Here is a 72,089-nt window from a genome sequence, read left to right as displayed (position 1 = left end):
CTTGGGCTGAGTAGGACCAGGTGAAGCAAATGGGGGAGAAGTTGTTGAGCTTCTGGAGGAATGTGGATATGGTGTCCTCACCCTCGATCCAGATCGCAAAGATGTCATCAATGAATCTGAACCAGTTTAGGGGTTTAGGATTCTGAGTTTTTAGGAAGGATTCCTCTAGATGGCCCAGGAATTGGTTGGCATAGGATGGTACCATGCAGGTGCTCATAGCTGTACCTCGGATTTATTTGTAGGTAATGCCTTCAAAGGAGAAGTAATTGTGGGTGAGGATATAGTTGGTCATGGTGACTAGCAAGGAGGTTATTGGTTAGGAATCCGTTGGGCATTGAGAAAGGTAGTGTTCAATAGTGGTAAGGCCATGGGCATTAGGAATCTTTGTGGTAAAGAGACAGGAAGTGTGGAGAGTCGGTGGAGGAAATGATTGGTAGGTTCAAGGTAATAGGTTGAAGGTGTGGGTCAATGACAGCAGAGATTTTCTCAGTGGGGGCAAAGTAACTGGCCACAATGGGCTGTCCTGAGTGGTTAGGTTTATGACTTTAGGAAGCATGTAGAAGGTAGGAGTGCTGGGAGGAGTAGGTGAGTAGAGAGATGGACTCTGGGGAGAGGTTCTGGGATGGGCCTAGGGATTTGAGTTGTGGCTGGGGATCCTGTTGGATTTCTGGAATGGGGTCACTGTGGCAAGGTTTGTAGGTGGAATTATCTGACAGCTGGTGGAGTCCTTCTGCCAGGTAATCCTTGCGGTTCAAAACAACAGTGGTGGATTCTTTGCCCACAGTTAGGATTATAAGGTTGGGATCAGTTTTTAGATGGTGTACGGACTGCAGTTCTTTCTGCAGTTGTAAGGTTAGTTTGCATGTTGAGAGATTTGGGGAATGATGGTGATGCAAGGTTCGAGGTTAAGAAATTCTGGAAAGTTAACAGGGGGTGATTTGGGGGCAGTGGGGGTGGATCACAGTTGTATGGAGGAGTGAACTGAGTTAGGCATGATTCAATATTGGTCTTTAGTTGAGTGTGGTTGGTAGGGTTGGTGGCAAAAAAGTGTTTCCACTGTAGGGACCAGGAGAAGGAGAGAAGGTCTTTAACAAGTCCTGCATGATTGAATTTGGGAGTGGGGCGAAAGGTAATGCCTTTGGAAAGGACTGATTTTCGGTGGGGCTAAGGTTTCTGGAGGAAAGGCTCATGACTGTGTTATGGGTCTGTTTAGGTTTTAGATTCTGTGTGGTGGTGGGAGTGAGTTTTGGAGGGTGGGGTAAGTGCAGGTGGTCTGCGAGGCAAGGTTTGTCAGCTAAGAGAGGACGTGGGGGAGGTTTGGAAGTTGTTGTAGAGGTGGTCGACAGTGGTACTCCAAGGTGGGAGTAGGAAGTGAGCAGGATGGAGAGCTTTTTGAGGTGGCGTTGTGCATATTACTCAAGTTCCTGCAGGGCAAGAGCTTCAGTGTGTGTTATGAGTTCCAGGAATTTGGGATTGCACAGCAGGAGAATTTTGTGGATGGAGAGAAGGTACTGCAGGGAGGTTTGGGCTTGGTTGATAAGGTTTTGCAGGACTATGTTGGTGAGGGCTAAGGATTGGTAGAATCTGAACAGGTGGAGGTCACTGTGGAAGGAGGGGTGGCAGCCGGAGATGGGTAATTTGAAGGTAAGGCCATTTGGGGGTATTCCATGAGCCAAGCAACAATGCTGGAACAATATGTGGTGCTGTGTTCTGGATAGGGATACGGAAACTTTCCTGTATTGATGCAGATGGAAGGAGCAAGGATCCATGGTGGTGGAAAAAATGCGAAAAATTACATAAAAAAACATAGATTTATGTCTGAAAAATTTTGCAAAAATACACCAAAATAAGTGTGAAAATTCATGAAATAGATGCAAAAGTGGAATGGATGAAATCTGAGGGAGTTGACGATAGCGAAAATCGAAAACTCACTAAAATCGGTGAGAAGTCACAAGGATCAAAGTAAAGAATAAATCATTATAAAATATATATTACTGTGGGTATTAGGTCTGAGGGTGGGTAAGTATGAAGAAGGGGGACAGCAGATGTGACTGGATGAGGTGGAATTAGTGTGCGTAAGTTGCGTCGTTTGTGTGTGTGTGTGTGTGTGTGTGTGTGTGTGTGTGTGTGTCTGTCATCTATTGTTGACGAAGGCCTTAGTGGCCGAAAGCTTTGTGACAGTCTTTTTGTTGCGCCTATCTGCGACTCAGCATCTCTGCTATATGGTGAGTAGCAACTTTCCTTTTCAAAAAACTATCTAGGACAGATAGTTAGGAACCACACTCAAGATGAAAAAATATTCACTCTAATAGCAATAAACAGATCTGAACTCTTTGAGAATGTCCTCATCGAAACTGATATCAGTGACTATGACACGGTTGTGGCAACAGTGATTACCAAAGTACAAAAAAACAACTACAAGTAGGAAGATATATATGTTCAGTAAATTAGATAAAAAATCTGTAGTGTCATACCTCCATGAGGAACTTGAAACCTTCAGCACAGGGCACGAGCATGTAAAGGAACTATGGCTCAAGTTTCAAAGAAAAGTTGACCATGCATGGGATAGGTACACTATGTAATCAAAAGTATCTGGACATTTGGCTGAAAATGACTTACAAGTTTGTGGCACCCTCCATTGGTAATGCTGGAATTCAATATGATGTTTGCCCACCCTTAGCTTTGATGACAGCTTCCACTCTCTCAGGCATACATTCAATCAGTTGCTGGCTTCACGGAGTGCTGCACTGAGGAGAAGTATCGATGTTGGTTGGTGGCCTGGCACGAAGTTGGCGTTCTGAAACATCCCAAAGGTGTTCTATGGAATTCAGGTCAGGACTCTGTGCAGGCCAGTCCATTACAGGGATGTTATTGTCATGTAACCACTCCGCCATAGGCAATGCATTATGAACAGGTGCTCAATCGTGTTGAAAGATACTGTTGCCATCCCCGAATTGCTCTTGAACAGTGGGAAGCAAGAAGGTGCTTAAAACATCAAAGTAGGCCTGTGCTGTGATAGTGCCATGCAAAACAACAAGGCGTACAAGCCCCTCCATGAAAAACATGACCACACCATAACACCAGCGCCTCCGAATTTTACTGTTGGCTCTGCCCACACTGGCAGATGACGCTACCCGGGCATTCACCATACCCACACCCTGCTATCGGATCGCCACATTGTGTACCTTGATTTTTCACTCCGTACAACATTTTTCCATTGTTCAATGTTTATGCTCCTTACACCAAGCGAGGGGTCGTTTGGCATTTACTGGCATAATGTGTGGCTTATGAGCAGCCGCTTGACCATGAAATTAAGTTTTCTCACCTCTCACCTAACTGTCATAGTACTTGCAGTGGATCATGATGCAGTTTGGAATTCCTGTGTGATGGTATGCATAGATGTGTGCCTATTACACATTAGGACCCTCTTCAACTGTCAGCAGTCTTTGCCAGTCAACTGATGAGGTCAGCCGGTACGGTTTTGAGCTGTACATATCCATTCACTATCACATCGGAAACAGTAGACCTAGGGATGTTTAGGAATGTGCAAATCTCACATACAGACATATGACACAAGTGACAATCAATCACCTGACCGTGTTCAAAGTTTGTGAGTTCCGTGGAGCGCCCCACTCTGCTCTCTAACGACGACTAAAGACTACTGAGCACCTGGCAGTAAGTGGCAGCACAATGCACATAATATGAAAAACGTATGTTTTTGGGGGTATCTGGATACTTTTAATCACATAGTGTACATACCTAGTAGAACAGTTCATAATGGGAGGGAACCTCCATGGTGTACAGTCACTGTAAAGAAATTGAGATTACTGCATAATAGATGATAGACACAAAGAAGCTGAATGAAATATGTTTGACTGTCAAGAGATCAATGTGTGAAGCCTTCAATGATTACCACAGAAGAATATTGTCAAATGATATTTCACAAAACCCAAATAAATTCTGGCTGTATGTGAAGGCTGTCTGTGGCAACAAAGTTAGTGTCCAGTCCCTAGCAAATGAGACAGGAACTGAAACTGAGAGTAGCAAAGCAAAAGCTGAAATGCTTAATTCCATTTTCAAATGTTTCTTTACAAAGGAAAATGCAGGAGAATTGCCCCAAGTTAACCCTCTTACCACTGAAAAGATGAATGAAATTAGTAGTAGTGTCAATGGTGTCAAGAAACAGCTGAAAATATTCAAATTGAACACAGGCTCCAGGGCCCAATGGAATTCTGATCAGATTCTATACTGAATTTGCGACTGAGTTAGCCACTCTTTTAGATAAAATCTATTGTAGTTTCCTCACACAAAAAATCATGCACAGTTCTTGGAAAGGAGCACAGGTCACCCATGTCTACAAGAAGAGTAGAGAAGAGTAGTAGAAGTGATCCACAAAACTATTGTCCAATATCCTCAACATCAATTTGTTGTAGAATCTTAGAACATATTCTGAGCTCAAACATAATGAGGTACCTTGAGCAGAAAGACTTCCTCCATGCCAACCAGCATTGATCATGTAAAACTCAACTCGCACTTTCCTAACATGGCAAACTGAAAACTTTGGATCAAGGCAGTTAGGTAGGTACAGTAGTTCTTGTTTTCCAAAAAGCATTTGACTCAGTATCACAACAAAACTTATTGTCAAAAGTACTAATGTATAGGGTATCAAGAGAAATTTGTGACTGGACTGAGGACTATTTGGTAGGGAAGGCACAGCATGTCATATAGGATGGAGAGCAATTGTCAAATGTAGAAGTAACCTTAGCACCCTAGGGAAGTGTGTTGGGACCTGGCTATTCATGTCAAATCAATGACCTCGCAGACAATACTTTTTGAGGATGATGCCTTTATCTGTGATGAAGTGTTGTCTGAAAGAAACTTTATAAATATTCAGTCAGATCTTCATAAGATTTCAAAGTGGTGCAGTGATTGGCCAATTGCATTAAATGTTCATAAATGTAAAATGGTGCACTTCACAAAATGAAAAAAAGGTATCCTATGCCTACAGTATCAGTGAGTCACTGTTGGAATCGGCCAACTCATACAAGTACCTGGGTGTAACACTTTGTAGGGATATGAAATGGAATACAGACTCAGTTGTGGATAAAGCAGGTGGTAGACTTTAATTTATTGGCAGAATACTGGGGAAGTGCAATCAGTCTACAAAGGAGATTGCTTACAAATCACTTATGCGACCGGTTCTAGAATGTTGTTCATGTCTGTGGGACTTGTACAAATAGGATTAACACAGATTATTGAATAGAGAAAGGCAGCGTGATTGGACACAGAGTTGTTTGATCCGCGGGAGTGTCACAGAGATGCTGAAGAAACTGAACTGGAAAACTCTTGAAGATAGACGTAAACTATCCCGAGAAAGTCTACTAATAAAATTTCAAGAACCACCTTTAAATGATGACTCTACGAATATACAACAACCCCCGCCCCCTGTTACTCACATAGAGTCATGAGGATAAGATTAGAATAAATACTGCATGCACAATGACATTCAAACAATCATTCTTCCCTCACTCCATACAGTAAATGAAATGGGAAGAAACCCTAATAACAGGTACAATAGGATGCACCATGTGCCATGCATCTCATGGTAGTTTGCAAAGTATAGATGTAGGTATATAATACGCGAGTTTTGGTTCCAATCATTAAAACAAAGGCTTTTTTGGTATATAATACGCGAGTTTTGGTGCCAATCATTAAAACAAAGGCATTTTTTGGTATTTAATAAGCGAGTTGTGGTGCCAATCATTAAAACAAAGGCATTTTTTTCTTTGGTGAGATCTCTCCATGAACTTTTGACCACAAACTGTCTCCTCTGAATGCAAAAATACTTCATTGACTCCCATCTCTATAGGGAGAAATGACCATCATAACGTAATACGAAAAATCAGAGCTTGTATAGTCTGATTTAGGTGTTCCTTTTTCCATGTGCTATTTACGGTCGAGAAATAGTGTAAAAGCGGTTCTATGAACCTCTGCCAGACATTTAAGTGTGAACCACAATGGAGTGATGTAGGTGTTTCTGGGTGTGTTTGATGTAGAATGCATATAAAGATAATAAATATGTAAACCTACCATAGTTGAAACAATATGAAAACAAAACAGTCAAAATTTGTTATTAACTGTTACATCCCATTGAGAACAAATTCCACTGTGAACACTATTAAAGATAGTTCAGGTACAATATAGATAAATTGAGTAGATCAATAACACTACATATATGCTAATGATAAACACAAAATAGCAGAATAAGGAAAGAAAATAAATTTTTTTCTTCTTCAGACATAAAGGTACAAGTTTAATTTCCAAACTTTTACAACAGGAAACTGAAAGTTTAAGACATCTGATTAAAATTTTAGTGCCAAATTTTGCTCCATGGAGTAGTTTTACAGATCACCTTCACACTCGTTAGCAAACCATTTGCTTTCGTATACTTATATTAACAAGTTGGTTGCCAGACCTGAATCATCCAAGGTTATGTACAAGGCCAAAGCCTTTTTCAGGTGTGAGCATGCCTTGTTTGGGCTGACTCCAGCTACAAGTTGCTAAAAGGAAATTGGAAATATCTACCGAAACACAACAGGAAACGCACCTGACGACCCATAGGTGAGACATCAGGTACATTCATCTGAATTCAACGTAGTTGTGTATATGAATTACACATAATGGCCTGGAATAAGTATCAATTTGATGCACATGGACTGTCGGGGAAGTCACCCTGTATATCAATTTGATACACATCACACCTGATGTGATAAATTCCCTCTTATTTTACGGTCTAGCTCTTGTTTCTTTGTTTACAATGCCTCTTACATTCCATGTAGCAATTTTCATTCTATCTGTAATACCTAAACGTTTATCCTTCACTTGCCTAAGGTGTTGATCCATCCTTTTTCATCCGAGTCTGTGAATTGCACATTCCCAAATTCTCAAAAAATTACTTCCCTTTCAGAGTCCACAAATTGTTCTTGACACTTAGATCTACATTAATTCAATTCCTTGCTTTGCTCCTCTTGCCCCTGTTTTCCACTGCCAGAAGTATACAGGGTGAATCACCTAACACTTGCTCTGCAAATATTGTGGAAACGGAAAGTGCTATTGATGTGTGGTTTTCGTAGAATGGGTTGGTAGTCAGGGGCTCATATTTTTAGGCAGTAAACTGATTCTAATAATACTTAGAAAGTTTATTTTTGTGCAAACACACGAATTTTTAAATGGTACATTAACAAATTTAAGTAGGGTAGGTTAGAATGTAAGTGATGTTTGTTGCAGGAGTTTAGTGCAAGTTGTTTACAAGATATTGTATTTTGAAAAGTTCCCACACCAACTCTTGTTTGTGCCACCCAACCTGAGTAGTTGCTAGGAATGTTGTCATTATGTTTGCTTATAGTGTGCTTTTGTGTTCTTTGAGTGCACTGCAACTTGCTGGTCAGTAGGTCATGAGTGGACTATGGGATTTACCAATGTACAAAAAGCTGACATGCTTATGTTGTATGGTGAGTGTACGAAGAATGCAGTTCGTTCTTGTAAGGTGTATGTAGCAAGATGTCCTAACAGATGTCAACCATCTTGGCAATTATTTATCAACCTCTTCAACCAATTATGTGAAAGTGGTAGTGTAACATCTAAGCATCTTGGCAATTATTTATCAACCTCTTCAACCAATTATGTGAAAGTGGTAGTGTAACATCTAAGCATCTTGGCAATTATTTATCATCCTCTTTAAACACTTATGTGAAAATGATACTGTAACATCTTGACAATGTAACAGAAAGAAACAAGTGACACAATCGCACAAGGAAGGGGCATAAGTCAGGCAAGTCTTCTACACATTCTCTATCGACAGAGGCTGCATCTATTTCACATCTCCCTCTGTCAAGAATGGCATGGAAATGATTACGAGAATCGCGTTAACTTCTGTATATGGCAATCAGATGTATCATGTTTCTTATTTAGTGATGAAGCTACATTTATCAATCATGGTCAGGTAAACTGCCGAAACATGCACTATGGGTCTGCTGACAATATCCGTTGGCTTCATCAGGTGGAACTTCAGTGTCCATGGAGTGTAAACGTGTGGTGTGGGATAGTGAACCATCAGCTCAAAGGCCAGTTTTTCATAGATGGAACACTGAATGTGTACAAGTTTCACAGCTTCCTAACAGATCATCTTCCATGGATGCTAGAAGATGTTCCTCTAGGAGGAACCTATGGTACTAACATGATGGCTGTTCAGCCTACGGTGCACAAAGTACTACACAGCCTGTCTTCTTGGATTGTTTCCAGATCCCTGTATTGGACACAAAGGACCTGTACCTTGGTTGGCCCATTCCCTGGATTTGATGCCTGTAGACTTTTTCTGCGGGGAAAGCTGAACGATGCTGTCTACAATGACATACCAAACTACACCTGATGATATGCAATGATGTATTACTGCAGCCTGCTTGAAAATCTCCACTGAAATGCTAGCATCTTTGCAGAAATCACTCCAGGCCCAACTGGAAGCAAGTATTTCTGCTGCCAGTGGTCATTTTGAACACAATCTGTGATGGTCAATTGTCTCTTTACTGGTCAGAATCCACATAACTAATGTACGTTCTTGTGTTGTTCTTTAGTATGTACTGTGTAAGTGTTGATGTGAGAACTTTTCAAAATACGATATCTCGTAAATGACTCTCACTAGAGTCCTGCAGCAAACACCACTGACATTTTAATTTATCCTACTTTTAGTCTGTTAATGTCAATAGGCATAGTTACATTTAAAATAGTACATGTTTGCACAAAAAATTCACTTTCTAAGAAGTATTCCAATCTGTTGATTGGCTAACAATTCAAGCCTCTGATTACAAAGCCATTCTGTGAAAACCACGCATTAATACAACTTTCCATTTCCACAATATATGCACTGCCAAGTTTTAGGTGATTCATCCTATATATTACCTTCAATTTTTACTGTTTTACTGTTCATTTTTATCTCTACTCAAAACTTAATATTTCTTTCCTTTGTTGGCTTATTGTGCTTAATTTTTAATTTTTTCATTGTGTAGGAAGGCAAAGATATACTCTGAGCATCTACTGCATTCTTTAAATGGTTCCTCTTGGTGCAAATCCTTGTTTCAATATGTAGTAGTTTCTTCAATTATCAGAAGTGCACACTTATTTGTGTGTCAGATCTGCATCAGAATTGTTAGAATGGAAGATAAGGTCTCAGGTAATTGTGGAACTGAACTTGAATATAGTACAGAAATAAATCTATGTCCAAGCATATTAAGACAATTCATATTAACATGGACTGGGTTCAGAATGTTAGTTCACAGAAGATAAATTCAAGGACATGCTGGTCCCCACATGGGCAACAGAAACATTAGCCATAAAACACAACCTTTGGAACTGACTTTGCCGTACACAAAACGGGTTAGGACACTTGCAGAAACAACGAAACAAACATGCCAAATTTAAACAGACACAAAATCTCCAAGATTGGTGATCCTTTACAGAAGCTCGAAATTTAGCGCGGAGTTCAATGCAAGATGCCTATAACAGTTTCCACAACAAAACTTTGCCTCGAAACCTGGCAGAAAATCCAAAGAGATTCTGGTCATATGTGAAGTATGTCAGCGGCAAGAAACAATCAATGCCTTCTCTGCACAATAACAATGGAGTTACTATTGAAGACAGTGCTGCCAAAGCAGATTTACTAAACACAGCCTTCCGAAATGTCTTAACAAAGGAAGACGAAGTAAATATTTCAGAATTTGAATTGAGAACAGCTGCCAACATGAGTAACGTAGAAGTAAATATCCTCGGAGTAGTGAAGCAACTCAAATCACTTAATAAAAGCAAGTCTTCTGGTACAGACTGTATACCAACTAGGTTCCTTACGGAGTATGCTGATGCATTAGCTCCATACTTAACAATCATATACAACCGTTCACTCGATGAAAGATCCGTACCCAAAGACTGGAAAGTTGCACAGGTCACACCAATATTCAAGAAATGTAGTCGGAGTAATCCACTAAATTACAGGCCCATATCGTTAACGTCGATATGCAGCAGGATTTTAGAACATATATTGTGTTTGAGCATCATGAATTACCTCGAAGGAAATGGTCTATTGACACACAGTCAACATGGGTTTAGAAAACATCGTTCTTGTGAAACACTGCTAGCTCCTTACCCACATGAAGTGCTGAGTGCTATTGGCAAGGGATTTCAGATCGATTCCATATTCCTGGATTTCCGGAAGGCTTTTGACACTGTACCACACAAGCGGCTCATAGTGAAATTGCGTGCTTATGGAATATCATCTCAGTTATGTGACTGGATTTGCGATTTCCTCAGAGAGGTCACAGTTCGTAGTAATTGACGTAAAGTCATCGAGTAAAACAGAAGTGATTTCAGGTGTTACCCAAGGTAGTGTTATAGGCCCTTTGCTGTTCCTTATCTATATAAACGATTCGGGAGACAATGTGAGCAGCCGTCTTCGGTTGTTTGCAGATGGCGCTGTTGTTTATCGACTAGTAAAGTCATCAGAAGATCAAACCAAACTGCAAAACAATTTAGGGGGAAAAAATTGAATGGCGCGAAAAGTGGCAGTTGATCCTAAATAAAGAAAAGTGTGAGGTCATCCACATGAGTGCTAAAAGGAACTCATTAAACTTCGGTTACACGATAAAGCAGTCTAATCTAAAAGCCATAAATTCAACTAAATACCTAGGAATTACAATTACGAACAACTTAAATTGGAAACAACACGTAGAAAATGTTGTGGGGAAGGCTAACCAAAGGCTGCGTTTTATTGGCAGGACACTTAGAAAATGTAACAGACCTACTAAGGAGTCTGCCTACACTACACTTGTCCGTCCTCTTTTAGAATACTGCTATGCGGTGTGGGATCCTTACCAGATAGGACTGACGGAGTATGTAACAACAGCGACTTGTACTATTGTACATATAAGTAATTATTTTCATCTGATTTTATGATAAACTTGTGTAATTGATGTTCTGATTTCATTTCGTTTTGTTTCATGCCATATGTTAAGAAAACTGTAAATAAGTTTCAATGTGAATATTAATGTTTATGTCAAATGCCAAGTAATATTGTAATAGAATTGAAATGTGACAAATGTTGGAACTGTTGTAAGATGTTTGAAATTGTAACTATGCGTCTGGTCCATATGTAGTCAATGGGTTAGGATATGTAGAATGCAAAAACTCGGGTGAATACCCGGTCTGTTACGGAGTGGTAAAAGGTGGATGGCAGGCAAGTGCGGGAAAATGTGCACGGGCAATGCACGGCACAATGGGCTGAGTAGTAGTTGGAGTTTGGCACTGGTTTGAGCAACACCTTCTGGAGCAAGGAGGCTCTCCTGGAAGACATAGCTTCACTGAGCCTTGGGTATGCTGTTCCAACACCCACATAGCATGGCAAAATTCCATAGGCACTAAATGGAAAAGTATTGCAACGCTAAGAAGAATTAAAGTGCCGATACGTCAAGAGAGCTGTGGTTGTGTGTGTGTGCGCTCTGTGCCTCGCCATCTTGCCGCCCGCCAACCGCCGCATCGATACTAGCAGGTTGAAACTTTTAGTACTGTATTCGTATGGATCAGAGAGTGAACTGTGTTCGTTTGGTGCAATAATAACCTAAATTTTAATTTTACCAGAATTTTTCCATCATTCAATTATCCTCACAACTAACCTAGACAGGGTCTTTTCCAAACATTGTGCAATCCGAGTGTCCCGAAATGAAAATTAAAAATTGTGTTAAAATTAATTATTTGCAGAACTAGCTATATTAGAATGGTGTTTAATGAAATGTTTTGTTAATGAACCAGTAAATGAATAGCGAAGGTATAACGAAGTCAAAAGATAACTTTAGTATTGATATAGTAATGAAGTTTATTATTTCGAGACAGATTTAAAGGCATTTAAATTAGCAGTAAATAAGATGAAAAGAGTAGTAACTTATATATATAAAATTCAGTAATCATTTTTTTTTTAATTACAGCGATCATAACAGTTTCAGGGTCCCCCCTTCATTTATTTGAATTCTTAAGTGTTCTAAATTGGTTTGACCAGCAAAAGTTAAAGTCAATATAAAAGCCAAAATTTATCAGTGTTTTATCTTTACCAAAATTGACATTTTGTGTGTGTGGCATAAAAGTACAATTTCTAGGGTAACCTATGCCCGATTTTAATCAGATTAATAGGCCGTATAAAGTTTTGTAGTAAACATTATAGTGTAGTGTTATGTATTCATGATTTTCCATATCAGTACAGAACGTGAAACTATCAGTTCAATAGACTTTCTGGTTATAAAATTCTACTATATTATGCAGTGTTACAACTTGTTTTGCATGAATATATACCATCTTGTACAGGGAAGAAACTCAGTGAATGCCGAATTAGGCTGGCGACCACATTATTGTCACATTGGTAGCATCTTCTGGTTTGCTTTTGATCCATCCTGACACGTGATTTCATTTCAAACTTACTTGACGTATCATTGTTATTACAGAGTGATGTAAGTCTGATTTGCCACCATTCAGGCCCACACGGTCGATATCTATGCAAAAATCCTTTCTCATAAGGTGAATCCCGCTCACTTACTATAGCACAGGCTTTAACGAGTACTGTGTCAGGGATTACAAGTACATCGAAAAAGTTCAAAGAAAGGCAGCACGTTTTGTATTATCGCGAAATATGGGAGAGTGTGTCACAGAAATGATACAAGATTTGGGCTGGAAATCATTAAAAGAAAGGCGTTTTTCATTGTGACGGAATCTTCTCACAAAATTCCAACCACTAACTTTCTCCTCCAAATGCGAAAATATTTTGTTGACACTGACCTACATAGGGCAGAACGATCACCACGATAAAATAAGGAAAATCAAAGCTTGTACGGAAAGATATAGGTGTTCATTCTTTCCACGTGCTATACGAGATTGGAATAATAGAGAATTGTGAAGGTGGTTCGATGAAGCCTCTGCCAGGCACTTAAATGTGATTTGCAGAGTATCCATGTAGATGTAGATGTAGATGAAATGTCAGTACTATTTCTGCAAATGGAGACCATTTTCCAAGTCACTTCATTAAATCTGAGCACCTTCAATGCACTTAAAATACCGAAGAATACTTAAGTAAAACCACTGTACAGCAAATGTTCTCAGTAATCTAGCAAGTCTTGAACCACACTGAATAGCCATCTGGCATAATAATGATACCACATATCCCAGTGGCTGCCTGGAATTTGCTGGGTTGCAAAAACAGTAAATACAACAATAACACCATGAACATGTGAAACACATTGTGCTATAAAGTTCACACATATGCTGTATCCATTCACACACACAGTTATATGTAGGTATTCTTGTTTCTGTCCATATTAGCATCTGCAAGAGAGGCGCTCTGCATCGCGGTGTAGCTTGCTCGCCAGGTTTCGAGAGGGTGCGTTTCTGGATGAGGTATCGAATACATTGCTTTCCCCTACTTATACCTCCCAAGGAGATCACGAATGTAAAATTAGAGAGATTAGAGCGCACACGGAGGCTTTCAGACAGTCGTTCTTCCCGCGAATCATACGCGACTGGAACAGGTAAGGGAGGTAATGACAGTGGCACGTCAAGTGCCCTCCGCCACACACAGATGGGTGACTTGCGGAATGTAGATGTAGATGTAGATTAGCAAACTGATTGACGAGAAGGAGTGAGGGATGTGGGGTACAAGTCACTTACATCCTTCTGCCTAAAGTCTATTTATATTTATGAAAAACAAAACGTTATCATGGATGTTGCTGTGATTAAGAACGAGGTTCAAGAATGACAACATAATAAAACCGTAATTCCATAAGCATTATACAGGGTGATTCAAAAAGAAAGAAAAGATTTCAATGGTTTATTACAGACAAACTATGACAGATAGAAACTTATTGCGCATGTCATGGATAGAGGAAGGTTCAAAGCTTTATATGAACATACACACTCTACCATACACTCAATACGAGCATAATATGTTGCTCGAGAAACATTGAAATGGTAGTCCACTTCATTCCATACACGAGTCAACAGGTCACTGTTTACTGAATCAACAGATTCAACAATTCGAATTCACAGATCTTTAACAACTAGCTGCCATAGGCAAGGCAAAGATTATCTTTTATGTATCCCCACAAAACAAGACTGCAAGGTCTGAGGTCTTGTAATCTGAGAGGCCAAATGCAATGAACAAGAACTTGCTGTCCAACTCTTCCACTCCAACGTTGCAGGATGGTACTGTTAAGATAATGTTGCACTTCAAGGTGAAACTGGGGCAGGGCACTGCCATGCCTAAAAATGAAATCACTGGAATTTTTATGAAGTTGAGGAAACAACAAATTTTTCAGCATGTCCAGGTATGACATGAACAGAAACGGCACAAAACACATTCAGTTTCTGTGGTCTCTTTCATATTTGATAGTGACCCAGAATTTTGTGACCGTCCAAATTCTTACGTTATAGCAGTTTACTTTACCCGATAGATGAAATGACCATTATCCAAAAAGATGAGTCATTTGGAAAAAAGTGTTCTCTGGCTTACGCTGGAGAACTGAAATGCAAAATTCGTACCTTCTGTTATGGTCATTGGGATACAACTACTGCAGTAGCTACAACTTGTAAGGCTTCATAGGCAGGTGTCGTTTCAGAATACGCCACATCGTTGTTTGAGGAAGTTGAAGTTCCTGATCTGCATGTCTTGTGGACTTCTCAGAACACCGTGTGAATGCTCATCAGATACGCTCGACATTTTCATCACACATGCATGGCCAACCAGTGCTTTTTTCTTTGCATACACAACCAGTTTCTAAGAATATGTTATGCCAATCATAAATCTGTGTGTACAGAGGCAGCTTCTTGCTGAATGAATTGCAGAATGCGCATTGCACTCAAACAATGGCTTGATTTCGAGCAAATTCAAACACAGAAAATTATTTCTCTTGTGGTGTAGTTGCAATGTTGCTACAAACAAATAACAGTGCTGCTGTGTCAAAACTTTGAATCTTCCTCTATCCAATGACATGCACAATGTGTTTCTATTTTTTATAGTTTGACTGTAATAAACATTTGACATGTGTTCTTTTTTTTTTAATCACCCGCTTATCAAATGTGGATATTAGGTAACTCCTTTCTCCTCCCCTTGTAGCTAATTTATATTTTAATTTTAATGTTCAACATATCAGTTACTTGCATCAAAAGGAAAACCTAATTGCAAAAACTAAAATTACAAAAAGGCAGTATGACTAGCCAGAACTTACCTTCAAGAGGTAAAATTCCAAGTACTGCTGATACACACATATAAAAGAAGAAAAAAAGAACTGTTCTAAGTTTCACAACAGTTAGTTCCTTTTCCAGAGAGGAAACAGGATGTTGCAAAGGAGGGGAAGTTCACTCAGACTCTAAGATGAGATGGACCCACCTGTTACGAAGGCAAGAGGAGACTCGCTTTACTTTTTTCTATCTTAAAATGTGGAATTCCATCTCTGCTAGCTGGTCATTCTATCTCCTCAGAATTTACAACAAATCACTTATCTAGGATCTACATCACAGATTTTACCAGAACTAATATAAACATCACTACTGCACGATTCACTGTACAAATCTCTTGGATAATAAGGACCTGGGACAGGTAAAACTATAGGAGGGAGCTTGGATGGTTTACTTGTTATATCAAAGAAAAAATGCACGCTATTTCTGAAGGTAGTTATAATTAATTAATTCATTCATCTCTGAGTTATGAAACAGACATCTGTTACAACACACATCCATTCACAGTTCCGTTATTGCAGCCTCAAGTGCTCATCTTTATCTAAACACAAAATTATGTTAAGCTCAAACACTATCAAAACAATCTGTACAGCTGTACATATCAGACTTGGTACTTCTAATGGAAGCCTCAGAGTATGTACACTGGTTGTGTGTGTCACATGAAGTGCTGAGAAGCATTATATAAAATGTGATGTAATATAAATAACTCTTACCAGATCTATGTCTCATACTTTTTTCAGGCACCATGCAGTATCACAGTTAGCTTAATGGTGAATCTAGCTAACTGCTGACTTGAGATGTTTCAGAAATTTCAAGCCAAATTAAAATCTACAGAGAATCATTATCATATTTCTCAGCAATTCAAGGTTATTAGACTGTACATTAACCAGTAAGAAATCAATGATATTAAGTACAATGATATGGTACCATTCACACTGCAACCTCCAAAGAGAGTTCACCACAAATTATGCCACATTAGTTACAGTAACCAGTCATTCAGTATGTAACATTTATATAGGACTCTGACTAGTTCATGCTTTAAAATGTACTTAGTAATAGGGACGGGTTCAGTCTTCCTTCAGAGCTTTGTGTGCCCCATTCCTTTGTTCCTTCGAAGCTCGAATCTCTCTCCGCAGCTGCGCAGTTTTTAGTTTTGTCATCAACTGGCTAGATTGGTACAACCAGTGTGCCTGTAACCATAATTATTTTTATAACAGAGATGCAGTTTTCTGTGAATCTTCTGAGCAGACAGTAGAGCAAAACATTATAAATTATACATATGAAGAGGGTAAGAGGATTCTTTTAAATAGCTATTGAGGCACTATTAACGACAAATGTATTAGGATAATAATAGAGCACAGATTTCATGGCTAGTGTTTACTTCAATTAAGACTTCTGGGATGAGAGGCCATGGTCAATATATAAATTTATACCCTGACTTTGGTCTCCAACTGTGGGTGAAATCTTTAGATGTAAAATGGCAACTGCACAAAGGGCTTGAGAGGCACTAAATTTATAGGGATGCATAGAGGGCACCACCATTTGTCATGTGATGCTAAATGTGTGATTATCATTGGCTAGGATCACTATTCACAATTAAAAGTAACCTGTCATCAATCTGTTGGTGCAAAATCAATGTCCATACTTATTTAAGTTAACTCCCTCTTTTTTTCTATTAAAATTATTATGGCAGTTGTTAATCTCTATGGCCCCTCTATACTTTACACACACACACACACACACACACACACACACACACACACGATAATGTGTTGTCTCTGTTAAAAGTTAGGCTCTCTAAATTTCATACTGCGAAAGGAAAGTTTCTACTCACCATACAGCGTAGATGCTGAATCACAGATAGGCACAACGAAAGGACTCTCACAATTAAAGCTTTCGGCCATTAAGGCCTTCATCAACAACCCCCCCCCCCCCCCCACACACACACACGCACACGCACACACACACACACACACACACACACACACACAACTGCAATCTCAGGCAACTGAAACCACACTGCAAGCAGCATCATCACCAGTGCATGATGGAAGTGGTGACTGGGTGGGGGCGGGGGTGGGTGGGGGGGGGGGGGGGGGGGGAAGGAAGCTGGGGAGGGATAGTATGGTGAGGGTGGCAGAAAGTGAAGTGTTGCAGGCTAGACAGATGGCAGGGGAGATGTGGGGAGGGGAAGTAGCGGAAAAGGAGAAAAGCCGTTATTCCACCACCAAACCCAGTCTTTTTGTTTCTCTCCTTTCCCGCTAGTTCCCCCCCCCCCCCCCCCCCACTTCTCCCCTGCCATCTGTCTAGCCTGCAGCACTTCACTGTCCACCACCCCCACCATAGTATCCCTCCTGCTCCCCACCCCAGGCTCCTCCTCACTCCCACCCAGTCACCACTCCCATCATGCACTGGTGTTGTTTCAGTTGCCTGAGTCTGCAGTCGTGTGTGAGAGTTGCTTTTGCGTGTGTGTGTGTGTGTGTGTGTGTGTGTGTGTGTGTGTGTGTGTGTGTGTGTGTGTTGTCTATTATCGACAAAGGCCTTAATGGCCGAAAGCTTTAATTGTGAGAGTCATTTTGTTGTGCCTATCTGCGACTCAGCACCTCCACTATATGGTGAGTAGCAACTTTCCTTCTCATAATAAAGTATTATTTTGTTACGGCCGATACGTCAGTTTGTTCTAGGTGGCAGTTTGTTTTGTGTTTGACTAATTGGGTGTTGCTCTTTCTTTTACTGGTTTCAGTGTACATTTGCACTCAGAACTATATGGAATTTTATACACCCGAAGTGTCTGGGCACCATACATCTTTTGCCATTCTTAAGTGTTCTTTCCTTGCCTTGATAGGTTTAAAGATTGTATCAAACCATACTTGGCCAACAATTTTATGATGTAATCTTGTTAATTTCATTCTTAGACATTGGCCACATCATGTGCAGTTTTACAAGTGAACCAACAGATTCAGTGTGGCTGACACTGGCACAACGACAAAGACATGCACAAGGGTTGCATTTTATTATTTTACAGACAAAATTTACATCTGTGTTATGTAGCTTGACAATGCTGAAGGGGCAAAATTAGCTAACAGTGTAAAATCATGAAATCAAGTATTTATTTCAAAACTAAAAATGGCCTATGCAAGACAATGACTTCCCTGAAGGAATGTCTAAATAAAGCTACTATATTGGTCAGAAAAGTATCCGTTACATATGAAATACCTTTGTTCACAGAAACCATCATAAATAAGGTCACAATATCAAAGCTGACACAAATATAACTCGGGCTCATATTCACACCTTTCAGTTTTTTTAATTATATGCACTGAGTTTTCAATATAACTGTCAGTTCTACCAACATAAGGTTGTAGCAATGGGGCTATCTCTGGTTTCTGTACTTTTGTAAGCCATACAGTCTAAGCAGATACACTTCTGCCTTCCAGGTTTGTTTCATACTGCCCAAAGAAAAAGGAAATGCCATTATTAATTGATTGGAAATGCTCAGAACTTTGGTTGTAGATCTTAGATCTTACCAAAGCTTTCTGTAAGTAGTTGGATCCAAAAGAGCCATCATCTTACGGTAATCTTTTACTCTTGACTCCAACAGTGGCATTACCTTTGTCAGTGGTAAGAAAAATGATGATGATATCTGTGTTGATGTTCCTCAGCACATTTCTTTTCATTTGTGACAAATTACTGTTTCAAGGGAAATAGTTTTATACACTGACAATGACCTCACAGCCCACAAGCTGTAACTGAAGAAATATGTGATAAATAGTTTTTTTGAGTTTCTGGTTATTGACTGTAAAAGTTCACGCTTAATCAAATACTACAGTTCTGATTGACCCCACTTCAACCAATATTCTTTCAGTGATTGTTAGGTGAGTACCTTTTGTACATTAATGCTACTGAATATAAGTTAAACTATTATAAGTAAGCAACAACAGTTATTTATATCAGTTAAGAAACATAAGTGAATCATATATGCCACAATTTATGGAACACTTACTGGTTTTTAAGTAATGACAGACTGTTACATATGCCAACTGTACTTACCACCATTATCATGCAGTTTAGAAGAATTGGTACTGAAAATACCAGTGAGATGAACATTCCCTGACTGTCAAAATACTGTTGTCTTGAAAATAAGCTGAAAATAGAAAGAGAAATTTCTTATTCTCCACATTATCAAAGACTTTATATGGCCCACAGCTTTACATAAACAGTACTGAATTTTAAGTCCTAAATCAGTTTCATAACTACTTTTTTGATAATTTAATTTTTAAATACTGTGGCAAAGATAACTTCTAGTTTGACCACGTCCAGTCAGCAGACACACTTCACCTTATAAAAGGTCTGAATTTTATGAACTTTTAATACATTGTATGTAGGTGGTCTGTAGTGTAGAATTGAATTTTTGATCCCAAGAACCTTGTGATAACTTGCAGAGATCCAAAAAAACTGCACAATTTTAGCAGTTTTTGCTCTATAGATCTTTCCACTTGCATCCTATGACACTTAAATAAGTGTCCCTAATGGTCAAAGCTTAAAATCCAGAACCAGCACCCCCCCTCCCCCCAATGGGATGCTGATTTCCTATAGCTACACAAAAATAACATAAAAGCGTATATTTTCACGGTATGTACTTCTGTCTACATTTCACAACTGCAAGACACCACCCTCTCCTAATATATACTGGTCACTTCCTACTAGTAAATGTATATTTTAAACATCAAAGAAGAAACATTTAACGGAACAGAGAATCACACAAAAAAATTAACACCTTGACCTCTTTGGTCCATATGGTAAGTCAAACTGGGTATCATCCCCATCCCCCTCAGTGACAGTGTCATCACTTAAGAGTTTCTCCACTGTCGTAACTCATCAACATCATTATCTTTCGTGCCTGGCATAATGACTTCTCTCGCAGCCTGTATAGCGACAACAATGTTTGCCAATGACAAAGTGCTGGAGTCCTGCTTTTTTGAAGCTGCAATCCTCTGTGCTATCCCTTTTATAAATTTGCAGTACGTGATTTTTTTATGGGAGACGCTGAAGCTGCATTTTTAATTGTTGGTAGTGTCCAGCCCCAAAATTATTGAATCTCTTCTTTACACAGCCATGTCTATAATTGTAGGCACATACAAAAGGTATTGTACTGGGCAGTGTCTTGAGCAAGGGGCAGTCTCACAAGGTGGAATATGGGTTTTGCCACAGATCATGACTCTGTCAGTGGCAAAGATAGTTCAGTGTACCACTGTACATGTCTCCATCATACAATGTCACAAGAAAGCTCCTGCTTCAATAGTTTGGTATGGTGTTGCATTTGGTTGTTTGAAAGGGTTTTCCTCATGAAGGTACTGACTTTCTTCTTGTCTTGTGCAAAGGGGACTGAAGTAGTGTCACCTCTGCTTTCTGCAAGAAAGGAAACAATATCCTGTGGATTGAATATGCATGATGTTGATGTTGACAAATGCAGAACACTCTTCTGGAAATATATTTTATTTTCAGAAGAGGCTGATGTTGTCAGCAATACCAGGATATTTTTGCCTTTACCTGCGATGGTAACACTATCACAGTCATCAGCCTTTGATATAGTGAGGTTCATTATCATCACATCAGTCTTCTGGCTTCTGCCATTTCAGTCATCAGCACTGAAATAGTTTCTTTTATTGGTGGTGTTTGATAAAAAGATTTCTTGTGGATCGTAATAGCTGTTTTTGTGAAGAAGACTAATTTTGTGGATAAGTGCAATATAGTCTGGTACTTTGGTAATGGATGTCTTTAGGACACCCATCGAAAACTACTACGGCATTACATCCAAAGTATTTTTGGACATAATCTACACTGATCTTGCATACTGACTCAAACATCGCTGGCGTATTTGTACTCCACACAGCTTCATGTAGAAAATATCCACTGTCAATTACAGCACAATTTCTCATCCAGAGGTCCACTTTTTCTTGTATCAGAGTGAATGCTGCGGACAACATTGACTTTGTGCCCTTGCAGAGACTATCCTCAGTGAAGATGCATTGGAACAGGAGCAAGCTAAAATCTGAACAATTCTCTCAGGTTGAAAATGCATCGGAACAGGAGCAAGCTAAAATCTGAACAATTCTCTCAGGTTATCATCAGATTGCTTACCAATGCAAACTCACTGGAAGAGAAGTGCGAAAGACTGGCCGGAGTTGCCAAAGAATCAATTGTAACTTTTTTGTTTGCAATTTTCAGGGCATACAAAACTAATGCTAGGATAACAACTTGACTCTTTTATTTGCATTTACACCTTTTATTTTTCTCAAACCGTTTTCTTCATGCAGTTACAATGACAATAATTCGAGCTAAAGAACAGTTCACATCTTCATGAGCAACTGTTTCTATACTAAGTAATATTAGTTCCTTAGTCTCAAGGAACACTGACTGTTCAGAGTGCACTGGTTATACAGGAAGGTCTCATATCTAGATGATGTTCAGATGTTGCTTAACACACTTCAGTTTGTTTATGAAAGTGCTAGAGGCATAGCATACTCAAAGTACACTGAGACAATACACTATCCATTATACAGTACAATGGGACAGTCGTCCATAAATCTGTGTCCTCATCCTTACGACTTCCTCTATGGTCGTGCCTTCTCGATCAAAATTTTCCAGTACAGTGAACAGTGAAGCAGCGTTCAGCCATGAAATTGTGAAAATCCTGAATATTGATTTTGCCTTTTAGACTGATCATGTCCTTGTAGAGCACATGTGCACTCTTTAACATAGTTCAGACGATCTTCTGCTTGAGAGTAGGGAATAATTTCTGTGAAATACTTGACGTGCAGGTTCCAATTTCACATCCATTACACTTTAATGATTTAGTATCCCAGGGTCATTCGGATTCCCTGCCTACCCCAAGTCCTGATAGAAAGAATATGTCTGAGATATCTGGGCTCCAGGTGACAGCTGTGGTATACAACCACTGCGGCAAATACATGAGGTGGCACTGCCCTCTGAAGAGTGTTTACCTGTATATCTCAGCCCAGCAATTGTGGTCAGTCTCTTGTCAGTCACTAAAGCCTTACGTATGTGCCACTAAATAGCATAGTTTTTCGACCTTATATGATTAACGTTTTGTGAATTGGACTTTCCCCTGGATTGTAGCGTATGCTCAAATGACTTGACTATGCTCTATACTTGTGTTATTTATTATTCAAATCATGATCTCTACTGTCAGTCCTACTGGTACCACCTGTTTCATTCTCTCAGTCTCCTTGTTGCCGCATGTGCGAATAATCATACTGTGTTTCTACCTTGAAGAGTAGGACAGTAAAAGTGATGTATTTCATTAGGGTACACATGCTGAAGTACTGAATCCATAGTGTAGCAGTAGGACCAAAATACTATGTGAAGATGTAACACTGTCAACAATAGCTCAGGCAGTGATGGAGGGTGGTGGCAGGAGGATCAAGGGTAACAACCGCTTAGAATCTTCCAAGATCATCAAACCACCTGGCCACTTAAATTGAGTGGTAAGAGAGGTTGATATATGTTGCCTGCATGATGCATGTACCACCCTACTTTTAAGAACATTGTAAAATTAAAGTTATGATGATGAAAGGTGCATGTTTTGCAGGATGTTTTTAATGATTTCAGAAATTTTCCATTTTTTTTTTTGAAGCTCTCTATTTTGGTAAGTATCTAGCATAGCAAGATGTTTAATCAGTGCAAATTTTAGCAAATCTAATGCTCTAAAAGAAAGGTATAAATGATTTTTGTCATAGAAAGCAAGGAAAAAATTCACAGAGAAAAAACTGATGTCACAGTTTTTCGGTTTCTCTCAAGTTAGAACATGGTTCTTGATCACCTAAATACAACATACTAAAAGCTCAGAAAATCAGTACCTTTTGTAAAGGGCCCCCTCCCCCTTTTGGAGTACCTGCCAGCTGGACTAAAGTAATTGATGGCCAAAATTTATATTTCTTTATTCTGAGTCAACACAAGAAAAGATACAAGTAGGATATGTGTTTAAACATCATATGTGGCCAGGAATATCAACATGACTTGGGCATCCAGTCAAGAAACACAATGGTGGAATTGTATGCAGGTCAAATCTGCATTTGATTCAATTCTTTCAGTCAAACAGTAATATTACAGTTACAAATGCAAAAGACTTTCTACAAAAATAAATTTAAATAATTCTCAACCAGCATGGTGTGGATAATGACTCAGTAGCCAAATGTTATTGAGTGCATCTGATGTGTGTTCAAAGTAGAACTTGAAGTTTTCTAATAATGAGACAGAGAGAGGAACAGAAATAATGAGCCAGCCAAGGATTAAGTACATAAATATAACCTCACAGTCACATTTACTGAATTAATGTAAGAATAAGATATTTTGTGTCAACATTGTGTAGTTTACAATAACCGTGAGGCTCTCAATCACTAGTAGTTCAGACTGAAACACCATCAAGAGCATGCTCAAAGCACTCACTAAGGCTGTCTAGACACGCAGCTACTCAAAAGGGACAAATCATTGAGTGGTTACTGACTGCAAGGCAATACAGTTTCACACACAGCACGACTCTGACGGGATGGAAGAACACAAGGTAACACTTGTTATTCCCCTCAAGAATCTTTTTTTTACACTTGGTACAATGAGTGAACGTTAAAGTAAGTTATAGTATTTATTACTATTACAAGTGTGTAAAAAAACAAATATGACTTGTGGTTCAGTCATTTCTCCAGAAAAATGTAAGCTGCAGAAAATTTGAAGCAGTGAAGAGCTGGAACATGAATTATCAGCGTTCTGTAATATGACTACACTTAGCTACAGTGCTGCTGGTGGATCTTCTGACTTGTATGGTCATGGCCCATTAAACTTTCCTGTTCCTAATGTTTCATCCAAAGCTGCACTGGATATATTCAGAGGTTAGAAATGAATATGTTTCATGGACCACAACCATACAGCCCAGAAGATTCACCAGCAACTAAGATTATCAGTCATGAAAGCCTTCATTGTATAGCTACAATGATTTAATACAGTTCATTTTTTCCAGGTGTAATACAGTGTAGTACAAATGTGAGTCTATTTACTGCAGAGGAATTAACTTTAATCACTTTGAGGTAAGAAAGTGTTGATTTACACACAGCAAATGAATGCAACTTTCATGTTCCACACTGTTCTGAACTGTGTTGGTGCACTGAGTGACAAGCATGCCCGAGTTGAAAAATTGGTGCACAACAGTTCAGCTTACTTCAGTTACAAATCATATCACTCAATTGTGTAAATGGCCTGTTGCAAAGCTAATGTATTATTTACTATGATAAACTGATTATGCTGGATGGTATACTGACAAAATAATTATTAACACTTCATCGATCAAACACTGGATAAAAATTAGGCCTTCATATTAATACACTCCTGGAAATTGAAATAAGAACACCGTGAATTCATTGTCCCAGGAAGGGGAAACTTTATTGACACATTCCTGGGGTCAGATACATCACATGATCACACTGACAGAACCACAGGCACATAGACACAGGCAACAGAGCATGCACAATGTCGGCACTAGTACAGTGTATATCCACCTTTCGCAGCAATGCAGGCTGCTATTCTCCCATGGAGACGATCGTAGAGATGCTGGATGTAGTCCTGTGGAACGGCTTGCCATGCCATTTCCACCTGGCGCCTCAGTTGGACCAGCGTTCGTGCTGGACGTGCAGACCGCGTGAGACGACGCTTCATCCAGTCCCAAACATGCTCAATAGGGGACAGATCCGGAGATCTTGCTGGCCAGGGTAGTTGACTTACACCTTCTAGAGCACGTTGGGTGGCACGGGATACATGCGGACGTGCATTGTCCTGTTGGAACAGCAAGTTCCCTTGCCGGTGTAGGAATGGTAGAACGATGGGTTCGATGACGGTTTGGATGTACCGTGCACTATTCAGTGTCCCCTCGACGATCACCAGTGGTGTACGGCAAGTGTAGGAGATCGCTCCCCACACCATGATGCCGGGTGTTGGCCCTGTGTGCCTCGGTCGTATGCAGTCCTGATTGTGGCGCTCACCTGCACGGCGCCAAACACGCATACGACCATCATTGGCACTAAGGCAGAAGCGACTCTCATCGCTGAAGACGACACGTCTCCATTCGTCCCTCCATTCACGCCTGTCGCGACACCACTGGAGGCGGGCTGCACGATGTTGGGGCGTGAGCGGAAGACGGCCTAACGGTGTGCGGGACCGTAGCCCAGCTTCATGGAGACGGTTGCGAATGGTCCTCGCCGATACCCCAGGAGCAACAGTGTCCCTAATTTGCTGGGAAGTGGCGGTGCGGTCCCCTACGGCACTGCGTAGGATCCTACAGTCTTGGCGTGCATCCATGCGTCGCTGCGGTCCGGTCCCAGGTCGACGGGCACGTGCACCTTCCGCCGACCACTGGCGACAACATCAATGTACTGTGGAGACCTCACGCCCCACGTGTTGAGCAATTCGGCGGTACGTCCACCCGACCTCCCGCATGCCCACTATACGCCCTCGCTCAAAGTCCGTCAACTGCACATACGGTTCACGTCCACGCTGTCGCGGCATGCTACCAGTGTTAAAGACTGCGATGGAGCTCCGTATGCCACGGAAAACTGGCTGACACTGACGGCGGCGGTGCACAAATGCTGCGCAGCTAGCGCCATTCGACGGCCAACACCGCGGTTCCTGGTGTGTCCGCTGTGCCGTGCGTGTGATCATTGCTTGTACAGCCCTCTCGCAGTGTCCGGAGCAAGTATGGTGGGTCTGACACACCGGTGTCAATGTGTTCTTTTTTCCATTTCCAGGAGTGTATCTGGTGAGAATAATATACCTTTTCTGTATTATTCTCTAGTATATGAAGCATCCTACTTGTCAAGCGATTAATGATATATTCTCCAAATAATTTTTGATGCAAGTTATGCAGAAAAATAAAAACAGCTGAAAGTGCATTTAGAATGGCATCGAAGTAGTTCATCTTCATGAAAATGCACCATATTTCTTGGAACATTTTCTTCAGAAAATGTAGGCTGCATTACCAGCTAGAAGAGAGAGAGAGAGAGGAAAGTGCTGTCTCTACATCATTCAAATCTTTCTGAGTGTACAGCCAAATAATTTTACTAAATACTGAAAATGCTGAAATACTAAAAAAAACTGATTTTTCAGGCGTGTTGCAGCAGCTTTCTCCAGGGCACAGATTCTTCACCTGAGGAAGGCCATTACAGCATGGCCAAAAAGTCAGAAATTTTAGTATTTTAAGTGCTTTGTAAGATGACATGGCAGTACACCTCAGATTTTCATGAGACTGACAACGGCATAGCAGCATATATATTTATATGCTGTGTCTATGTTCAAATGTAGATAGCTAGTCGTGCAGTATGCATTTTCCTTTGCTGTGTACACATTTTGGTAGCTTTCTTTTGGGGTCTCTTCTGCTTAGATAGTGTACCTTGATAGAAAAGTGGTCTCCTGAGTGAATTCAGTGTCCATTTCCCACTCAATATCTGCAAGAGAATGTGAACTTAAGGAAACGTCTGTAGCCTGTGACTGAGATAAAATGCATTCCATCACTCCTGTTCTGACAAAAGATGACTTCTGATACAAAGTGACTCTTAAAAACTTGACCACTGGAGTACATTTTGTTGGGACACCAAAGCATAAAGTGCACATTAAAATCCTTAACAACTAAGACTTGCTGTTGGAGATGTCTATTTAGTCTTTGGAGATGTCTATTTAGTCCTAAGAGAATGTCTTTAGCAATCTACCATCAGATGGTAAATACGAGGTCTGTTCCAAGGATTCCGGAACTTTGGCCACAAAATTTTTCTACCTTTGCCTTTTACTTACTGTGCATGGTCTCCTTCGAAATACTCCCCTCCACAACTGATACACCACTCCCAATGCCACTTCCACTTCTGGAAGCAGTCTTGGTATATCTCTTGCTGGATTGCACTAAGTGCCATATGGGAATTTTCTTTTATCTCATCTACCATTGCAAATCTTTGTCTCTTATTGGGATTTTCAATTTCGAAAATAAAAGAAAGTCTGCAGGGACCAGGTCTGGAGAATACAGAGGATGAGGTAGCACAGAGATTTTGTTTTTTATGCTATAGTCACGCACCAACACGAATGAATGTATGGGTGTGTGTTGTGATGCAAGAGCCAATAATTGTCTCACCATGTTTCAGGCCATTTCCTTCTCACATTTTCTTGCAGGCATTACAACACATCCTGATAGTACCATTGATTAACAATTTATCACTGCGGCATGAATTCATGATGAACTAATCCTTCAGAGTCAAAGAAAACTATCACCATGGCTCTGACATTTGATCTGACCAGATGAGCTTTTTTTTTGTCTTGGAGGTCCTTTCCCAACCCATTGTATAGACTGAACCTTGGTATCATCATAATAATTGCACACCTATGTCTCATCACCAGTTATGATTCTCTTAAGGAACATCTCATTCTCATTTGCAAGTTCCAAAAGCTCTTCGCAGACTGTGAGGTGAACATCTTTCTGATTTTGGTTCATGAGCCATGGGATGAACTTGTCGGCAACACAATGCATTCCAAGATGCTGTGTCAGGATTTCATGACATGATCCAACTAAAATAATACATTCTTCTGCAATTTCTGGGACAGTAGTCTTCGACTGGCTAGCAGAATTTCGTTGACGTTACTCACATAAGCATCATCGGTAGATGTCGAAGGGTGTCCTGTACGAGAGCCAGTTTTAATTGCCGTCTGGCCCTTTTTAAACAGTGTAATCCATTTGTAACATTGAGTATGTATTAAGCACTCATCACCGCAGGCTTCCTGCATCATTTGGTGTGTCTCGGTAAAGGTTTTCTTGAGTTTCATGCAAAATTTAATACACACGCATTGCTCCTCTAACACTGCCATCTCGAAATTCACAAACTGTGTGACATAACGTTCTACTCAATACAGCACTGAACAATAACTAACAGATGTACAGCAGTGAAACCTCTGGCAGTTACACATTAAACAAGGCATGTGCAGTGCCATCAAACGCATTTCTCTCCACACCGCTGGCACAAAACTATGGTACCTCGTACACTCTGCATATGGCAATTTCCATACAGCATGTGGATAGTAACAGTAACTGCTTGCAAGTTGGCAGAGAGTGGGACAGGCAAGATGTTTTATATACCGTCACTAAATAAGGCTACACCCCCTTTATCTATGTTAGCAGTAAGGTCAAACTTGCTGTGAAGGACATAACCTCCTATAGCACAAGGACATAAGATATTTATTTTCAAGTGTGTGCCTTGCAGAGGCAGACACAGTAGCTATTTCTGTGCAGGTAGTTTGAGCTCCTACATGGAAGTTATGAAATCTTTCAAATTCCACTTAATTATGAGAGCCACCAAAATAGTCAGGGTACCCATTACCCCGTTTTATTTCTGTCATGGTGATGGGCAGAAGATAATAGCAGAAATAGCAGTAAGAATTCTTATTTAACTGTTATGATATCAATGTCTACAACATTGCTTCCATCATCTGACAGTAGAACTGCTTAGTGATTCAATGGTTTTATTGTGATTTTATTTTAAGCATTGGTCAGATTTTTGCTGAAGTTTTCTCTTTACTTCTTGTACTTGCTTGGGAGAATTTGCTGAACTGTGCAGTGGCTTTGGAGCAATTGAAGGATCAGGGGCAGTTTTCATTTTACCAGTACTGCTACAATTATTTGTATCCATGTCAAACTTAGATTTTTGAGCTTGTGCTGAGGAACTGCTTTCAGCAACAAGTCTTTATGACTTCTTGCAAAAGGGGTGACACATGCTGACAGGCAGTTGCATTGCCTTGAAGGCTTTCTTATCCTCATCATAGGGGATTCTCATCTGCTCCATTTACTGAATTTCTCTCTCTGTATAAATATGCCAGTCTCCACAAATACATTTCTCAGTTTTGCTGCCAGATTATACTGCATTAAGTCTTGCAATATTTCATCAAAGCAAATGTTTAACACGCTCAGGTAGTTACTGGTACAAGATGCAGCTGTGGTAAGACACAACTGGGGCCCTGCTCCAAAGGCTAATTATCTGAGTAATTTATGGAAATGTAGACAATTACTTTGCTTTATGTGACTTTGATCCATACATGCTTCACACAGCGTTACCTCCTTGACAGTCCAAAATTTTGGCATTTAAAGCACCTCATAGGATTTGGTATACACAGATTCTATATCTATATCTAAATCTATATCTACATCTACATATATACTCTGCAATTCATTGTGAAGCGCATGGCACAGTCTACATCGTACTGTATCAGTATTAGGGTTTCTTCTCGTTCCATTCACGTATGGAGCATGGGAAGAACGACTGCTAGAATGCCTCTGTGAATGCTGTAATTATTCTAATTTTATCCTCACAAGCCCTACGTGTGTTATATGTCAGGTGTTGTAGTATGTTTCTAGAGTCATCGTTTAAAGCTGGTTCTTGAAACTTTGTGAGTAGACTTTCTTGGGACTGTTTACGTCCATCTCCAAGAATTTGCCAATTAAGTTTCTTCGATACCTCTGTGACACTTTGCCACAGGTTAAACAAACCTGTGACCATACATGCTGTCCTTCTCTGTATATGTTCCAATTTACCCTGTTAGTCCTATTTGGTATGGGTTCAACACACTTGAGCAATATTCTAGAACCAGTCGGATGAGTGATTTTTAAGCAGTTTCCTTTGCAGACTAATTGTACAATTCCAGTATTCTACCAATACACCGAAGTCTAGCACCTGCTCTACCCCCAACTAAGCCCATGTGATCATTCCATTTCATTTACCTACAAAGTGTTACAAATTGACTGATTACAGCTGTGACTCACTGATATTATAGTCATCGGATAATATGTTTTTCCTGTTTGTAAGTGCACAATTTTACATTTTTGAACATTGAAAGCAAGTTGCCAATCTTTGCACCACATTGGAATCTTGTAAAGATCTACAAATGACATGACACAACTTCAGAGAATTTAATGGTCTCATATCGGTATGATTTTATGCATACAGACTGAAGTGACAGGTATAAATTTGGACACAGGCCGAGAATTGAACCTGGGTCTTCTGCTTACTAGGCAGGTGCATTAGCCAGTAAACCACCTTGGCAAAGCGGTTCAACAGCTGCACGGATTACCCTGGTACGCCTCCCTCTTCAACCCAAATTCTCACTGCCACCCCAGTCTACTTTAAATTCCCTCTTAGACATGAACAGAATTGCCAAGGCTCTCCACGTTCTGGAATACCATCTCAGCATTGATCATAAATAGAGGATCATGCCTGAAATCCAGGTGTAGGCACTTATACATAATATCATATCTGTATGAGACCACTAAAGTCTCTGAGGTTGTGTCATTTCATCTGTTTAAGTACTTACCACTGGATTTCAGGCTGGATCCCCCATTTATGTTCGATCTGAGGTGCTATTCCAGAAGACTAAGGCCTTGGCAATTATGTTCATGTGTAAGGGGGATTTTAAAGTAGACTGGAGTGGCAGTGAGAATTTGGGTTGAGGAGGGAGGCATGCCAGGGCAATAGTGACAATGTAAGGGGGAAAATAAGCTGAAGATTTGAACTGAAGTTTGTGTTGGGGAGGGCACTTGAGTTAAGTATTCATGCAGCAATGTTGACCACTGTGTTGCAGTGGTGTAATGGTTAGCATTTCTGCCTTGGAAGCAAGAAGACCCAGGTTTGAGTCCCAGTTGTGGCACAAACTTTGATTCGTTTCTTCTGCTTCCATCATTATTGTGGACAAAGGTGAGACTTAGTTCTCGTCTCATTTGCTAGGGGCATCTTTCTATCTATAGCCCTATGCTTTGACTTACACCTATTATGTAGTAATCTCCATTTCTTTAGAAGTTTCTTTATAATGACTATATACCATGGATGTTCCCTCCCATTTTGAACTTTTCTACTGGGTACATATCTTTCCAGTGCATGGCCAATTATTCTTTTAAACTTGAGCCATAGTTCCTCAACATTCTCCTGCTCTGTGCTGAAATTTTCAAGTTCCTCACTGAGATATGACACTACTGATTTTTTTTTATCTAGTTTACTAAGCATATATATCTTTCTGATCGTTTTAGTTGTCCTTTGTACTTTCATAATCATTACTGCCACAACTGCATCATGGTCACTGATAACAGTTTCAATGTGGGTATCATCAAAGAGGTCAAGTCTATTTGTTGTCAATAGATCTAATATATTGCCATTATGAGTGGGGTTCCAAACTATCTGTCCCAGGTAGTTCTCTGAGAAGGCATTTAGTAATGTTTCCAAGGATGTTTTATCATGGCCACCACTAACAAAACTCTAATTTTCCCAATTGACTGTTGAATGATTTAAGTCTCCACCGGTGATTACAGTATGATTGGGGAATTTACATACGAGGTCTGTTCAAAAAATTCCACAGCATTCGTAATTTTGTGCCAATGGAGTGTTGGGAGCGAATGTTGTTGGCATCCCTGCAAACGCCTATGTTTAATGTGTAACTGTTAGAAGTTTCATTGTTGTATGTCTGTCAGTTATTGTTCAGAGTTGTATTTAGTAGAATTTAGTGCCATACAGTTTGCAAATTTCAAGATGGCAGAGCTAGAGAAACAATGTGTCTGCAATAAATGTTGTGTGAGCCTCAAAAAAAACCTTTACCAAGACACACCAAATGATACAGGAAGCCTATGGTGATGAGTGCTTAAGCCGTACTCAGTGTTACAAATGATTCACACTGTTTAAAAATGGCCAGATGGAAGTTACAGATGACCCTCATTCAGGATGCCATCTGACATCTACTGATTATGCTCATATTGGGAATGTCAATGAAATTGTGTGTTCTCGTCAAAGACAGTCTTTGAGACTGCAAAAGAATGTAACATTTCAGTTGGAACATGTTATGAAATCCTGACACAGCATCTTGGAATGCACAGTGTTGTCGCCAAGTTCATCCCATGGCTCATGAGCCAAGACCAGAAACACCTTCACCTCGCACTCTGTGAAGAGGTTTTGGATCGCACGAATGAGAACGAGATGTTCCTTAAGAGAATCATAACTGGTGATGAGACGTGGGTCCACAATTATTATGATGAGACCAAGGTTCAGTCTTCACAATGGGTCGGGAAAGGTTCTCCAAGACCTAAACAAGCTTGTCAGGTCAGGTCAAATGTCAAAGCCATGCTGATAGTTTTCTTTGACTTTGAAGGATTACTTCACCATGAATTCTTGTCACAGGGACAAACTGTTAATTGATGGTACTATCAGGACATTCTGTGATGCCTGCAAAAAAAAAATAAAAAGAAATTGTGAGAAGGAAATGGCCTGAAATGTGGAGAGACAATTCATGACTCTTGCATCATGACAATGTACCTACAGATTCATCCTTGTTGGTGCATGACTGTTGCACAAAAAACGAAATCACTGTGCTGCTTCATCCTGCCTACTCTCTGACCTGGCCCCTGCAGACTTTTTGCTATTTTCAAAGTTGAAAACCCCATCGAAAGGATGAAGATTTGCAATGGTAGACAAGATTTTTTTTTAAAAAAAAGAAAGAAAAAAAAAATGGAGATGGCACTTCGCACGATCCAGCAAGAGATGTACCAAGAGTGCTTCCACAAGTAGAAATGGCGTTGGGAGTGGTGTATCAGTTGTGGAGTGGGGTATTTTGAGGGAGACCATGCATAATATGTAAAAAGTAAATGTAGAAAAATTTTGTGGACAAAGTTCCGGAATTCTTTTAACAGACTAATTCGCTATTAGTGCAGGGATACTGAATATTAAAACAGTATCCTCCCCCCACTGTTTCTTTGAAGTCAATGTGTGTTACACAATACTAGTTAACTAAACCTTTTTCAAAGTAAGGATGTTATGAATTTTCAGCTACTTTAGCCCGGTTTCCTTGCAGCCTAAAAGTTTAGACATTTGTTGTGTTGTAGCTACAAAAATTAGCAGAGTGCTGTTATGAAGACAACTGACTGTTTTTACAAACCAAGCAATTACTTCCAAATCTTTGTGAATATAGAAAAAGGAGACCTATGCAAAGTGCCTTTTCTCTCCCTTACTATAAACAAATTATGGCAAACTTGTGGTCTATTACTCTCTTAACACAAATCTTACAATTCATTTTTCTCAGAATGACTGCCAACTCCGTTTCTCTTTGTTGATTGTGTGTTAGTACCCTCTGATAGCCACACTCCCCATCTGCAGCTTAAGAAGGATAAACCATCACTTTCCCATAAGAAGCTAGGTAATGTGTGGCCCTGAAATTTGAATGAACTTAGAAATTGTGTGCTGTGGATGCGCTAGAGATTACCTACTAATTACTGTTTAGATTCAACAGGCATCTATAACACAGGCATGTAGCACACACTTGAGTTTGAGGTTTTAGCAGAGGATTTTATCACAATTGTGGTCAGAGAAACATATCCACAGTCAGAGTAACAGAGAATTCATGGAACTAAATGCTTGGAACCCTCCTCCTTGATGGGGTGGACTTTTTTTTTTTTTTTTTTTTTTTTTGGCTGCTCTATGTTCTGCTAGTATTCTTTGGGAAGTCTGGTTGACAATTCATAGAATTAATTTTTGCCGTATTTTACTGTGAACTGAGGTGAATTTTCATTGCCATTAGCTGCAAACATCTGACTTTTGAGGATATGCCGCCGGGAGATGCTGATTCAACTTATGTCAGATTTGTTCTAAAATTCTTTGTTGTTATTATTTTACATGACCTCTTCTCTGAGGTTTTTATTCATCATCTCTGCTTCTTCACTGACAATATCTTGCCAATACATGCTGTCATGTTGGAAATTGTTACTCTTTGTATTTTTAACACACTATAGGCCGTGTCACATAGGGTGGAACTTCCACACATAGAAACGGAGTGGTAGAAAAGCGTGGAGGGGATGAGCTCTGCACATGCCACGCAGCAGAGAGGGAGCACACAAAGTCCTCATTGATGAACTGTTTTGCTGTGGACAACAATCAGGTTGTTTTGCCTACAGAACATCATATCATACATTCAGATCTACAAAGGGAATAACAAATTTTACACACACCAGTCAGTTGTCACGAGGAAAATCTTACTTCATGTCTTGATGATACTGCATCCACTGTTCCACGCTTTAATCCATGTGACATCGGAAGGCGAGAACAGCTGACACAGCTTTGTGAAGACATCAAGAACAAGTTTCTCAAAATGACAACTATCTAATGACAAGGTCATTCAAACTGTTTATAATAACTGTCATTTATTGTTATTTGAACTGTATTATACGACATAAAAATGTAATACACAACAACTTCAAACACAAACAGAAATCATTATATTTGCTTGACAGTTGCTTCTACTCCATAGTATTTTTTAAAGTACAAGGCATATATAGGGTTGTGTTTGACTGTAGTTAAGTGTAATCATAAAAAAGAATTACTGGTAGAAAAGACTAATTTAAAGAACTAATGTAGGAGACTATCACAAAAATTATTAGTGTGTTGTCAAATTTTTCACTGTCAATGGGCATTATGAGTCTAAATTTACTCATTTGACATTACTGTGAGAGACCACATTTATAATCCATTAAACAAGCAAACAATTCTACATCTACACCCATGCTCCGCAAGTCACCTGACGGTCTGTGGCGGAGGGTACCTTGAGTACCTCTATCGGTTCTCCCTTCTTTTCCAGTCTCGTATTGTTCATGGAAAGAAGGATTGTCAGTATGCCTCTGTGTGGGCTCTAATCTCTCTGATTTTATCCTCATGGTCTCTCCGCGAGATAGACGTAGGAGGGTCAATATACTGCTTGACTCCTCGGTGAAGGTATGTTCTCGAAACTTCAACAAAAGCCCGTACCGAGCTACTGAGAATCTCTCCTGCAGAGTCTTCCACTGGAGTTTATCTATCATCTCCGTAACGCTTTCGTGATTACTAAATGATACTGTAACAAAGCGCGCTGCTCTCTGTTGGATCTTCTCTCTCTCTTCTACCAATCCTATCCGGTACGGATCCCAGACTGCTAAGCAGTATTCAAGCAGTGGGCGAACAAGCGTACTGTAACCTACTTCCTTTGTTTTCTGATTGCATTTCCTTAGGATTCTTCCAATGAATCTCAGTCTGGCATCTGCTTTACCGACGATCAACTTTATATGATCATTCCATTTTAAATCACTCCTAATGCCTACTCCCAGATAATTTATGGAATTAACTGCTTCCAGTTGCTGACCTGCTACATTGTAGATAAATGATAAAGGATCTTTCTTTCTATGTATTTGCAGCACATTACACTTGTCTACATTGAGATTCAATTGCCATTCCCTGCACCATGCGTCAATTCGCTGCAGATCCTCCTGCATTTCAGTACAATTTTCCATTGTTACAACCTCTCGATATACCACCGCATCATCCGCAAAAAGCCTCAGTGAACTTCCGATGTCATCCTCAAGGTCATTTATGTATATTGTGAATAGCAACGGTCCTACGCCACTCCCCTGCGGCACACCTGAAATCACTCTTACTTCGGAAGACTTCTCTCCATTGAGAATGACATGCTGCGCCCTGTTATCTAGGAACTCTTCAATCCAATCACACAATTGGTCTGATAGTCCATATGCTCTTACTTTGTTCATTAAACGACTGTGGGGAACTGTATCGAATGCCTTGCGGAAGTCAAGAAACACGGCATCTATCTGGGAACCCGTGTCTATGGCCTCCGAGTCTTGTGGACGAATAGGGGAAGCTGGGTTTCACACGATTGTCTTTTTCGAAACCTATGCTGATTCCTATAGAGTAGATTTCTAGTTTCCAGAAAAGTCATTATACTCTAACATAATACGTGTTCCAAAATTCTACAACTGATCGACGTGACTCTTCTGTGAGTAACTTGAAGGACTACTGGCCGATAATACTGGAAACCACTAGTATATCGACAAGGAACTGTCCCTGTCATTTTAGAGCATTTTCCAATTTGTAGCTTGGAAAAGACATTGATTTACCTGTGAAAATATTGGAGTTTTGCTGAATTTATCAAGCAACATTTTTGTACGCTATTAGAGCATACAAAACACCGGGAAAAGCTTAACTTTTTCTTGGACAATATGTTGAACATGCTCCTGCAGTCTCTGCTTGTGTCTTGAAATGTCAACAGTAGGAGTCCCACTTTCAAATTCACTTTTGAAAAAGTTATACATGTGGTAAATACTCCCCCTCAACTCGGTGCCTGTTATCTTGAAGGTTTACCTAAACCCCATATAGCATTTAATCTGTGCCTAAATTAATTCCATGGGATTATACTAATAGTGATATGTTGGTAAATGCAAAACTGTGTGACAACATTCACGTGCAAGAAAGTCAAGTTTGCACATTCTGCCATGTGGCTTGCATAAATTAACGAGCTGCAAGAGTATGGTTGATACTGTGGGAAATATTTTTATTTTTAAGTCAGGGCAAAATATCTTCTTTCCTGGTGTAACGGTACTTTGACTACTGCGCCTCCGCCAGAGCAAAGATGTGACCTACGATCGCGCTTGCGGAAGAGCGCTGCGTCAGCGACAGATTTTCACAAGTAATTTTGATTTTTTTTTTCTTTTGCGTAGGTGCTTGTCTTAACAACTAGTTCATTACTCTCTTGTTATCTTGTCTTCATACGTTTAAGACGTGTATTTTTTGGCGGTGATGTTAAAAAATGATTTTAAGTGGAAATTAAAACTATATTATGAAACAAACACACGGCGTAAGTTATTTCAGTAGTGATTCACAATGGTTATCGCCAAATTTATAAATTAATCCAACAGTGAGAACTTCAAGAAATTTTCATCAGACGGAGAACAAGAGGACCAGCGAACAATGAAAAAAGGACATACTACAAGAAAATCAAGAAGTATTCCAGATGCAGCCACGAAGACTATATTAAACTAGATACTACGTTTCTGACAGAATTATAAGGTTAATTTCAACTTATTTCTGATGCTATTTCCTTACAGTCACTTTTTGTAGTGTCGCTGACACGGTCTGCCATTCACGGCCAAATTACAGCACTATCTCAATCAGTAATACGAAGTCCACCTTATCCGTAACTTATTCCATCAAAATTCTATTTTGTATTTTCACGGGAGAGCCCCGAAGAAGGAAACACTACACTGGTGTTTGTGTTTTCTCTGTAACAGCTGAATGGTAAATGGCCTGGTACATTACAGTGATTGTCTTTGAAGGAAGATATGCCAAGAATTGTTCAGTGAAACACTTAACAAGACTGAAAGCGTGGATTTCTGAATGGTAGTCACTGCTGTTTTTCTTCCACCTAAATCTAAGTTTGCTCTCAAGAACAAAACAAGAAGAAAAGCCAGCATGCAGAACAATTACCTGAGAACCTATTCCTATCGGAACTGTAAAACTATCAGTATCATCACTCATTTTTCAGCAGGTCTTCCTGGAATGATTCCGATTCACCCATGTTTCATAAAGGTAATACATTGTAGAACTACTTCTTTCTCTTGTATCGTATGTCTTTATAATAGATGTGGTTTGTGCTGCATCTATAACACTTCTTTCAACTAAACTCTCTCTATAGCATATTTGAAACCAATGCCTTTTAAAATTGTTTACACATATGAAGCACTACATCTGAAGCTAATGTTCTCATGCGCAACTGTAACAAGCTCTTGCGATGATCTGTATTCACCATTCACATGGAGCACTTTAAGACATGGCTGTCGAAACCATTTATTGGTGTTGCAGGGTTTTTGTGATTCTGATACTTTCCATGTAACATGAAGTCCCAAGATTCCTACAGCTCTGATACTTTCATTTACAATGCTCTTTACAGTTCTCTTGCTGACAACACATGCTTCTGCAGTCTGTTATTGTGCCTTGAAATGTCAACAGTAGGAGTCCCACTTTCAAATTCACTTTTGAAAAAGTTATACATGTGGTAGATACTCCCCCTCATTTGCTTGTGAAGCACTTCACACTTACTGCTGCCACCTGACATTTTTTAATCGCACTAAAACTTTTACAGATTCATATACACAGCTATATTTCTGCAAGAAAAAAGAACATCAATAGCTGAATGAATAATTTGGTTGTCACAAACTATGGCAACAGTACAGCACACAGGAGAGAGGCTCTCGCCGTCTAGCCGTAACTCGCGGTTAGCCACTTGGAAAAAGAATGAATCTTATAGGTTGCCAGTGATTAATGGAGGGGATGTGCAAAATGGCTAAAAATTGGGTTGCCTTCCTACATGATGATGACTTTAACAGGCTCAAATTAAATTAATCACCTTAAAACGAAAATTCACTGGACAAAACTTTAAAATTAGAGAGATAGAAGGGCTGGCCAGTACTCCAGGAGGCAAAATTCCAGTACTTCTGACATGCATTTAAAAGTGGAAACATTAATTCTAACTTTAGTGTCTATTAGTTCTTCAGGGAGTAAAGAGGGATATGTTGAGAAGGTCAGACACGAATGGCGTATCACTCATACTTAAGGACTCTATCTGCTGTGAGGACTGTATGAAACAAAGATGGAGAGGGAGGCATCAGAGAGTAGGATGTCAAAAACAGTACACTGGTAAGGAGCAGTGATCTTTAGATTGCCTGGATGTAGAATTCTGGTCTCTGAGCATATAATTTCGTTATGCTTGAAAATTCCTGTTGTCTGCATCATCTGCCCTGCAGTATTTAGGCAGATGTTTCCACCGGTTTGTATTTGATTAAGAATTATTTACTTATTTCTAGTTATGAACTTTATGCCATTTACTATATGGTACCTATTACACACACACACACACACACACACACACACACACACACACACACAGAGAGAGAGAGAGAGAGAGAGAGAGAGAGAGAGAGAGAGAAGAGGAAGGGGGGAGGGGAGGAGAGGAGTGCAGACAGGGAGAGGACCAGATGTGGGTGGAGGGGGGAGGAAGAGGGGGAGGGGAAAGGCAAGGTTGGGGTCGGGGTGGAGGGGAGGGATGGATAATCTAAATAAAATGTAATAAATAAATAAGTAAACAATTATACTACATAAAAATAACAAAAAGAAGTGGGAAGACTGTATAACAGATGTCATGTGCATGAAGTTGGTGAGATGTGAGGATATGTTTGACAGCAGATTCCCATCTCCTAAATTCCATGGGAGAATTCAAACAGCCTGTTTGATGTATCAGGGAGTCAGTTCCACTGTGCTGACAAGGGAAGCTCCCCATCAACCCCCCCCCCCCCCCCACCCACTTAGATTTAGTTGTACAATTGCCCAGTGGGAAGCCCTTCAAAACTGAATGCACATCAAGCATGAAAACAGGAAGAAGGTGTGCTGATCTGTGAAAAAAAAAGAGGCAAAATCAAGACAGCGAACGTTCCAACCTCAAGATGTGCAACAATGAGTGGATTGTAAGTATCACGCTGGTGTAGTTGTGGGGTGATGGTGTTGGACTGCGAAATGGAAGAGATCTGTGGTCAAATCTCCCTTGTACCCCATTTTTTTCCCACAAAATTATGAACTTTCCATCCGATCATTGAGGTGTTTGTTCTCCTACTGTAGTTTTACCAATTGTCATACTATAAATTGGTTATAGACTATGTCATATGGTGTAATATATTTACTGTCACAAGTAAATGTGTTGAATAGTGAAAGTAGGCAAGAGGCTGCACAGACTTCTCACTGGAATGAAAACAACAAATAAATGGGTGTGAACTATGTCACAAAAAAGAATTCAAGAGTCAAAACTTACAAAATGGAATGCAAGAGTCAATGTATGGCACTCGTGTACAACAAATAAGAGTCATGTGTCTGGAGATCACTTCCTCACACCTTGCTGTTGCAAACAGACATTACACCACGACACAGATACACATTTGAATACAGTGAACAGACACATCAATGACAAGACAGACAGTTCATAATTTCCTGGAAAAAAAGTTACAGGGCATGAGAGAGATTTGGACACAGATCTCCACTTTTGCAGGTCAACACCGTGAGCACATAACAATGACAACATGGCTACTCAGTTATGTTTGATGTTGCACATCTTTAGCTTGGGTCATTCACTGTTTCGATTTTGCTTCTTTTTTCACAGTCCAGTACACCTTCTTCCTGTTTTCATGTTTGATCTGTGTTCATTGTTTGATGGGCTATCCACAGGGCCACCTTACCACTAAATCAGAGGGGGTGTGATGGGGAGTTTCCTTTGCGAATATACTCAGCAACTGGGTCCTAAGAAAGTATTTAGACTTTTGCCAATCTTTGCCCTCAAAAACCTAATACCCTGAGACATGAATTTCCAGGGCACTGATATATACTGTAGTGCCATGAACTGTGTAACATGCAGTGTGGTGTAATAGCATCAGTGGCTAAATGCTGACGGTTGCCAGTTCAAACCCAACCACCAAAAATTGCTTGTCATTTAGTATTTATAGTTTCTGGAATGTTCTCAAAGTTTCTTACAATTGTAATTTTTGTATATTCTGGAATCTTCTATGTTTATGTAAATAGCAGCATTCTCCATACAGGAGTTCAGTGCTGCCTTTATGTCAATGTTCATAATAAATATTCTTAGAGTGCTAAGTGTTGTACTACACTGATGACTGTTTTCAGATTTAGATTTTAATCTGGTTACAATGTGACTTTCTTAGGTGGAGACACCAGGTATTCGAAACAACTACATCACTGTGGCTTCAATTAGACAACATACAAGCTGTTGCTTACACAGACAGGAACCAGAATACAAACAGTACATTGTCCCCGCAATGTGTATATTCATGAGGGCCAATTGAATTCCAAACAGCAGTAATACATCTGCACACAACATATCCATCAATGTTTTCTGGCGATGCTGTACAGTACCTGACAAAATGGCTGAATGGTTTTGACCGAGTGGCCAGGTATGACAGGTTAGATGATATGATGTGTTTGGTAAATGTGTACTCCTACCTGGACAGCACACCCAAGGGCTGGCTTGAGAACAATGAAGAGAAGTTCAATATCTGGGCTGAATTCCAGGCTGAACTGAAGAAAACATTTGGTGAAAACCAGCAGCAAGTCTGCTTAGTGGAAAAACAAATAAAGAACAGTGCCCAACATAAAGGGGAAATGTCAGTCCTACATACAGAATGCTTTGGCCCTATGCTACACTGTGAATACACATATGACAGAAGCTGACAAAACATTACACTTGATGAATGGAGTCACAGAAGGCATGTACCAAGCTCTTCTTGTAAAGACTGTCACTACAACTGAGGAAATCATCAAGTGGTTCCTTACTATAGAGGACATGCAACAGAAAAAGAGTCAGACAAAAGTGGTATGACCAGCTCCCAAATATGATCTCTAAGGAAGTTGTGTATGACCACTGTCATCTCGCATTTCTCGTATGCCAGGTTGTAGGAGGAGAGAGACACCATATTATGGCAGCCAGAACTGTCGAGCCTATTAAGCAAAAGCTAGCTATCAAGAATGTCGACCCCCTATGTCAAGAGGTAGTAGAGAATGTTGAAGAAGAGGTGTATTTATCTTTAGCACCAATCTACGCCACCATTCGAGCATGCCAGAAAGAATGGACTAGACTGGGTCAGACATATGCTGCAACTGTCAAATGACAACCCAGAGCCTGACAAATGCAAGTACAACCCCTCAGAAGCACACAAATTTTGAAGACTGAGTACAACACACTGGTATGTTTCCATGGTTGATGACCTGGACGTGCTATACAGTAACACAGAGAGAGAAGATGCGTTTTCAATGACTACTAAGCTGCCAGATGTATAGCATCACACTAGTTCTGTTCCCACCAGTCAACTGCAGATGATTATAGTCAACCTATGGGACAAAACCTATGGCTGTACCTTGGATGAGGTTGCTCTCCAACATGCCATAGCTGTTCTCTGCTGTCATACAGATGTACCAATTGCTCACTTAGCAATGCTCAATTAAACTGTGAAGCTTTTGTTGGTTTTGCTTGCCTAGCTGCCAGATTCAGGAAAACTAAGTGAGGTGATCACCTATGGAGGAGAAGCCGATGAAAATCCTTCAGCCTGCTGTCATGAACAAGACACAGTCCAGTAGTCAAGCTTGATGCTCAATTTAACTATGAAGCTTCTTTTGATTACAAAAGCTACTTAGGCTCACAAAGGAAATCTACGTGCTAGTGACAATCATAAATATTGTATCTGGGTAAGGTGGCATGAGCATAAGATAGCCGAAGCTGTTCAGGAAGAACTGCTGAATGACATCAACAAATAATTGTGTTGCGCTACCGTTAAAGAAAACACAAGGGAGGAAGATGCTATTGAACTGCCAATAGCATTGGGCCTGAATGAGGAACAACGTTGGCAAATGTCAGCCATTCTGTACCAATTTTCAGGTACTTTCAAATTCAGAACACAGAAATGATAGCCCAAGTGACCCATGGTAATACACCGTAACAACACTGGTGGTCATGCGCCAATTCATCAATTACCCAGCAAGTTTATTGCATCAAATCATTGCATAGAAGCTAGCCTATAACAAATTTTATGCATTGTTCACCTGCTGAACAATGGAGAATCAGGGAGGAAGTGGAGAAGACACACTGCACATTCAGAGAGTCCCTGGTCTTCTCCTGTGGCTCTTGTGAAAAAAGATGGCACATGGAATTTCTGTGTCAGCTACTCACAAACGAACAAAACGATGGAATGATGACACCATAGACTGCTTGAGAGGAAGAAAGTATTTCTCAACTATGAACCTGCAACTATTGGCAAATCGAGATTGACAGCTAAAAGACTTTCTTTGTAGCTCCTGATGGCATCTATGAGTTCAAAATTATGCCATTTGGATCGTGCAATGCACCAGTTACCTCTTCCATCTGGATCACATTTGTTATTTTTTTGAATACATTTGAAGGACATCTAAGCCACTTGAAAACTTATAGAAGCATGTTCATCAGACTGCATGTCTCTGCCTGTATCTGAATAAGTGCCTCCGGCACACAAGAAATAAAACTCTTGGGAAACCTAGTGAATCAAAATGGCGTCCATTCTGATATACAAAAATAACATCACTTGTGTATTCTGACTTCTTGGCACATTCATGTTGTGAAAAATTTTCTTGGAATGTTCTCATACAAGGACTATCCAGAAAGCTGGTTACGTTTTGGCATGCAGTGACGATGGGCGGGACTAGTGCAGCAATACTGCTGTCCGAGCATTTGTCTGTTCAGCCAGCATTCACCAGTGCCAACACTTGGTTCATATCATTTCCTGTTATTTCATAATAAAAGTTTTAAATGTGCCCCAAAATTGAAAATATCAAGAGTTGTGAAATGAGGTCAGTAATAAGGTTTTCATTGACAAAAAAGCATTCACCAATTGGAATTTATCAACATGTTTGTGAAGCGTACGGAAATAACAATCATTGAAAGCGGAGTGCACCGATGGTGCATTAGGTTTCAAAGTGGATGAACTAATGTTCACAATGAAGAGTGAAGTGGACAATCAAGCATTGTGACTGATGAACTGGCTGTGAAGGTCTATGAGAAATTCAAGAAAACTATTGATTCACAATGACAGAGCTCTTGTTTGGTTTTCCACAAATTCAATGAAGTTTATTACATCAAATCATTGCACAAAAGCTGGGCAATCACAAATTTTATGCAAGATCAATGCCAAAAACCTTAACAGAAAACCACAAGAACAAACTGGGAGTTGAAGCCAAATTGCAATCACAACAAGAACACAGGGGAGTAGATGATTTCTCGGTTTTTGGCAAAGAAAATTGAGATTTCAAAGTTTTATATCATTAACCTTAAATAAACATGATTTCAGGAGATATAACACACCAATATCCTCTTTGACAATGTACAACACATTTTGTTTAATAAGTCACAATGACACATCTTTGGACCCCAAATAAACCTCCTGATGAGGTGTTTGAAAACAGTCGTTCAGAAAACTAATTCAGTAGCAACAAAATGTACGTTTGTTCAGTAAAAGACAAATAACTGGAGTAATAAATGTCACTGAATTTCAAATTTATCTATTATTCATGAGGTTTTTTTATTCATAGGTGATGAATAATTGCTTTTATTCACATAAATAATGTTTTGAATGTACTTTTAGATTGAAGGAGACCACCCACCGAAAAACAGAAGTACCAAATTGCAGTCTCTCTCTCTCTCTCTCTCTCTCTCTCTCTCTCTCTCTCTCACACTCACACACACACACACACACACACACACACACACCTATACGGAGTCAGCTAGAATAATAGTACCAACGCTATTTTATGGCAGGCAGTCACTGATTGTGATAACTAGTCTACCTGCCATAAAACAGCATTGGCACCATGTAGCGGCACAGTCTCTCTCTCTCTCTCTCTCTCTCTCTCTCTCTCTCTCTCTCTCTCTCTCTCTCTCTCTCTGTGTGTGTGTGTGTGTGTGTGTGTGTGTGTGTGTGTGTGTGGGCTAGCAAGTTTTCTTTCTTTTGTGTGCTTATCTTCAATTTGATGCTTCTACTTCTGGTGAGTGGTCTCGATTAATCCTAAAGTATTTACATTCTACACGAACTCTCCTACAACAATAAATTTTGAATAAATATTTCACTCGTTATTCACTAATAATGAACAATAATTTCTATCAGTAGGTGTTATTTGTTAGTCACATAAATATTGCCTAACTCTGGTGTAATGGAGCACATTGTGCATGCGGTGCACACTGCAAATTCATAGCAAGTGAGTGTTGAGTGCATGAAGTCCACGTGGCTGTGGACAAGCGCGACATCTGCATCGCTGTTGACAACTGCTCACTCAATCAGAGGCAGCGTCAGTCATCTTCACAATTTCTGCCAAAATTTGCAATGCGTATTCATGCTCTGTCACAATCACTGTAGTCGCATACAGAATGTGTGCTTGCAGGGTTCTATCTACCTCCAACAGATGAACGTCTTCATAGTACACTTTAATAAGAGGTGAGCAGTATGTTCTTAATTTATGCTGATGTCTAACTGAGAGACTAGAATACAATATTGTCCCTTATGGCCTTTGTATACAACACAGCAAAGCGAGACGCTACAGGCTTCATACAGACCTTTCTGGTGAGGCCGAAGTGACAATGGATACACTGTTCCTGTTCCAAGTGGGCAATACTCTGAAGAAATATGTGAAACACCTCATCCCCAAGACTGAAGAAGCAAAACAGATGGCTAGTATATGCACTCTGTATGTCCAGGAGAAAGATCACAAGCACTAAAACAACAAGCACAGGCCAGTGAAATACAGCCTTGCAGACTTTGATATGGATTTTTATGCCTGCGTGGAAAGTTGGATTCTTGGAAAAGTTAATAAAGCACTGTTAATAAAGTTAATAAAATCTGGTTGTATCATATTCTCCATCACTTGTTGGACATCACATACAAACCTGAGGATTATAACTGTTCAAGAAGACATAAGCATGTAGACACCATCTAAGTCTTCCATATGAAGCCCTACTACAATCCTGAGGTGCAGATCAGTGATGAGAACTTCTCAACCAAGGAATTTGAAGGTCCACTCAACAACAGTGAATCTTCAATGGGATGGATTACTTCAACGTTCATCATAGTACGAAAGGATCCACCAGCACTGCCATACAAAAGACCACCGACAAGATCTAGATCTATGGTCTTTAGTCAGCTCCAATCAGAATTTCTGAAGCAGTAGATCAATGTTTCTCCAGGATCGGGAACAATGCTGCGAGGTGTACAGTGTGCAGTGGGGGATAAAGTATGTAGTGGAACAATTTTTAAATGTTTGTAACAGTGATACAGAGACCTTATGCCTGAAAATAATTTAACAACAGGAAAGCAAAACGATGGCTCTTGAAGGTCGGCTGATCATTTATGAAGAGGGAGGGAAGAAAATCAAAAGGCAGCAGGTAAGTTAGCCATTAAGTAGTACTTATGGGCAAAGTGGTTTCTGCCAACTATTTTATGAAGTAAAAGGAAGTAGATATATTGTCGACATAGGACACATCTCTGACATGGAAATCTCATAAAAGACATAAACATAACAAATAAGGTTTAAATAGAAGGCCACGAAATATGAAGGATAGAGAGTCAAACACACACTGGTTCTAAATATGAAAGGAATAAGGAGTAAAGGTCATGCTAAGAATAAGTTAATCAGCTCCTACTATTACAAAGTCACATAATGCTTGTTTATGAAAGTCAGTAGAAAACAGATAGTCATCACATGAATAGAGTTCCACTAGTGCTTTTTGTAGCAACAATGACACACAAGTGTAGAAGGAATGGTACCTCATACTGTGGAATGAAGCAAACGATTTGGTAAATGAGTGCTTGTGCATTTTGCTTGAAGCAAGATTCTAAAAATGTTCTCTCAATGTATCTGTGACTCACAATTGTAAGCCTCTGTAGTTAAGATTTAAAGAGCATAGCAGGTGATGCCGGCTAGCGGCATGAGTCATTAGCAAAGTGGGTCAGTAACATATGATGTGAGCAAGCACAGAGCTCTTAAAGAGTGCGAAGGGCAATGCCCCAGCTGTATGTAGCTACAACTGTGTCGAAAACAAAAACATTGATGAATCACTGTTTTAGTACGATGTGAATATTGGCATTGTTTATAACTCCAAAAATCAAAACAAAGCACTGCGTATTATGTATTCACATTGTAATAATGTATAGAAACATGCTTATTCAAAAATTTGTTTAAAATTATTAGGAAACTAATTTAAGGCATTTTGTATTGTTTCATGGAATTGTACTGTTGCTGTTTGCTGAGGTTGGAGATGGGAGAATGGAGTGACAGTTGTTGAACTCAACATCACTTTGGAAAGTCTGGAATTTCACAATGCAAGACCACATCATAGACAACAGAATCATCAATATGGTTTGCTGTTGTGGGCTGCTTACTTATGTTCTGGTAAAAGGTGTGAGTGTAATGTTCTTCCATCTCCACATATTTATGGAATGTATAGGTGTTGTGTTTATTTTATTTGTAACCCTGTGAAGTGGATGTCTTTATGACACATTCATATAAATAAGTGCAGAATGGCACGGTGCTTACATAATACTGAAGAAAAGTGTAAAAAACGTTTCATCAAATTGAAAGGACAGCAATGTGCCTATAGTAGTTGTATAGCAGTGTAAATTACAGTTGGTCATTTTAAAGAACAGCAATGTACCAAGTGTGAACAACAATGTAAATTCTTCACAAGAAATATTTTGTTGAATTTAATGGATAGCAATGCAGCGATAGTAGCTTAACAGCAGGATAAAATTTCTGATCAATTGAAGTCTGGCTACACATTACAAACTCACGCAATGTTCGTAAATGAAAGTCAGTACAAAATACATTGTCATTATACGACTAGAGATCCCCTAGCACTTTTTGTAGCAATTGTGACATTCATATACAGGAGGAATGATACCTCACACTGTGGAATGAATCAATGATTTGGTAAATGAGTGCTTGTGCATTTTGCTTGAAGCAAGATTCTAAAATGTTCTCTCAAAGTATCTGTGAATCGCAATTGTAAGCTTCCGTAGGTAAGATTTAAAGAGCACAGTAGATGACATCGGCTAGTGGCGCGAGTCATTAGCAAAGCAAGTCAGCAGTAACATATTGTGCGAGCAAGCACAGAGCTCTTAAAGAGTGTGAGGGGCAATGCCCCAGCTGTATGTAGCTACATCTGTGACCAAAACAAAAACATTGGCTTTGTTTATAAACACCCAAAATCATAACAAAACATTTATATTGTAATAGTGTGAAAACATGTCTGTTTACAATTTGTTTAAAGTTATTAGGAAACTAATTTAGGGCATTTTGTGTTGTTTCGTGGACTTGTACTGGACCTGTATGCTGAGGTTGGAGATGAGAGAATGGAGTGACAGTTGTTGAACTCAACACCACTTTGGAAAGTCTAGAGTTTCACAACGCAAGACCATATCATGGACAACAGAATCATCAGTATGGGTTGCTTTTGTGGGCTGCTTGCATATGTTCTGGGAAAGGTGCGAGTGTAATGTTCTTCCATCTACACGTATTCGTGAATTGTACATGTGTTGTGTTCATTTTATTTGTATGACGCATTCATATAAATAAGTGCAGAACAACATGGTGCTGACATAGTGATGAGGAAAAGTGTTTAGAAGGTTTCATTGAATTGAAAGGACAGCAATGCATCAATAGTAGTGATATAGTAGTTTTAACTTCTTATGAGAAATACTTTGTTGAATTTAATGGACGGCAGTGTGCTGGTAGTAGTATAACAGCAGTATAAAAATTTATGGCTGAAACTTGGTTAGGAGTTAATGGACTACTGTAGAGTGTTCTAGCAGAAATGATAGACTGTAAATCGACAAAAGACTGTCAACAACATAAAGGCACAGAATGATGCTACTTTGAAAATATTTACTATTTAAAGAATGATGTAATTAGTATAGAAAGTGTAACTAAAGATTAATGATTTTGGGATGTAAGGTGGTACACAAATTTATTAGTTTTTTCTAACCACAAAATAATTTAGTCTATGATTTTACAAGTTGATTAATAAACTGAGAATGAAAAAAATAAAGAGTAGATTCAAGTTTTGAAAAACAATAACAAGCTACAAATATAATGGAATGGTATGGCTCTTGAGAGATGATAACTGAAAAGTTTATAAAAATTTGAGTAAAAATGCATTTATTTCCAAATTTGATTGTTGTCTGTGGGAACATCCCAATTCCTGGAAATCTCAGGAGGAGGAGGAGGATATGAAATATTTCTGGCTTTACAGCCATCTTATTTGGCTACAAGAAGCTCTTCTTAGAGCAGGTGAGAAGGCAGTAGTGGCAAGATGATGTAATGTGGTGTGAGGTATTTATGAAAGGGGGTTTGTTCAATATGGGTATTGTGAGAAAGACCGCCTAAACTGTGGTCCTCCTCCATGATTGGCTGATGCATTTGGAAGTTGCATGCCAAAAAGATCATCTTCTGTTATTAATATTATACAAACTAAACAGCATATTTACTTGCAATTCATATTCAAAGCATGTCTCAATAGTATGTTATCATTCCATTATTTCACAAGTATTAACAACCAGCAAAATAATAAACAATTTTTAAATGAAAAGGACAACAATGCACTTCAGTGATCCTCAGATTGCGTCTAACTTTAATGGCGGGCAAAGTGGTTTGGCTGCAAGATTAGAGCTGGTTCAGCAGTGCTGGAGGACAGACATGTTATCTGCCACAGCTGGCATCAGGTTAGAACTTTATTATTAATGTTTGGTTAGTTGCACATATAGTTTAGAATAGTGTGATAGTAATTATGGAAATATGCAGTTCATTAATTTGTTGAAGAATAGAAATTATTTGTGACTCTAAAGTGGAATATAGTTATGCAGTTTCTCATATTCTGCTACTAAAAAGCAAGTGGCATCCCGTGTAAACAAACTGATTGGAAATTTAATTATTTCCAAAATAACAGTTCCTCGCTAAGAGTTTCTTACAGCCTCAAGATAACTGATTCATGACCTACATGCTGTTTTCTGCACAGGGGAGAACAACAATAGAAGACTGTACATTGGTGAACATTTATTACAACTTATGCATTCAACTCAGGGCGGTGGAAGCAAGCGCCTTGCGCGTACTGCAATCTTAGTAAAAATGAGATCAGTGACACGTCATCTGTGGTAACACAGAGGAAGCCTGATAGATAAATACAGGGTGATTCAAAAAGAATACCACAACTTTAAAAATGTGTATTTAATGAAATAAACATAATATAACCTTCTGTTACACATCATTACAAAGAGTATTTAAAAAGGTTTTTTTTCACTCAAAAACAAGTTCAGAGATGTCCAATATGGCCCCCTCCAGATACACGAGCAATATCAACCCGATACTCCAACTCGTTCCACACTCTCTGTAGCATATCAGGCGTAACAGTTTGGATAGCTGCTGTTATTTCTCATTTCAAATCATCAATGGTGGCTGGGAGAGGTGGCCGAAACACCATATCCTTAACATACCCCCATAAGAAAAAATCGCAGGGGGTAAGATCAGGGCTTCTTGGAGGCCAGTGATGAAGTGCTCTGTCACGGGCTGCCTGGCGGCCGATCCATCGCCTCGGGTAGTTGACGCTCAGGTAGTTACGGACAGATAAGTGCCAATGTGGTGGCGCTCCATCCTGCTGAAATATGAATTGTTGTGCTTCTTGTTCAAGCTGAGGGAACAGCCAGTTCTCTAACATCTCCAGATACTGTAGTCCAGTTACAGTAGCACCTTCGAAGAAAAAGGGACCAAAAACTTTATTGGCTGAAATGGCGTACAAATGTACAACTTAATGAAACTTTACAGCTCCCTTAATTCACTGAAAGATAGTGCTTAGCTCTGCCTTTTGTCGTTGCAGAGTTTTAAATTCCTAAAGTTGTGGTATTCTTTTTGAATCACCCTGTATTTTTGAGGGAAGGGGTTTATCATACACATGTATATATATCCCTCTCTCTCTCTTTTTCAACTTGTCATACCATCTTTACCATAGTGGACATATTTCAATTCTCAAATTTTTGTACTTGATGACAGAGTCTTATGGCTTAAATATTTATAGCATTTAAATTGGAAAACAGAAAATATAGTTAAATGGATGAAGAAAGCAGGAAACAAAAAGTACTTATTTTTGACCCCCAAAAGCAGTAAAAGGCAACAAAAAAGTCTTTGGCATATTGGTCCTTAAGGAGTTCCAAAATGTACTATTGTCCAAGCATTCACTCTATTCTTCATGCGATATTTTCCTGATTTAAATAAAAATTATTTCTGTGAGGAACTGAAAAGTCTTGGAAAATGCTACATCATTTTTCTTGTAGAAAAAGGAAACTCTACTGAAATCTAAATTTTATTTGATTAAAAATGAAGTAATTTCTTTTTTTTCCATTTTAGTAAAAACTTTTTGATCATCCAATTTAAGGAGTTTACTTGAGCAACACCTAAACTATTCTATTCAGTTAGGTTGGAAGACAGGCAGGAACATAGAGGTCTAATGTCCTATAATACGCAATTAGAAATTAAAAATTAAATCATTCTGAAAACTAACTTTACCACGGTCTTGAAGGAGGAACAGTCCAGATATTTATTTTGTCTGATTTCTAGAAACAATGGAGAAATTGAATCAGGGCGGTTTTTATGCAGGATGAAGCCTAATCATAATGGAGTTCATATTAACATCAACTGTCAAGCTGTTACCTAGTCAGTGTCAGAAACACAATTCTAGAATGTAATACTACAAGAATAAATGCACTCATGTTCCCTCTGCCACACTATACTCTGCCCCCCCGCCCCCCCCGCCCCCCCCCTCTCTCTATAATCATTGTGTATTCTGTGGTTTCATACTTCTTTACTTCCTGTAACTTTCTCATTTCTTTGTTGTTGTTTTTTTCATCTGATTCAGCAATTATCTGCGAGAATATCTGTTGTTTCACATAATCTCTCTCACAACAAGACAATTCATATTTTTCCAGACATCTATAAACTTGACCAGGTGTGCAAGCCTTTCAATTTGATCCACTTTAGCAGCTTGAGGTCAGTTTTGCTGCTTATTTATAGTAAATGTAGAATACTCAATGTCATTTTACTTACTTCCATTTGCTAGCAGCGATTTCATTTATATTCTCTGAGAAGTACACCAACAACACTGAAAATATACAACACATATATACCATGCATGTTTCTACACATACATATAAATATATACATAAAATAAATAACAAGACTTCAATAGAGCCAGGCTGAATGAATAGCAAAGCAACCATATTTCTATGTAAGTGGTAAACAAGAAAGATCTTAATGAATCTGAAGATAATTTATTGTCCAGCAGAACCATTCTAATTTCAAAATGAAATTACCTTTATCAGAGTTATCAGCTAACATCAGATCATAAAACTGATGGTTCATTCCCACCACTGCAGAAATCACATTGTCAATGGCTGATGACAGCCAGAGTTGGTAGTCATTTTGAAATTAGTGTGTTTGTACAATTTACTGTCAAACAACATAAATATTTCATGTGTCTAGTTAGACTGAAATGTCATTCTTTCAAAAGACTTAATGAAGTAAGGACGTTCCTCAATATTTTATGCAATTGAAGATTGTCTTCCAAAATGCAACTGTATGACTTCTTTCCTGAGCATTTCTGAAATAAGATTAGTTCATCCCACGGAAAAGTCTTCATTAAGAAATAATGTTCGTCAGACCTTCTCTGCTCTTGAAGAGATCATATCATTTTCTCTTTAACATTGTTCCAGTATAGACATGGAAATATCTGCACAAGTATGTTTTCATAGATCTCACTATCTCTGTCAAAGAGATTTTTAAAAACTATCTACTGAACAATGAAATAGCTATTGCGTCAACACATACGCAAGTCTTTCAATGGAGTAACTGTGGTGATAATGACTGATTGTGAAGTGCAGTGGCATTTGTCACGGAGAAACATCAGTACTTGGCAACTGATGTTTCTTCACCCCCCAACCCCCTCCCTCGCCCAGCCTGCTGTCATAACTAAGTAGGTGTCTTCCAACAGTGTGTGCTGTTTTCTATGCGCTGGAGCTAAAGGCTTTTTCTTGGCATCTGCACACTAATATTTGTGAGGAGCATTTGTGCCCTACAGATGTCATCAGCAGGAGTCCATAAAAATATGGAAGTCCCAGGGACACCATCCAACACAACATTCCTTATGTTGATAAAGCTTCGAAGAGCACTCCTACATCAGTATTTTATTCATGCTTTGAACCCTATAATAGAAGTCAAGAAATCTTTTTCTAGGTGATCTATATGTAAGCACAAAGAAGACCACCTTGCCTGGGCATCAAACTATTGGTGGTGGGAAGAAACAGGAAAGAGATTCTCCTCCCTTCCTGACTCAAGGATGGAAGGCAAGTTTCGTAAAGTCCCTCAAACCAGGAAAGAATAATGCAATTTTCAGGAGCTATCATAGCATTTTCCCAACTAACTGCTTGGTCAAGCTTGAGTTCAGATACTTGCGAGTGTGAGCTCTGAAAGCACCATTCAGCTGTCAATAATGTTACCCTTCAACCAATAAAAATAGATAATGCTAATACTCTATAGATACTTTCTTCCATTTTAAGAAAGCCTGTGCTACTACAGTCTGTCTGTAAACCCAAGAGTGAGTAGCACTTTTGGTGGGGGAAGTGGCCTTTCTTGTAAGAACACTGCCACCGGCCTACAGGGGCGCCCAAAATCTGCTGCCCGTTAGCTGTCTAGCAGCGTAGATCGGCGTGCAGTGGTATACATCGTTTCTGTTTGTGGGATCCTCGTTACCAGTGTCAGTCAGTTAACTTTGTATACTTACTGATATACTTCGATATCCGGAAGTGATGGATAATCATCTAGCATTGCAAGAAAATGTGCAGAATACGAAGTAGAGGAGGTATTTGGGGAATAACGAGCGTTTGATTGTCTCTAATGTTATTATGTGTATTAAAGAGGTGTCCCAAAAAGAACTGTTGGCTAATATTACCAGCCCCAATCAATGGTATGCAACTTATGCAAACGTCAGCCTCGCCCAATAGGACTCATAAGGAAGAAACGCGAAAATAAGTCGCATGGTTTACTGGAATCGCGATGAAGGAAAACGAATAATTTTGGGAGGAAACCCACCATTACAGACAATTTGAAAATCACGTAAAACCTTTGATGCTTATGGAACACTAAATCTCTATCTCAATCACTATCCACCTGATTCGAAGACGTATCACTTAAAACATGTGTGCAATAGCTATTCTAAGCACTGCTGAAATTTCCTTCGAAACATGTACACCGATTCTAGACTTCTAAGCAAAAAGCTTGACATATGAGGTGTGTTCACATATTATTTTTATTTTTTAGTAAGAAGTTTACTGTTAATCAACAGCAATGCTATCCTCTTCAAAATATTCCCCATTACATAATAAACACATATGCCAGTGCTTTTCCCAATTCTCAAAACACTTTAGGAACTGTTTCTTCGTGATAGTTTATAGGTCTCTTAACTGTGCATGTTTAATCTCATCCATGCTTGTAAAACTGCTGTCCTTCAACACCTGCTTTGAAATGTTTATACCACTTGTATGCTCTTGGTTCACTCATAACAGGCTCACCAAAAGTAATACTTAACATTTCTAAAAATTTCGTACACTATATTCCATTCTTATAACAAAATTTAATACAGATTCTCTAATCTATTTTTATACAAAACAAATAATCGTTGATGCTAACAAAACACATGTAACCTTTTTGACAGCTGACAACAGAGTAAATACCTCATATGGATAACATTGAACACACACTTTTGAGACACATTTACGAAGACAGTGACAAAAAAGTGGTGCAAATCGGACTAATACAACACATAAAATTATAAATTTCTGCTTACTTTTTAAACACTCTTCGTGTTTCAAGAATTGTAAAGTTTCAATGCAGTCTTTCAAAGAAAACTTCTACCTTTTAGTAGAAACACAAAGTAAGAACAAGCCTTAAATTCCCACATGAATAGGCATTCGGCTCTATGTTTGTAGTAGAATCCTGACCTACATTCTTATGTTAATATTATTTACTCTATAATGTTGTTTTTCAGAAGTAGTTTTCATTTTTTGTATTCCTTATGGTCTTAATGTATTTGTCTACAAATAAACACGCGGCAGGGCCAGTACTATGTTGTCAAACAGCCTGTAGAAGTGCCTTGTGATGTAGCTGGATTGGCAGAGTGGGGACTCTGCTCGCTCGCTCTTCAGTTTACTGACAGACTATACTTGGAGGTATATCACAATATGACAATACAACTGTGTATTGGCAACTTGAGCTTTTGAAGACAACTTCCAGTCTTCACATCGTCCTTCTCTTCCAGGCAGTTTTCAGGTATCAAGCCAATGATTATGTCTCAGACAAAAACAAATAAAAGTACAACATCCTTCATTAATATTTTTCAACTACATTAGCTGAAGTAATTAATGATGTATTATCATCAGTACGATACTGATTCATTATGGATGACCCACCTCTGTTCTTCCCATGAATGTTCACCGTATGCAGTACTGATAGGATCATTTGAGGAGTAAGATGATAGCAATGGTTTTAAGTCTTCTTTAGGGAAATGTGTACGTCAGTTTCAGTCGTCGCCTTCAATTTTTTTAACATTCTTGTTCTTCACAAGCAGGCAACAGTTTTCTGGGTTACAAATTTTGGAATGGCTTCAATGCCTCTCATTTGATTAAAAACTTTGTATGGTTGCCACAGTAATGCCAAACCACTAATTGCACTGAATATCTTGAAATCCTGGGCTGTAGGTCATGATCAGTGCATTTTCTTCAGTTCTACAATGTTTTTGTACCATTCCAGGCCCAAAGATACTCAGTTTATGACTTAGCTAGATTACATAATAGAAATTCATAAACAATGTTCACCGTGAGAAGAAAAGCTATACACAGAGGGTCAAAACTGGCTCCAATCTGCCGCCTCTAAGACATTATACATTTTCATATAATTCAAAAGAACTTTTATTTTTTTAGGCTACCTAAAACTCTATAGTGCACATAAGAAAATATGCCAGCCAAGAATATTCAAATAATAGTTATTATCTGCTGAAGCATTCATGGATAACGGAGAGTTTGTTGGAACTGCACAGTACAAATCGCAGAAATGTTCAGCAACACATATGCAAAGGAACATCTCCACAGCAGTCTGAGTGTTTACTGCAACAAGCTCACTGTTCTGGAAAATGGAGTGCAAACAATTCTCACAAAAATGTTCTGCGAAAAGCTGATATCAAAAATTTAATATGAACTCACGCAAACTTAAGTACGATTTTGTATGATGCTAACTATAATTTCCACAGTCACATTCTGGCTATCTTGATCCAATGCAAAGTCAACAAATGAATCTAAGCCTTCCATTCAATCTCTCATGGAGTAGTTCAGTCTTAAATGGAATTCATGAGACAGAACATCAAAATACTGAATTCCAAATCTAATAATGTATTCATATGTGGGAATACTACTACCATGATCACCGCACACTCAAAAACTAGAGATAGCGAAATAAATATGGTACTGGAATGTCCTTGGTGGAATATAATAAGATGCAAGGAATAAAAGTAACAATTTGCTGTATAGTAGGAGCCTCTAGTGATCAGAACGCATATAAATCAGACAAAAGATGTGGCTGAGTTTCAAAACATTGTCATTTTATAGAGATAATTACAGAATACAACACACACCTGCATGGCCACGCTATCTTTGACTGAATATGCTACACTGCCACAACATCTCAACTGGTGTGAGGAGTTGATCAATTTGGAGTGGTTGAGTGGAAAAAAAGGGGGCATTGAAGGAATGGGAAGGAAAGGGAAGGCACAACGGAGTTGCTGCCAACTGTGAGGGAGAGGCAACAAGCACACTGAGTAGAAATGAGTCATTTGTGGATATGGGACATGCCTTTAATCCTCCAATCACCTCTATGTACATGCTGAGAAGGAGCACTCCCCTCATTATCCAATACCACCTTGGAATGGAAAAATTTAGTTGCCTCCCTTGCCAGACCTTTGACTACTTATCAACAATTCTGGAAATGAGGAACATCCTACAGAAAAATCCTTCACACCTCTCCCTAAGAAATATTCCACCACCTAAACAATCTACAAAATATCCAGCCCATTGTTAAGTCAAACTTATTCTTAACCCCTTGTGTTATGGGTCACGCACCTGCACTAGAACCACGAACGAGACCAGTCTTATGCAGTCAGCCAGCAAATATCCCATCAGAAGCAGGACCACTGGTGAAACTAGTCATATTATATACTACCTCTGCTGAAACTTTTGTGTAACAATCAACCAGCTGTCCTCACCAAACTGTGGCCAAGAGCAGAGTCACCCATAATCTGTGCTTCACAACCTGTGCCATTTGGATCCCCTGACCAGCATCTGAACTACGTAGTACTGGAGGTTGGCAGCACGGGTGTCTCCCTGTAGCTATGTTTGTGTTAATAGCGAAGAAAAGATAATTTTTTGTAGGGAAAAGTGACTGAGTGAAGCATATTTTAACGAAATATGTACAAAAACAATGACAGTGTTGTCACTTTGTTACATTTACGTCTGAAGTTTTGTACTTAAATTATCACATAAACTTATACCATGTTTGGTAGGTCGTATTTTGCTGAACATTGTTCAATGTCAACTAATGTTAAGGATGAGTAGTGATTGAAAGTTATGTAATATCAAGAGTAAGTTAATTAACACATTCTGCAGTTAAGTGAGTGAAGAGTTTTTGTTTTAAGTGGAAATAACTACCTTTTATATTATAACATACACCTGAAGTGCTAACCTGTAGGTCTAATATTTTTGTGGCTCATAACTAACAAAATTTCATGTAGTTTAAAGTGTGTTAGGTGATTTAGTTCTACTTTTAAGTGTTTAGTCCATGTTACTACACATGATAAAAGTGGATGTTATTGTAGGGTAGTCAGACAGGGGTTAGTATGTGTAGATTGTGTACTGGAATTACAGTGTGATGATTGTAGTGAGGAATGTACTGGGGATCCCAATGAGGCTCTCCCATGGAACTGTTGGTTCTACAAAACAGACAAGAAAATTGTTGAAAAGGAAGCTAAGATTTGTGCCCTCCATGTTTAATTAGATCATCCGTAATATGAACTAGACAGAGTGAAGGGGGAAAAGGATAGTGTGACCTGGGTAAAGGTAATAAGCGAATTAATTTATTCCTTGAAAAATTCATATCATTGTTGGAAAATAGCTTTTCACATAAGCTAATCATAAAGGACACTAAACAGCCATGTAAAAACCACGAATCGCTATAAGGATTAATGATTGTTAGTTATTTCATGTTCCACATGTGGAACGAGTTATTTTACATTCACACTGCAAACCAACTTGTAAATATGGCTACATGTTGAAAATTTATAAGTTTGTTATTATTATCATCAAATACAAAGATGTGTGTCAGTAACACTTACCCACCATATTCTACACATTACACTCAGAAATTCTTCTCCAGAGTAGGAGTTGTCAAAAAGAAACTTTTTTCAGTTTGTTTTCGAATTTTACTCTGCTGTCTGTCAGGTATTGTATATCACAGAGTCAGTGACCAAAACTTTAGCTGCGACATTGTGTACCCCTTTTTGTGCTAAAGACAATTTTAATGTGGAGTAATGAATGCCATCTTTTTCTTCTAGTACTTTAATTATGTGCTTCATTGTTCCTTTTGAACTGCAATGAATTATTTACAACAAATGTAATGAAGGAATAAATATACAGTGAAGCAACAGTCAGAATGCCTAACTCCACAAACAGATCTCTACAACATGATCATGAGTAAGCACCACATATTATTCCTACAGCACAGTTTTGAGCAATGATTACTTTCTTTCTTCAAGATGAGTTACCATAAGACATTATTCTATACAACATTATTCAATGCAAATATGTGAAGTATGTCAACTTGCTGATTTGTCTCTCACTAAGATTTGTGATTCCAAGTGCAAATGTGGCTGAACTAAGTTGTATAGAAATTCCAAAATATGTTTTTCCAGTTTAAATTCTCATCAATAAGTACACCTAAGAATTTTGAAGATTCCACTCTACTATTTCCTCACCATGTGTTATAAATGTAACTGATGTATTAGCCTGTGTGTGCAGAACTGAATACGCAATGTATCTTGGGAAATAAAAGGAACTGTATCCGATGGCAAGAACAAATGAAGATCCTGTAGTAGTTGCACACTACAAAAACTACTTAAAATTACCAAGAAAAGTTACTAAAAAAAAATCAATGAATGTGAACATTATGTCCGAAATCAGTAATTACAAAAACATACTTAGGCTATATGGGATGTAGTAAAACAAGAGATGGGACAACAAGCCACAGAAGAGGATAACATCACTATTAATTTAAATGGCTACAAATGATTAGTCACAGGCAGCAGATACGTTTAGCAATTATTATGTAAGCATAGTAGAAAAAATACGGACAAACAATTCAAGAGGAAAATGAAAAAGAGTACGTTGAACACGCAATTTACATAAAATTCAATTATATGGATGTCTCACCCGATTCTCCACCTGAAAATTATATATCCCCTCACAAATAAAAGGTCATTTGCATTTGATGGGGTTTCCTACAGAACAGAGCATTACAGATATGTTCACATATCATACGCACTGCTTTTCTGAAATAAGAAATCCATCAAAAACTCAGCAAATTTTTTCAGAGAGATTATAATGTGCCATTGTTTAATTCCTCTATAAGAAAGGTAGTACGAGAGATGTCGGTAACCACTGACCCATGTAACTACTGACATTTTCCAAAATTTTTGAGAAGGTCAAGTATTCTAGAACAGTATCCCACTTGAGCAACAATACCATCCTCGGAAAATCACAGTTTGGATTTCAGAAGAGTTGCTCAATTGAGAAAGCTATTTACACATTCACTCGTCATATTTTACAAACAACAAATAACAAAATAGCAGCAGCTGTTATTTTCTGTGAGCTAAGGCATTTAAATGTGAATCACAATATTCTCCTGGATAATCTGAAGTTTTATGGAATTGACGGTGTATCAAACCAATGGATAATGTCATATTTAACTAAAAAAATGGAAAGAGTTATACTCAGTAATTCATGCAACCAGGAGAGATTCTTCTAACTGGGAAGAAATCACTTATGGGGGTTCCACAAGCTTCGAGCTTAGGTTCACTATTGTTTCTCATTTACTTAAATGATCTTCTGTCTAACATACAACAAGCAGAAAAATGTACAAATGTGTGTGAAATCGTATGGGACTTAACTGCTAAGGTCATCAGTCCTTAAGCTGACACACTACTTTACCTAAATTATCCTAAGGACAAACACACACACCCATGCCTGAGGGAGGACTCGAACCCCCGCCGGGATCAGCCGCACAGTCCATGACTGCAGCGACTTAGACTGACTACAAGCAGAATTAGTTCTTTTGTGGATGACACTGATACTGTAATAAAACATGTATACAGCAACAAAGAGATGGTAAATGATGTTCTTATTATTGAGTAGTCTTCTGTGAATGGTTTCTCTCAATTTCAAAATGAGAACATATTTGGTTCTGCACATCTAGATGTATGGCACCATGATAAGTGAAGACTGGAAGGGGTGGTGGGGTGGGGTGGGGTGGGGGGAGGGGGGGGTGGGGGAAATGGAACTCCTGCAACAAGTTAGTGCAGCCACATTTGCACTTAGAATCATTGCAAATCTTGGGGACCGACAAACCAGTAGGCTGACATACTTCACATCTTTTCATTCAGTAATGTCACATAGAATAATATTCTGGGGTAACTCAATTTGAAAAATGAATGTGTTCATTTATCAAAAATGTGCACTAAGAATAAAGAGGTGCTCACCCAACATCATCTTGTAGACATCTGTTCAAAGAGCTGGGTGCTTTGACTAATGCTTCACAATATATTTGTTCCCTCATGATGTTTGCTGTAATTAGTCCACTGCAGTTCAAAAAGGACAATGATGTACATGTAATAGCAATACCGAAAGAAAAAATGACACTCATTACTCCCCATTAAGGTTGTCTTTGGAAAAAAAAGTGTTCAAAATGCTGTCACCAAAATTTTTGATCACTTACCCAACGATATAAAACATCTAACATATATAAGAATTTCTACTTTTGTAAAGTGTAAAAGATGATAGGGAGGAATAACTCATAACAGTAATTAAAAAAATGTAAATGATTAGCATGTAACCATATTTACATATAAATGTAAAATCACTCTTTTTACATTATTATCATTTATCATATAAATTAACATGAAGCTAACATATATGAGAATTGTCCTTACAACCCAACCATCAATTCTGCAATCCTCTTTGCATCAGTCTCTGCTAGCCCCTGTTCCATACCAACTTCCACCTCTGTCACGATGTCCTCCCACTTCACTCAACACTTATACCCTCAACATCACAGATTGCCTCCTTTTCCTGCTCTATTTTTTCCACCCAGTCCACTCCTTCACATGAGTGTGAACCACAGGAAACTATAATTGCCTATTCCAGAGTGAGCTCACTGGTGTCACGTTTACTTGATGTCACTTCCTCCCCACTATCAGATACCCATCGTTCCAATTGCCATAACCCTCCACATCTCCTTTCTCCCTTCATGCACTCCATTAAATACAACTCAGTCAAGTTGCAAGTTAGCTCTGAAGAAGTGTGCCTATAACTCAATCAATGCTTCATTCAATACCCACTCTACAGAGTATTCTTACCCTCACTTGTTCCCATCACATATTGTATTCCTGTTATAGAAAGAAACTAATTTAATTTTACTTAGAACGATACTTAACATCCAACTCTAAAGGGACTCCTGTTAGTTCATTACCTAATGTTTTTCATGAGTCTCTTGTTCTTAAACAGCACTGCTTCTCTGAGAAATAAATTAGGCCATACTTGTTACAGACCAAGATCTCTCAAAGAATTTGCATGGACTGAAGGAAACCTGTGCATAAAACATAGCAGGCTTTAAGCTACTCACTCAGAATGCCTTACAAACAGTAGATGTAAATGAACATATCAATTTCTTTTTCTTCGGTTTGTGAAAATCATTTGACACTGTACCACTTTGTTGACTGATATCCCAGATACAATCATACAGTGCATCTCTGCAATGTACGTGATTGGATTAAAGAAATTTCGATTAGTAGATTCCAGCAGGCCTATATTATAGTGAACAATGAATCCCAAACAGAAATGAAAGTAACACTGGATGTGCCCCAAAGAAGTATAATCAGTCCACAGATGTTTTCAACACACAAAACCAATTTATCAGATATGATTAGCAGTAGCCTCAAATTGTTTAGCAAATAGTACACTTCATGAATACACATTTCATTCTTACTTATTGTGGTATATTAATAGTTAACCAACATAAAATGAGGAGCCTGTAGATTTCTATGTGCATTCTCATAGGCCTACCTCTAATATTATTACTGTGGTCACTTGTGTGGCGTAAATCATGTTCATATTAACTTTTTTTTTTTTTTTTTTTTTTGAGAATGACAGCATAGTCAGAGCATTCAAAATTAATCAGCTTTTTACAGCCCAGCCAAATATGAAAAACCATCCGCACAATGAACATTAGTAAAAATCATTTTGGATAATCATCCATGAAGATTTAATGGAATTTGATGCTTTCTAATGTCAATACCAAATTCGAACAGACAATACTATTGTATCAGAATATTGTCTATTGTAACTGGTATCTTCCTCAAAGTCAGTACAGCCATAGAATACATTCTAAACAAAAAGTGTCTTCTGTTTATTTGTATGTATTGAGAAAGAAAAACTGTAGCATAGACTTGGGGCACTGTAAATAGTTTAATAAGAAAAAAAGAAAGAAATACAGATTTAGTAATTTACCATAAAAATTAACTACAATGACACTTACAAAGGATTAGAAACAGCAATACTTGAAAGTTGCTGTGGTTTCGTGTAGTTAAAGCTGCCACTGTTATTGCTACATGGAAGACAATTAGACCGACAAGCCAAGGATCCCACCAATCAATCTGAAATCATTAAAAACAAATATTTTTCTTAGCTTCTCTTCCAACAAAATGTACAGCAGTGTACACACAGACAAATCAGTATTATGCTACCGGTGCATGTACATCATCTCTAAACTACTGCTTTGTCCTCTGTATATCTGATTATTTTTCACAATTACATCAAGTCTGAGAACACTAGCAGTGATGGCCTTCATCCAAATCAAAGTTGCACATACTGTCTCTCCACATAAAACATTAATAAAAGTTTCAATTATATGTAAAGTCCGTAAATGGTATAATCTGTGAACAGCGAGTCTTATACTGACTGGCCTATACGAGATACCGTACAAGAAGGTCGCAAAGTTTGTCACTGACATGTCATCAAACAAGCATTAAGTAATCCTCGGGAAACAAACAAATGGTCAGAAAAATTATTAACAAGTTTCTACACTTGTTCAAATACTTCTTAATTATGTGTTTATACCACAGCCTGCGTACTTACTCCACTTGCTGACAATTCTGACCTATGACATGGGAACACATGGGCGTGTCCAGTACATACAACTGTCATCGTGTTTATACTACGTGACTGTTAGTGATAATTCCCGCCTACATTCCATACCTTCAAATTGCCGCATAAGTACGGCTCTGACGTAGCTACAACTAGTAAAACACGTTTTCTTGAATAATCACAGTGCAAACCAAACTTCTACTCGGCGAGAAAAATCTGAGCCACAACAAACAAATTTTAACATATGGTATACTATTTCCACTATCGGTTAGAAAGTGACATACAGCTGACGAATCCATCCATCACAACAAATCAAGGGCCGATGTGTGCAATACCAAGTTGCATAAAGAATATCGTCATCAGCTCAAAGTAATAATGTTGTCTGGAACATTTATTTACTTTCATTTTGTTTTGATGTATTGGTTAATCTTGACTAGTAATTTACGACTATTTGAAGTAGCAGGTTTTTATAGTGTTTTGAGATTAGTTCATACTAGTAATAAAAAAAGGTACAACGAATGTATCCCGAAACAATCAGACAGCAAATGAGTTAACATCGGTACATGCAACAGCAGTTTGCTGAGCAAGGGACAATGTTTTACAAAGCGCAAACGTCAAAGGCGGTTTCCAGAGAATCATATCTGTTATAACAGGCAGTTTAAATGAGCTCAATAATGTAATGTGTACAATGAATGAGACTGGACTTAAATATTTCCCATTCATTCAGGGCCGCAACCCATGCAGATGAAAATAAGGAATATATATTCATATTTCGAGTGGTTACATGTTATTAACATAAACATTTTGTTCTCAGAACGGCTGTTTAAATAACAATATGGATGGTAAATCTGAGAAGTAACTAACACTTAGAAGAAAAGCTAAAACACCGTCAATGTCATTAACAGCAATAAACTGCGGATCACCCATGTTTACATGTTACAACAACTTGTATTCTTGGCAACCAGCGATACCAGTAATACTGCGGACGAACTCATAAACCAAAGACGTAACATCACTAATTATATTTTGAAAAAGAATTCGCCATTGAACAAACACAACAACCTTCATATTTCACGCATTTCTACATTTTTTTGGTGTAGTTTCATCATCATAAATGGATTCCTTTCTTTTACTAATAGCACGTACTATTGTTCATGTAATCTGCAGTGCAGCTGTTATTTTAGTTTGTCATCGGCAATTTTTGTAATTCCCAATTCTAGAAAGTGAACTCGCAAATATACACTTTATGATTGTTTATGAAACATTCAACTATTGAATGAGCTGAAGAAAGTGTGTGACTTTGGGAACAAGGGAATCTTGACATGGAATCCATAGACATATATTACATGTCTGTGATTGAGCATAAAACTCTATGGTTGAGCATTGGGAAGCTCAGAACGAGAATTCTGTCAAGAAAATCTGTTGCAGTTCAAGTCACGTGATTTTGGGATAGTGCGTTCTAGCCCGTATAGCGCTTAGCGTATTTTGAGTGTTATTACTTTGCTGGTACAGATACATCATCTTCACAAATACCTCGCAACTTTGTATACCTACGTCTTTTACAGACATCTCACCAGTCTGATATCTGGAACCGAAATTGGCGTAAAGACGTGAAAAGCAATGGTAATGCGCTTTTTCGCCAAAGTATCATAGCTCAGATTCCACTTTATTTACTTGTTTCATCGGTGATGGGGAAAGACGTGACTGCCACCAATTTTTTTTACTTTTTCTATTGCACTTATTCATATTCTGGAATCTTAATTCTATTTAATTAAACTACAGTGGCACTGTATAAGGCACCATGTGGTAGTGTGCCCACTTTTTTCAATAAATTAACAGAAGTCTCAAGTACAAAGGTCAACATAATTCTGTGTGGGGACATTAACATCAACACTAATATCATAAATTAATCTAAATTAATCCAGCAGCACCCTCATAAATATCCTTCAAAGTTTTGGAATGTCCCATTGGCCAATAGTGCAACCGTGTCTGTAATTGACCACGTGGCCACAAATATTGAAAGGGAAAAATGTGATGTAGCTTTAAAAGATCTTGGACTATCAGACCATCTCTGTCAAATAACAACAATAAAAATGGCATCAAATCATTCCCTAAACTACAAGCCTACAAACGACATCTTTCAGAAATAAAAATAAAAGATTTTTCAAAAGAACTAGCAAAACAAAGCTGGGATGAAGTGTATGTGAATATGAAATTCTCTGTATTCTCCACAGTATTTAAATTGAACTTTGAAAAGGCATTTCCAAAAGAATGCATGTCTGTATCAACATCTCACAAAAACAGATGGATAACAGCAGCTATTAAGAAGTCTTCCCAAACACTTAAACACCTCAGTTCCATGAAATAGAGTCGCAATGATCCAGAATTCTTAAATTTCTATCAGTGATACAAAAAGATCTATAGGAAGGTGCTTATTGCTGCAAAAAAGTCATTTAATGACAAAATAATATATAATGCAGAGGATAAAAGCAAAAGGGGGGGGGGGAACACGTAATAAATGATCCACAGCACTTACCGAATTATGTAAACGAGCATTTTTCAAGTATTGCAGAGAAGTTACAGCAAAAATTTCCCGTTAGAGCCAACATAGGTTTATGAGTTCCTCGCGTTTATGGAGTCCCCTGTGTATGTTGTGGCATTTGCATAGGTCAAACTATTCACTCCGTTGACGAGCATTCCACAGAGCATTCACGACATATCAAACAAAGAGAATTTGAGAAGTCATCTGTGACTGAATATTGCCTAGAAAACGAGCATAAAAATGCAATCTAAAGAAATGAGAGTTTTGGATGAAACACCTGTAAAGTGGCAGAATAAATGAAGGCTGATTTCGCACTTTGCATAAGAGTTTTATACATCATAACGGGAGGGTGAATATGACACCTAACTTCGGTGGTAATGAGCAGATTTCCCCATAAGAATGTAATGCAAAAAGGATGACACTCAATCGACGGTATAAACACACTACTCCTATAAAGTGAATGCCAATGAGCAGAAGGTGAAACAAGCAGGGAGAGGAAACGTTTTGTGTGGAAGCCAGCATGGGCAGATGAAGAGGCCGCATCCTGAGAGGCACTACAGAAAGCTCTTAAGGGGGCGCATCCCGCAGCGCCGGATCAGCGACCGGACAGGTGACCCATACTGCAGGACGAGTAACAGACCTCCAGAAGTAGAACAGAAAGAAGCTTAAGAAAATTGGGTTCGACATTCCAAATAGATATGAACAAAACCAGTGACGCATTCGATCACGTGAACTGCAAGTGGTACACACGTGATAAACACATGTAACTTTTTAGGCGTCTGGAGCAGGGACAAAACGCCCGATTGGTGGAAACGCACCGGAAAGCAGTAAAGTGCCGAGATTTCGACGCAGTTTAATGGTAGGACCCTTGCAATTGGTAGAGAGAGTTTCCACAAAATAAGAGGGCCGCTCCTATTGATCGAAAAAATCGGTGATGTGGAGAACGAAAGAACCCAGGTGTGGAGAGAGTTTGGCTACAAGAAAGACGAGAGCGAAATTTTCGAGGATTCTTCTCTGAACTGCCGTCAAGTGCAGAACAGCGTGCATAAGGCTCAGTGTGATGCTGAGGAGAAATTTGTGTGAACACTGCGTTCACAGCGGCTGACCTCCAGCTAGAAATTAGCTGTAGCATCGTTGAGCTCCAACTGTGGAGAAACGAACCAGCCAGTTAGTTAATTGTTCTTGCGAGAGGGCATTATAATATGCACGCTGCTCGAGCCATGCACGTGTATATCGCCATAGTCTGAGACTACGGATGAGTTCATGCTTTCTCGTGTATCGTGAAACATAGGGAGAGTTTATGCTGGAAAATTAAACAAAGGCTTATTTAGATTTACAGGAATTTCAGTAGGCAAGAGCAGTTATGCAGATGACAACTCATCGCAGCTAAGATAAATACCACTTACAGAGGCGTAAACTTGTTGGTTCACCAGCTTGCATCCACTGTAAACTCGAGTGACCTTGGGTAATTTTTTGCTCAACTCGTCACAAAACTAATCATCCTCCATAGACTTGATTGTCATCCTAAAAATAGTACCGAACTTTGAACCAGAGTTGGATGATTTATCGTAGTACTGGTCAACATCATAATATAATCGTATGAATAATTTTGTAAGGAAACTTCTAGTTAAAATTTAATATTGTTGTGTTTAGAATTATTTACTTTCTGATAGTTAAAATTTAATACTGTTGTGTTTAGGATTAGTTCACTTTCAGAGGTCGAGATGCATCATTTCGACAACTGTCTTAACATTGTCACATTGTAAACTGTATAAAAGCGTTTATTTCTATGACAAAATTACAATATTAAACAATGTCATGACAACTTACACAGTTGTGTTCAGTCAAAGAATAAGAAACCACCTAACTGTAACCTTACACACCATCATATTGTGATTCTGTTATCAAAGAAGCGGCACAAATTAGAATGAACAGCAACAAGACCATGGGTACAAACTTAGTAGCGTATGGGGGCAGGCTCTGGACACTATGAGCAAAAGCAAAGATGTAAGCCTGGCGCTTGTAGGAATGTGGGAGCAGCAGTTCCGAATAAGGCACTGACGCTCACGCCATATGGTGTCACTTAGTCCTGCAGCAGAACGAAGCCACTAGGAGCTGTCCAACATGCGCTCCACACATGCATCATTCCAATTCTCTCTGGAATGTTCCAGATATTGCCGTTGCATCTATATAAGCATTACACTGTGCCAGCCCAAGCAGTCAGTGATATCAACTCATGGTGATGACGGCAGAGACAGCTCTTGGAAGCTCTAGTGTTCTATTCGAAATGACACGGATTGTAAGTTAGGAAAATTTTTATTGAAGCGTGCCACTGTCAAAGACTCAGAGGACATTGTAATTGTAATTGTATGAAACTTCCTGGCACATTAAAACTGTGTGCTGAACCAAGAATCAAACTCACGATCTGCCTTTTGCAGGCAAGTGCTCTACCAGCTGAGCTACCCAAGCACAACTCATAACTTTTCCTCTAAGTTTTACTTCTGCCAGTATCTCATCTTCTACCTTCCAAACTACACAGAGGTTCTTCCGCAAAATATGCAGGCCTAGCACTTCTGGAAGAAAGGATATTGCGAAAATATGTCTCAGCCACAGCTTGGAGGATGTTTCCAAATTAATTTTTCACTCTGCAGTGAAGTGTGTACTGATTAAAATAACTATGTGCTCGACTGAGAATCGAACTCAGGACCACGTCTCTGCAATATCCTTTCTCCCAGTAGTGCTAGGTCTATAAAATTCGTGGGAGAACTTCTGCGAAGCTTGGAAGGTAGAAAATGAGGTCTGATGGAAGTAAAGATCTGAGGATGGTTCGTGGTTGTGTTTGAGTAACTCAATCAGTAGCACTTGCCCATGAAAGGCAAAGGTCCCAAGTTCGAGTCTCTGTCTGGCACATGGTTTTAATCTGCCAGGAAGTTTCATGCCATTACAATTGTTAGAGTAAATTACCACAACGAAAAATGTATCTGGGTTTAGAAGTATTACTTTATCAGAGGATAAAGACTATGTCAAAAGAGTCAACACAGCTGGTGGGGAGCCAGAAAAGTTGTTGGAGTGAGTTAAAATATCCAAACAACCATTACATCTTATTATCTTCGAAGGCTACTACAGCAGCAAAATATAGAGGCTGGCTCACTGAAAAATTCATTCCGGGTATTGTAATGGTAGGGCAGAAACTAAATCTTATACCAAAAAGATATCCACTATAAATAACAACATTTTTGTTTCATACATCATATTTTGTACAAAGAGGTTTTGGAAAAATTCAAGGAACAATTTTCACATTGTTAGCTATATTTGTATTTCCTTATTGGTCCCATAAACAGTGATTTTGTTTATTGTTTGCACATGATGTAGTATGAAGTCAGGTTTGAGATGGTAATACAGCTTTTCATGTTGTATGATTTTGAAATAATGATTCAATTCATGTTGCATATTGGCAACTTCATTAAAAGTACAGAAACAAAGTAGCAGTAATCGAGAAAGTACAGTTTCAGTTTCACATTACATACTCATCAGTTTTGTAGCTGTTTTAAATAGAATGGCTGCTTGGTTATGCAGCATAAATGCCAATTTACACTAGACATCAACAGATATGTCACCTCATATCATACCACATCAAATCATATCACAGCCATGTCAGTGTGTATTCACACTGGACACCACATCTTGTCGCATCATTTCGTTTAAACCCACTACCAAGCGATGAAAGTGAGGTTATGAGGTACTATCCATGATATGAAAAGTCAGAGTATAGTACCAGAATTAAGGACCAAACAACGATAAAATTTTTTAATAGCCACAGAAAATTTTTAATGTATGTTAATGATCAGTTTTGTGTCATAAAGTGTTGAGAAGTGAAACAACATTTCAGAACAGGTTTGAGATGGTAATACAGTTTTTCATGTAGTATGATTCTGAAATAATGATACAATTCATGTAGTATTGGCAACTTAATTAAAAGTACAGAAATATAGTAGCAATAATCGAGAAAGTACAGTTTCAGTTTCACATTACACACTTATCAGTTTAATAGCTGTTTTAAATAGAATGGCTGCTTGGTTATGCAGCATAAAGGCCAATTTAAACTAGACATCAACAGATATGTCACCTCATGTCATGCCACATCAAATCATATCACAGCCATGTCAGTGTGTATTCACACTGAACACCACATCTTGTCGCATCATTTCGTTTAAACCCACTACCAAGCGATGAAAGTGAGGTTATGAGGTACTATCCATGGTATGAAAAGTCAGAGTATAGTACCAGAATTAAAGACCAAACAACAATAAAATTTATTAATAGCCACAGAAAATTTTTAACGTATGTTCCTGATCAGTTTTGTTTCATAAAGTGTTGAGAAGTGAAACAACATTTCAGAACATCGGCATTTATTTGCTAGCCCGAATATATGCATAAAATACACCAAATCATATTTATGAGGGAATAAATAGAGCCTGTTTACCTTATCCATTAAGTTTTATCTCCTAATGTAATAGTAATGCCATAAGCAACTGTATTTTTCTCCTTCATCAGAGCTGAATTTTTCATTTAAAATGTTTAGGTGTCAGTTCTGTTCATTTATTGTAAAACCTACATCAATTTCCGCTTTCAGATACCTGATCTCACTTATGGAAGAACACTTAATGGAAAAAATATCCAGATCGTTATGGAACATTTGCAATTTGCACATAAACAAAGCAAAAGAATAAACTAAATAATAAGAAGACACAAAAGCATGAAGCACACTACTGTAACATGAGAGAGTTCAGTGATGTTAGCAGATGATTACACTGTCGAAGTTTTCATCCCATGAAACCTTGACAGTGATATGATGTATCACTGGAGACGTCGCTGGTATTGACAAGGGGACAGCTAGCAGAATTATTAAAAGTACCTATGTAATAATGGCCAACATGCAACTATTTCAGTTCTCTTATGTAATTAAATTAAAATAACATCAAGAATTTTTATTGATTACTGTATTTTTACTCTGAAATTTGTCTTAATTTTTTTATAATCCTAATATTGAACTCTGCACTCTTTTTTTAACAGCATATTTCTTCCTTCCTCGTCTGGTTCCTGTCATATTACTTTTTAAGCAGCAGCATCTACATCTCTGCCAATTCTTTCTTCGCAGTGGCCCACGGATCCTACTACTTGGCAGTCGCAGACAGTTGTATCCTTTGCCTTCTAGTCACCAGTTTATGTCACTAGACAGTGAAAGTCTAAAAAGTGCTGTTTTTCACAGTGAAGATATTGGGGAAACCAGAAAAACTGTGAAAGAAAAACCTCTGAACACAGAGCATAAAAAACTGCAAAAACCCCAGGATGCAGTAACAAGAAGGAAAAAAAAGTAAAAGAATCATTGGTGATACCATAACTTCAGAAAAACATGTATCCATAAGAGAAGAAAAAAGTGTGTTTGCTCAACATGGATCACATCCAAAAACAAATGTAATGGTCTCTTTTCTACACTGTCAGCCATTAATACTGTATTTATAATTTTCTGCTTTATTTATATTTTGTCCACTTCACCCCATAAGTGGTGGCCTGCCAGTGGCACAACATCTCGCTCTTTTCATCGAAAAACTTTAATGTATAGTTGAGAGTGTTGCACCTAGAGGATTGATGTGTTAATATTAGAGGTGGCAAATAAAGACAATCAGCCATATGGAAAAGATAACGAATTAATAAGTTTATTTACACTACATACACTTAAAAGTTGAGATATACATAGCTTTGTGTAGCTGTAGGCACTTCTGTGGAGGTGAGTTCTAGTCAAACAAAGTAAAATTTTTGATTATCGCAGATCTGTCTTGAATGCTGATATACTTTGGCAACCTCTAAATATTAGCAATGTTTATTAGCATCATGCTATGTAGATGTATTGTGCTCATTGCAATCTTCTGAAGTAATATTGATAAGTCTATAGACATAGGGAATCTGAGACAAAGCTCTGAGTGTGGTTGCTTTAAAATCACAATCACATACAGAGAGGTCATGTGAATGTAGCATCCTATGATAGCATTTATATGTGGCCCCACACCTCAGAGAACAGTGAATACTGGAAGAGTGGGCTCACCTGACATAGCACTGGTCTGGTGGGAGGTTTAAAAATGGTCTCTCTCAGGTAACTATGAGCTGCAT

At 38.8% G+C, this 72,089-nt stretch overlaps 1 protein-coding gene across 1 annotated transcript; it reads right to left on the bottom strand.

Annotated features, from left to right (window-relative positions):
* Positions 1 to 15,736: 15,736 nt before the first annotated feature.
* LOC124776773 (transmembrane protein 18) lies at positions 15,737 to 64,371 on the bottom strand. The gene is made up of 5 exons (XM_047251910.1): positions 64,244 to 64,371; positions 62,772 to 62,889; positions 51,915 to 51,969; positions 19,366 to 19,459; positions 15,737 to 16,505 (listed from the first exon to the last, which is right to left on the bottom strand). Exons 1-5 carry the CDS (start codon positions 64,304 to 64,306, stop codon positions 16,383 to 16,385), a joined length of 453 nt encoding a protein of 150 aa, XP_047107866.1. The 5' UTR covers positions 64,307 to 64,371; the 3' UTR covers positions 15,737 to 16,382.
* Between the last annotated feature and the right edge of the window lie 7,718 nt (positions 64,372 to 72,089).

This window comes from Schistocerca piceifrons, chromosome 2, assembly GCF_021461385.2.
Source record: "Schistocerca piceifrons isolate TAMUIC-IGC-003096 chromosome 2, iqSchPice1.1, whole genome shotgun sequence".
Classification (NCBI taxonomy): Eukaryota; Metazoa; Arthropoda; class Insecta; order Orthoptera; family Acrididae; genus Schistocerca; species Schistocerca piceifrons.
This window is presented reverse-complemented; position numbering and strand designations above follow the sequence as displayed.

Excerpts from the sequence above, each read along its gene's own strand:
- LOC124776773 (XM_047251910.1), bottom strand. The coding sequence starts at position 64,306 with ATGGGTGATCCGCAGTTTATTGCTGTTAATGACATTGACGGTGTTTTA. Across the intron at positions 19,460-51,914 it reads ATCGCTGCTAGCAAATGGAA|CTTATTTTCAAGACAACAGT; the intron begins GTAAGTAAAATG and ends TTCTATTTTCAG. Across the intron at positions 16,506-19,365 it reads TAAACTGCATGATAATGGTG|GCACACTGGTTGTACCAATC; the intron begins GTAAGTACAGTT and ends TTATGGTTACAG.